The 72089-nt window shown below is 36.1% G+C and overlaps 2 protein-coding genes and 1 long non-coding RNA gene across 5 annotated transcripts; 2 read left to right on the top strand and 1 right to left on the bottom strand.

The window, feature by feature from the left end:
- Nucleotides 1-21941: 21941 nt before the first annotated feature.
- LOC121250764 (rhodanese-like domain-containing protein 4, chloroplastic) lies at nt 21942-27169 on the top strand. 2 transcript variants are annotated; one of them, XM_041149980.1, is made up of 8 exons: nt 21942-22753; nt 23553-23655; nt 23767-23853; nt 25051-25125; nt 25242-25316; nt 25427-25507; nt 25633-25758; nt 26838-27169. In XM_041149980.1, the coding sequence occupies exons 1-8, from the start codon at nt 22110-22112 to the stop codon at nt 26883-26885; spliced, it is 1239 nt and encodes a 412-aa protein (XP_041005914.1). In that variant the 5' UTR covers nt 21942-22109; the 3' UTR covers nt 26886-27169. The 2 variants fall into 2 exon arrangements, with proteins under 2 accessions (XP_041005914.1, XP_041005905.1); XM_041149971.1 differs by having other exon boundaries at nt 21944-22753; nt 25633-25866.
- Nucleotides 27170-31318: 4149 nt separating this feature from the next.
- Nucleotides 31319-45238, bottom strand: LOC121250804. Its single transcript, XR_005937856.1, has 3 exons — nt 45107-45238; nt 44223-44229; nt 31319-31331 (listed from the first exon to the last, which is right to left on the bottom strand). It is a non-coding gene; the product is annotated as an uncharacterized LOC121250804 (long non-coding RNA).
- LOC121250789 (histone H3-like centromeric protein HTR12) lies at nt 38059-45605 on the top strand. 2 transcript variants are annotated; one of them, XM_041150009.1, is made up of 7 exons: nt 38063-38242; nt 38386-38426; nt 38998-39028; nt 39135-39259; nt 42781-42855; nt 44485-44560; nt 45299-45605. In XM_041150009.1, the coding sequence occupies exons 1-7, from the start codon at nt 38191-38193 to the stop codon at nt 45352-45354; spliced, it is 456 nt and encodes a 151-aa protein (XP_041005943.1). In that variant the 5' UTR covers nt 38063-38190; the 3' UTR covers nt 45355-45605. The 2 variants fall into 2 exon arrangements, with proteins under 2 accessions (XP_041005951.1, XP_041005943.1); XM_041150017.1 differs by lacking the exon at nt 44485-44560 and having other exon boundaries at nt 38059-38242.
- The last annotated feature ends 26484 nt before the right edge of the window (nt 45606-72089 follow it).

Here is a 72089-nt window from a genome sequence, read left to right as displayed (position 1 = left end):
CATATAACTAAGGAAGATTTTCAGATTCAAGAGGGTTCAAAATAATATTTACAAAATTTATACTTCCCGAAATTGCCACTTGGACCCAAAACTTTCACTATTTGTATTTTGATCCAAATTTCACCAAATTGCACCAAATTCATATTTTTCATGTTCTAAATCCATATATGATCTTATAATTGCAAGAATCAAATAGCTAATATCCTAACTCCATCCAACACGTGGCATGCATTATGACCATATGTGATTTCAAGTCTATAACTTCTGTAAATGCATGTATGATCAAATTTCATCATGTAGTAAACAATAAAACTGGCCCAAAGGACAAGTTAACAGCTTATATTCAGGTCACATGAGTTTTCATCTCATTCATGCATTGACTAACGCAAAAATACTACAAAACTTTCAAACTGCGTATAAGCATGATGTATCTAGCTTCTCTTTGACATGTGGACTCTTAAAACCTAAATAGATCATGTATATTAACTCTTAACATGATGAAAATAGGTTTCTAAATGTTTATAACACAAAATTTTGGAAAATAAATCATGACATCACAAGATAACCTTTATGCAAGTGGAAATCGAATATGCTAGATCATCAACCCAAAATATTGACTTATAAACTTATCATGACATGTTGTTATCCTCAAATATGAACCTTCAATCAATTAATAAATATGTTAGCTAGGCTTAGGATATCATATCAAGACATGTCATGGCTAAAGTTTACTCTAAAACAATTTACATGCAAGACTCCAAATCTGAATTGTATGTGCATTCTCAGGTTCAACTTTACATAACTCAATCAAATCTTCCTTTTCATACCATAATTTAAAACATAAAATGTTAATCAATCATCCAAAAAAATGATAGGGTAGGATTACTCACCAAACTGTGGCTTAGGTGCTCCCAAGATCAACTCACTCCAAAGACTTCACTCTCACTACTCAATTTCACTCCTTACACACACTAAGAGTATTTTGCTCTTAAGAGTACTAAGGAGAAGCTTGAAAAAGGTGTTGAGGGATGAAGGGGGTATTTATAGGACTCAATGGAAAGGGTGAGGGGTGAGGAATTGCATGGCTAGGGCTGAAGTGTTGAAGGTGATTGGTGTGTGTGGGTGGTGGAGTGCTTGATTACATTTTCATGTTTGTCATCTCTTTGCACAATGAATAGTTGCATAAATCACTTGATTATCTCATGGATAAGCACTAGGTGAAGTTAATTGGTGCAGTGTGTGAATGACCTCAAAATTCAGAAACAAATTCAAATGATTTCCATGAGAAACCAAGTGGGAAGCTGACGATTTTGGCTTCACCAAAGCTATCAAGTTTTTGCTCCCTCTTTGACACATCCTTGTGATCTGTTTTGTTAGCATAGTAACCACTATTGAGTAGCTTTTACAGGTGGGTAATGAGGTATGAATGGTTGCCATTTGTTTTATTTTGAGCAGAAAATGAGAGAGGGTTGAATGTGCATAGGTTTCAGCCAAGTGAGCATCTTGTGTAGCACCAATTCATCAATCAGTTTTGCTGTCCATAGGAGGTGATTGGCCAAGCATGCCATTGATTACTTTGAAGTACTTGTTTAGGGCTAAATGGCAGATGTGGCGGCTGGTTTTGGTGCAGAAATGTTTTTTGAAAAAACATGTGCAGACAGCTTGGTCAAGTCCTTATTTCCAAGATGAATAGTTGAGCTTTTGGCTTAATTCTTGGACTATTCTTGGCCTTGTTTTATGTTTGGATTTTCTAGATTTAGGTGATATGATGAGGGTTGAATGAGTTGCAGAAAAACCCTTTGAAAACTTATTGACAAGGAACAATGGCTTGTTTAGGGATGCATAGTTTGCACTTGTGTGTGCTGATTGGTGGACGTCAAAGGAATTGTCATGCCTTCTCCTAAAGTTACATTGAATGAATTGGTTCTACTATTCTAAGGTTGCCTAATATTGATGCAAAACAAGTGTAAAAGACAAAAATTGAAAATAAAAAATTATGAAGAAAAGAACTAGAAGAAAACTATGCAAGTCATGATATTTGAGTTACTATTCATGGAAATGATGAGAGTTTTTGAAATAGTAACCTAAAATCAAGTTAGAGATCTTAACATGGTTGAAAATCAAACCCTAGGGGTGTGTGAGATGGGTTTTAGTAGAAAGAAAACTAATGGTATGGTGTAAATAGGTCCAACTTGAAATAGTGATAGGAATACTAAGTTTTTGCTCCAAGTGTTGAGTTCTCATTGGGCCACATATTCAAGCCTTTTGTGTGGGCCTTGAAATGGGACTTTCCTTGGGCCCCATGTTTAGATTCTATTGGGCCTTTCCTTGGCCTCAATAGTTCACTAAGTTGGATCTTAGTCTTAGGTCTTACTAAATTGGACCTATAGTCTTAGATCTTAATAAGTTGGGCCTAATAGTCTTGTGTCTACTAAGTTGGGTCTATAATCTTTAATCTATCCTTAGCTCTCTTATCTTAATAAGTTAGGGCCCTTATTTAACCCACTTTTGGGCCTTCTTCAAATCCATCTAGTATTTTAACCAAGTTACTTAGCCTACCAAGGTGACAAGTCTCTAATATGCCACTTGTCATTCTACCATTTGCCTCTTGGCACATTTTCTCAAAATTAATATACACTAGAATTCTCTAAAAATACTAACTAAACCAATGGTGTAAGTTTCTTTGCCAAATCAAACTCCAAAAATTTCCTTTTTCTCAAGGATCACAACTTCTACTTGGCCAAGGTCATGGTTACTATGGTCAAGTCCTACGGTGCTTTTAAGTGGAGTGTTGCACTAGGCTAGGAGTGAGTGATTTTGCCTTCCTTGCAATGTTTGCTCGGGGGAGAGCACTTTTGTCTTCATTGGGTGCTTGCCTAGAGATGAACACTTTTGCTTTCAAAGATGCTGACCTGGGGTGATCACTTTTATGCTCACGATGCTTTACGAGATGGCAAACATTTTTGCTTTCCACAATGCTCACTTGATGGCAAGCACTCTTGCCCTCAGGGATACTCACTTGGTGGTGACCACTTTGCTCTTTGTGTGCTCGCTGGGAGGTGAGCATCAAGCTCTCCACGAGTTGGCAAGCACTTTTATTGGGGAGAACTCTTTTTATAGTGGTGCTCTTCTGGGGGCTAGAAAATTTTCTTTTAGTGGTGCTCACCTGGGCGATCGTTGTTGTTTTCGTTATGCTCTCCAAGATGACAGTGCTTTTGCTTTCCACAATACTCTTCTAGGGTGAGTACTCTTGCACGAGGGATACTCGCCTCGAGGTGAGAACTTTGTTCTCCCAATGCTTGCCTGAGGGTGAGAACCCTTGCTCTCCATGATGCTCACCTGGGGCGAGAACCCTTGGACTCCACAATACTCGCTTGGAGTGAGCACTTTCCTTTCAGTGATGCTCGACAAGGGGCGAGCACTTTGCTCTCCTCGATGCTCACCTAGGGGGAAAACTCATGCTCTCCGCCATGCTCACATGGGCGTGAGCAGTTTTGCTCTCCATAGTAATCGCCTAGGCCGAGCACATTGCCTTTCCATGATGCTTGTTGCGAGGCGAGCATTCTTTCTCTCTGTGCTACTCACATGGGTGCAAGTACTTTTTCATTTAGTGATGCTCACTTGGGAGAGAACAACACCATCTTTTGTTCTATATATGCTCGCCTAGGTGGTGAGCACCTTGCCTTTCAGTGGATAAATTGATTTTATTTTATTTTTAAATAAAAACAATTGAGGAAAATAAAACCAAGTTAAACATAGGAAGTTAGCTCACAATAAACATTTAAGCACCATCTTTTTTGGTATATCAATCCAATGCCAAACAAAGAGGAAGTTAGAGAGGGATTGAGATTTTAAAGGACCACCAAATCCATTATTATGGGACAATCGATATTATTACAGCCTGTTATGCTCTCTTTTTTTCACGATAGACAAATATATGCATTTTCATGAAAATCAACACTCATTCTAGCACCCCTATTCGATCAAATCAAGGAAGCCAAACATGGTAAGGAGGCCTACAAAGATGGACATCCATCGACTAGTCCCTTTGAAGAACTATTGGATCATAGGCAAGCTGAAAGCATGTAGAACTGATCCGATTTGAACACCCAATGGATAAATCCATGTTGAAAGCTCTTTCAAATACCATGAGCATTGAAAGTATTCAAATACCATATTATTATGTGGCGCCCCCGACCTCTATGTAAGGAAACACGGGAATCGAGATACCTGGATGATGACAACACGGTCACTCATCCCAATGATAAGTGATCAAGTGTGTGTAACATGCAACAGTGTACAATAAACAACGTAGGGATAAATATAATTAAGTCAACTAAGTACCATAATTCTTTTAATACAAATTAACATAAGTAAAATAATTAAAAGAGTTATACAGTCATCCCAAATAAAATATAATATAAGTCCTAAAACAAATACGAGTGATCTCAATCACTCCTCGGGTGGAGCCGAATCCTCAGGCTCACCCTCATCTTCCTCTACATCAAAATCTACGTTACCATAAAACGGTACCGCAGGTAAGTATAAACCAAATAACTATGAGATAAAAACATATTAATGCAACCAACATGCATGCATATGAAGAAATATGCGACAGACCCAAAATATCATTTTTCCCGAAAATGGATATTTTCCAACACACACCAAAATCTCATTTTGACCCAAAAATAATAATCCGTCATTTTTCTAGAAAATGACCCAAATCAATAAAACATCATTTTCCCAGAAAATGAATCACATAAAAATCATTTTATTCAATACACGCTATTTTTCCAGAAAATAGCCCATTAATCCATTTTACCGTATGCACCATGATCTCCCCTAGGGACCATCCGCACATCCTGGCTTCGTAGCGATGCCCAGTTCCATGCCCAATGTGTTCATGGCCAAGCATCCTCTAGCCTTCGCTAGCAGAGGGGCCATGGAGTTGGCACGAGAGCACTACCATCTCGTCCGATCCCATTGTCGCCCAGCGACAACTCAGGGGACATCACTCAGTATATTCCGCTTCCGAGTGACTAGAGGAGCTCCACTGAGATAATGCCCCATCTCGGCTTGGGGTCGTGATACACACGCACCCAAAAATCTTTTAACACATGAAAACCCAGTTTTCGATAAACACATGAACATGAATGCAATTACACGAAAACACCAAACACACAGACAACTCCGTCCTCCAATCCATCCGACCCCCATACTTCTCGGACTCGATCTGGCATAACAACCAGATCACAATAAAATGAGTTAGTGTAAAAATATATTTAAATCACGATAGTTTTTTGGAAAAATACTTACAGTGCTATATAATAATTTCTGAAGGATCACGGAGCTGCAAGAAGTGGCAACACAGCAACGTAACAGTGCAAAATGCACTGTTTCCGTGGGTCTCAAATATCCATTTTTTAATGAGGACAATCCAAGACGAATTAATAAGGTAGGGCTTAGGGATGTCGATGAAGTTAATGGTGGTGGTGATTGGCCGTGGGTGGCGGCGTAGAGGGCAGTTTAAGGCTAAAATACTCAAAATGGAAATATTGATGGTGGGGCTTCACCGGTGGCGGATCGGGACTGAGGATGGGTGCATTAGGTTGCTATGAAGTCGAGGATGAAGTGGTGAAGAACTGGTGGCCGAAGGTGGCGCGACGGCGGCGCTGGAGCACAAGGAAGGCCGCGACTTTGCGTTGAGTGTGGGGAAAAACGGCGGCGCGAGGGAGGCTGAGATTGGAGGGGGTGTTCGTCGGAGGGTGGGGAAGGTCATGGGCTGGGCGGTGAGGTACACGGCGGCTCGTGGCGGTGGCTGGGTGGATGAGAAGCAACGCACGGGGAGAGAGAGAGGAAAGGCCTTCACGTGCAGGAGAGAGAAAGAGATGAGAAAAAATAAAATGAAGAAGAAAGAAAAGAGAATGAGAAAGGAAAAATGGAGGGAAAGAAATGAGGTCCAATCCTCACATCTTGGGTCACAAAAATGATCCAACAAAAAAAATTTTAAAACAGCAAGTCAATTAAAATAATTTAAACGTAATGATAAAATAAAAATAAAATAATTAAATCCAAAAATAAATTAATTTAAAATAAAGAGAAATTTAAATGCATAACAGTAATTAATATTAAGGAAACATATCAAATTTAATTTTCAAAAATTAAAAATCACAAAAATAAACCCACTAAAAATCCGACAATTTTAAAACAAGAGAATAAATTTTTTGAATTATTAAAAATAATCTTTCAATAAAAATACACTAAAATACAGAGTGTTACAAAATAAAGAGGAAGTTAGAGAGGGATTGAGATTTTAAAGGACCACCAAATCCATTATTATGGGACAATCGATATTATTACAGCCTGTTATGCTCTCTTTTTTTCACGATAGATAAACATATGCATTTTCATGAAAATCAACACTCATTCTAGCACCCCTATTTGATCAAATCAAGGAAGCCAAACATGGTAAGGAGGCCTACAAAGATGGACATCCATCGACTAGTCCCTTTGAAGAACTATTGGATCATAGGCAAGCTGAAAGCATGTAGAACTGATCCGATTTGAACACCCAATGGATAAATCCATGTTGAAAGTTCTTTCAAATACCATGAGCATTGAAAGTCTTCAATTAGACTAGAGCATTAGATTCTTTTTTTTTTCTTTTTTTTTTACTTCTTTCAAACGAGAATGAATAAAAGAATAGAGGAGGAAAGAAAGTAATTCACTGGAGCTTGTCTCTTGAAAATGGTTTTCTTTCTTTACTCTCTTGAAGGTCTTTTTCTCTAAGTAGGATCAAGGTGTCAATGGGCAAGTTAAGTTGATCAAGAGGCCAAAATTTGGTGAAATCTTGCAGAAGCCACAATGGGGAATTTGGCTTTGGTGAAATATTGCAATAAAGGGGAAATCTATTCAAAGTATCTAAACATGACAAAGAGCAGTTTCTGCTGGGTGAGAAAGGGCCAGATGCAATCAGAGGAACAAAATGGGAAGACCAACAAAATGACTAGAAAGTGCAGAACTATTAGCAGGTAGAAGTGCAAGAAGTAAGGGTAATCTCATCTATTCTAGGCACGAAATTACCAATAGAGCCATCAAATTAGTCCCACTTAAGCAAAACATTGGAGGAAGATTCCATTCATTCAAGTGCCAAGAATACAACAATAACTCTCCCTTAATGTATAGAGAATAGATATTATTAGTTTGCTTTTGTTTTCAGACCCTAATAATGACCTATGGATGTTAACTCTTGTTTATGGCCCCAATTTATGGAACCAAAAGTCTCTTTTTGGGAATAACCTAGATCTCATTGCAGCTTCTTTCAGTGGGTTGGGGTTAATCTTGGGGAATTTTAATTTCATTCTAAGTCAAATTGAAAAAAAAAAAAAAAAGTCCTTACTTCTTTGTCTAGTGGGAGACCTTTTCATTCATGTATAGGAACGACTTAATTGACCTAGGTTTTAAGGGGAATCTATTTGTAAGGTCAAATAGTAGAACGGGTAGAGCGAACATCATAGAAAAATTGGCATGGGAAAAACCAAATAAGGAGAGGAAAGTTCTAATCCTACGAGTTAATGTGCTCCATTTACCAAGAACATCCTCAAAATCATAAGCTGCTCATTATTAACATGGCTAGAGATTCAAAGACATATCCAAAGAGATTTAGGGCTCCTTTGGACATATGGAGTATCTCATAATTTTGTGAATAGTAGTTAAATGATTTGAGTTAAGGTATTTTATTAAGTTTTGGAAAATGAGAGATAAAATATTGAATAAAAATATTAAAAAATTAAAAAAATTGATTGAATATAATATTCTGAAATTTGAAAAAGTTGTTTTTGTGTTTTGTTCTGAATTTTATAAAATTTGTATTGGTTTTTGTGCTTGAATAATGATTAGGTAATGATTAAATGAAAAAAGTTAAAAATTTAAAATCGAAAAGTGTTTTGTGTTTAAGTGATATTTGGAAATGAAATTATGAAAAGTTTTAAGAATTCTGAGAATTCTATTTAATAGTGTGAGGACTGCATCGAAGCAAGGGAAGAGATCTCCTTCTGATGACAAAAGACTGGCAAAGAATAGGCAATTGGGCGAATGATGTGTGGTCAAACTGAGAGTAAGGCGAGCAACACGTTGTAGAGCACCTGGCTTAGACGGTCTAACACTAGGTGATAAAGGACTTTCACCCTATGCCAAGTAGGCAAACATTGTGTAGACTGTACAAGGGCGAGAATGAGGAGCTAAAGAGGCTGGTAGTTCTAGAAAAAGATGGCTCACAGTACAAGGGCGAGCAACAGTAAAGGACAAGACCGATACGAACGTGAGAGCCCTCCAAGATAACACGGAGGTGCTCAGAGATGGCAGGTGTAGTACATAAAGACCCATACTCCCTAAGAGATGCCACATCTGGAGCAAGCCCGTGGAAAAGCTATTATGAACCTACAAGCCATATCATCCAATCTTAAAGGTATAGTTCAACGCCACGTGCCTTATTAGGGCACGGACTACAAGATTTTATTGAAGGCAAACTGTAGAGGACATGCACGTCTTGTTCCCGTCAATCCCTGCCATCCTATAAGGCCAAAGGGTAAATGAATGGATGAGATCGAATGTCACTCATTCAAGCAAATTTGAAGTTGCACAGACATCATATCTAAGGCTGATAGTCCCATAATATAAAAGCTATCAGGTAAAATATAAAATCTTACTTTTGAGATCGTAAATGTTTTCTTCTCTCCCGAGTCGTCAAGAGAGCAAGCAACTTTAGCGTGCAACGAAAGGACCGACATCGGCGCCACCATAATATCATAGTACTGTTCATGTTAGTTAGCTCATACGACCATACTCAGAATGTGGGGTAAATTTTTATGAGTATGTTGTAAGTTCAAGGTTCTGCATATTCTGTAACTTACCTGTTTCTTACATGAATGTATATTTTCTTCATTATATTTATTGGTTACCCTTACACTATGATTTTGAGATGACAAGTTTAAACATTGTGATTTGATGATGACGTGATTTTCATGTGTTGAGTCTTACTATGTGTCAATAATCATTGACAGGTTGATGAGTCCCCGCACCATTTCTACGGCACGTTGCCATGAGTTTCATACAGGTGGAGTGATCCCCTGTGAAGATTGGGATGGAACATCTTTGTATTAGTCTCATTTGATAATACGGGTAGAGAGATTCCCTAGGTTGATCATGAGTAGTGTCCTTGTGTATGTTGATCAGGTTGAGTGATTCCCTATGTCGGGTGATTTAGATTTGGTGAATTAGCTTGCATGTTGACTAGGTAGAGTAATTCCCCGCGTCTAATGGTGGAGTAATTCCTTATTGGTATTTATATTATGAGATATTGTCAATTTCATGTGGTTTGATAAGAGGGTGATTCCTCGCCTTGAGTGCATAGACAAGAGTTACACAGATGGTGATTCTTCGCCATAACTATGAATACTTGTGTTTTTGCCCAGAGGGTGATTCATTTCAATGCACAAATATGTGTTCACATATTTATTTATATAAAACAATGCATACATATTCATTTCAATTGTCTCTCTTTAATAGTATTGTCATGGATTTTAACCTACTGAAATTTCTTAGAAGTCTCACTGTAGTGGTCCCACTTGCAGTTTCGTTTACCAAACCCATAGATGTTGATGCAGATTTAGCCCAAGCAGGGTTCCCAGAGGAAGAAGGACCAGCTTCGCCCAAGGTGTAGACACAAAGGCCTATCTCCAATTGTTAGAATATTTATCTTGTTAAGATGTATATTTACTTAGGCAACGAGTCGTGTACAGTTCATTGTGTTTTGATGTAAGTGAGGAACTAATAACAGAGTATAATATTATTTGGGAAGAAACAACATCTGTTTGGGTTTTTACCCATCTGCCCAGCCCAATATATATATATATATATATATATATATATTAAACGAACAAATTTTTAATAAAATGGCGTCATTTTGGTGTTATGTTTTGTTTTAAAACCCTCCCCCCTCATCTCTCTTTCCCCTTTGGGGCCAATCCACCCCTGGTAATCAAACGGGGGCACCGCCCATAGGGGGTGAGCCTAGGGCCTACGGGCCCAAAAATCATTCATACATACACCCTTTTTGTTCTTTCCTAAGGTGATTAGCTTGCTGTATTTGCATTTGGTGTTGGTAGAATTCATGTTGCTACTGTAGCACATCCTAGGTACGGTTAATAGCCTTTACTACTTTACTATCTCCCTCATCACAAGGTTAGCCTCTCTCACGATTACCCATTGGTCGCCTATTTCGTGGAACTCTCAGTCACACCATAATCGAATCCTACCAGACAACCCAAGTCTATTACTTTATAGTCTGTCTCTTGCCTCATTATTGCAAATCAAATCCCATCGTGCTAAAATTCAAGTCTATGTTGCTACAGATCAATGCCTATTTCTTTGGTACTAGCCTTACATGACATTATGGATTTACCCAAAGCTGAAAAATGCTTTGATACCAAGTTGCGGAGCCTCGTTCCTTGGTAGAGAGCCTAGCGAGGGTCCGTGGTGCCAAGGATGCCAGCCGGTTGGCAATACCTTAGTTTGTTACTGTCAAGTTTAGGTGCATAATCATGGATCGAATACACAATAAGAAAAGTAGCAGCAAAATAAGTAAAGGTTTAGTCAGAAACTAAATGCCAATTGTTATTTTCCAGATAATATTATGCACCACCAACTATTCACCGCCTACATCCAAGTACAATGAATTGAACATGAGTTGTCACCTAACTAAAACGTACATCTTAACAAAACACAAATAACTAATAACAAAGACAGGCATCTATTTCTAGAATTCAGGCGGAATCAGTCCTTCTTCCTCAAGGAACTCTGCTTAGGCTACATCTACATAAAGATCTACGGCTCCAGTAAGTGAAATAGTAGGTGAGACCACCATAGTGAGACTTCTAAGAAATCCTTGTAGGTTAAACATCTATGACAGTACTATCAATGAGAGACAATATCGATGAATATGCCTACATGATTTCATGTAAATTGATCTATGAACACACACACACACACACACACACACACACACACACACACACACACATATATATGTATCGTGAGGAATCCCCCTCCGGGCAAAAACACATGTATTCATAGTTATGGAGAGAAACCACCCTCTGAATAAAACACAAATATATAAGCATGACGAGAAATCGCCCTCTGAGGAAATCATATATATGCATAGTTATTATTAAGGTGAGAAATCACCCTCTTATCAAAACACATAAAACCCATCATATATCATTATATAAGTACCAAATGGGGAATCATTACGCTATTCAACTTGAGGAATCACACTACCCGGTCATCAACGTGCAAGCTAATTCACAAATGTCAAATCATCCAACATAGGGAATCACTCAACCTGGTCAACACGCCCGAAGACACCACACATGATCAACCCAAGGAATCTCTCAACCCATTTATCAGGTGAGGCCAATACGAAAACGTTTTACCCTGTTCATCACGGGGAATCACTCTACCTGTATGAAACTCGTGGTTAGGAATGGTGCGGGGACTCCTCAACCCATCCATCTTGATTGACATATGGTAAGACTCCACACACTCAAAAATCACGATTCTCACCATTTCACATCATTTGAACTCATCATCCCACAGCATAAAGATATTCCATGAACATAATGAAAAAGATGTATTAGCTTTCATGTAGAAAATGGGAGTTACATAATATGCAATGCCTAATCTTACAACATACTCACAAACATTTACCTCACATTTCGAGTATAGTCGTAGGAGCTAACCTACTTAAATAGTATTCTACTGTTACGGTTGCGCTGGCGTCGATTCCATCATCACACCCTTTGAAGTCACTTGCTTTCTGGAAGACTCTGACTCCAAGAAAGGCAAAACACTTTACGATCTCAAAAGTGAGATTTTGTCCCTTGTCCAATGTCTTTTATAGGGCAGGACTATCAATTGTCCTTCTGACTTCTGATATGCTTGAATATGAGACCTTCGATCTCAACTATCCATTTGCCTTATGGACTTAAAGAATTGTAGAGACTGAGTGACTGATGGGACAAGGCACGCACATTCATGTGGCTTGCCTTGGGTCCAATCCCACAGTCCTTTCCTGAATAAGGATCTCTCACGTGACGTTGGGACTATACCTCTGAGATTAAACAATATGGCCTGCAGGTCCGTAATCCTTTTTCCACATGCTCACTTTAGACATGACATCTCTTATGGAGTATAGGCCTCTGTGTACTACACCTGCCACCTCTGAGCATCTATATATTATCTTGGGGAACTCCCATGTTGAGATCAAGCTCGCCCATTACCTATATCTCGCCCTTGCCCATAGCTCATCATTTGTTGCAGGCCACCTTTTTCTAAAACTACTAGCATTTTAAGCTCTTCGTTCTCACCCTTGTACGGTCAGCACAGTTCTTGCTCACCTAACACAAGGTGAAAAGTTCTTTATCACTGGGTGTGGGACCGATCAGCCAAGCTTTCTATATAGTGTAGCTTGTCCTTCTTTGGACTAGCTGCACTTTGCTTAACCCATTGCCTCATCTTCTACAGTACCTTGCCCTTGGGAATGAGTCTCTTCCTCGCTTCGGTGTGGTCCTCACAATTTGGATTAGATAGAATGACTTTAGAATACCAATTCGGTCAATGCAAAGGCATGGAAAACACTGTGGGCTACCAACATACACGAGTGACTAGAACTTCTTCTGTTGAAAGTTATTTGTGACATTCTCCCAGTTATAGCTAGGAGGTGAACTCCTGTAACACGGCACACCTGCCTAATATGGTTGTCCCGAGGAGAGCAAGTAACCTACCTACCTACGGGTTTAGGATAGGTATGAATCTTTTTTACACATGCAAGCCCCCCGCCCATGTAGGTTATATATAAGCTTGAAAAAACATCTCTCTTATTTTTTTTTTCCCTTCTTTTTTCTCTTCTTCCTCTATCCCCTCTATTCTTTCTTTATCTTCTTGTCCTATTTATCCTCTGTCTCCTTTCTTTTTCTTTCTTTTATCCTTCTTGTTTCTTTCTTCTCGTCTCTCTTACTCCCATTTCCAATGCGTCTGAGACCTATAGTCATGACTGTGGGTCCTAGATGTGATGGTCTTGAAACCTATGGTTGCGGTCATGGATCTCAATTCTTATAGTTAATGGATTTGATCTTAGAGTTAATGATTTGAATCTAGTTTATTTAGGTTGATTATGGAAGATTGATGTATTTATTTGTGTTGGATATAATGTTTTGCAAGTTTCTGCATTTTGACAAGGAGGCCGCCCAGTGGTAGTGCTAAATTGCTCGTTTGGACAGTGGGAATGGATGGGGGTGTGAGGAATGAGGGGGCAAGGCTAAAAACTTGCACCTTATCCAAGATGGGTTAGGGTGCAGGAAGGGTGGCTACCCGCTCACAAGAGCGGGTAGCATCCCTACTCCTAGTAAAAAAAACTACCTGCTAGGTTTATAGGTATGAAGGAAGATGATGCACTTTGCCCCTGTGTAAAACAATGCCAGAAACACTTAAGCATCTCTTATTGGGTTGCCAATTTGGTCAAATAGTACAAAGGTAGTGACCGTAGCCCATAGACACCCAAGTGTTTGCTGCTAATCCCATTTCGGAGTGGATATAGGTTACTTTAAAGTTTAAAATGTGCTACTTCACTTAACTCTTACTCTAATGATTTTATTTTTTTTGTAGCAATTGTTATTGATATGATATGGTTTCTATAAAAATACAAAAAGTGAGCTACAATCAAGAAGAATTTAACATGATGAACGTTTTTGAAAGTCTACCCTGAGCACAAGAAAGCATTCCCAACAGGAGGACAAAAAGTTGGGAAGCCCTCAAGGAAAAAAATTAAAAGTGAATTTTGAAGTTGTTATGGGATAGGGGTGTACAAAAATTGACGGAATCGATCGTCGATTGAAACCGGTTGCTGAAGTCTGGATTCGGCTAAAACCAATCGACCAGTGGTAGAAAATGTTAGAAACCGACATCGATTGGTTTGGTTCTAGTTTGAACTGTGTTTAAACCGGTGAACTGACCGATATAATATATATTACCTAGGTTTTGGTCTGTCTAATCTATATGACCCACTATTTGTACAAACCTAGTAATTGAAGGTGAAGGGCTAGGGTGGAGACAAGAGCAGACTGGAGGGAGAAAAAAATATCAGGCAGAAATCATCTCTAATTGTTAAAGAATTTAGCATGGTCATGGGGGGCCTAGCGACAATAAGTTGCGACGATATGATGACAAATGATCAAATATAAGGCTTGTATATTCAAGAGAAATTAAAGGAGAATGGAGATCAGATAAGTTCCACAACCATTTAATAACATAATAATGTTGTTTCGCTTATCCCAATAGTACTATTTCACTTGAAGATTTAATTTTAGAAAAATCATTGATAATTTGAAAATAATAAAGTTGTATATGTATATGGTAAATATGTGTCAATTCTTACACAGCCATAAACCCAGTTATGTGTGTGTATATATATAACACACATATATATTATGGACATCATATGTAACTGCTAAGGCAAAATCTCTTATAACTCTAGTGACAAGTACAAGAGAGTTGTGTTCTAAATTTATAATATGAAATTCCACACAAGAACCTTGGCTTTCAAACCTAAAAGGGTGTTAATTAATAATAGTTTTGGTAACCCTGATTATGTGCAGGGAAGCAGAGGGACAAACAGAAAATGCAAAGAATGGAGAAAATGTTTGCTTGCACTATTCGATTGATTCCTTACAATATGTTGAGCTACTTATTTATAGTAATTACAAATAATCAATAAAAGAATCAGAATTCTAACTAACTTGTACAGTCTGTATGAAACAGAATTACAGCTCATGGTATTCTAGAATCATCCTTATTGTGCTGAGATATCATCACTGAGCTGGAACATGTGTCTGAGGTGGCTTGCTGTGATGGCATTTGATGTGGCAAATCTAACACCCCCCCCCCCTCCCCAACAAGATGGAGAGTGTATGTCAATGACTCTCATCTTGCGCAATAAGGAATAGAACAGTGGAGAATAGAGAGCCTTTGTGAGGATATCGGCTAATTGACAAGAAGATGGTGTGTATGTAGTTGAGATAATACCCTCTTGAATTTTATCCCGAATTAGATGAAAATCTAATTCTATATCCTTAGTTCTTTCGTGAAAAACTAGGTTTAAGGCAATGTGTAGAGCAAACTTGCTATCACAGTGAAGGGTGGCAAGCTGAGGATGAGGAACCATGAGATCAGCAAGTAAATACTTTAATCAGACAAGCTCACAAGAAGTAGCAGCCATAGACCGGTACTCTGCCTCAGCTGAATTGCGAGAAATGTTGGTCTGCTTCTTGCATTTCCACAAAATGAGTGATTGTCCGAGAAATACACAATAGCCAGTTGTGGATCTTCTTGTATTTGGGCTTGATGCCCAATCAAAATCACAATAGGATATTAATTGACAAGAAGATGATGCAAGGAAGAGCAATCCTTGGCCAGGTGATTTTTTTACATAAATGCAGCACCTTGTAAGCTGCTTGAAGATGTGGAACCCAAGGTGCACTCATGTATTGACTAAGCAAGTTAACAGAGAATGAAAGATCAGGGCGTGTGATCGTTAAGTAGAGTAGTCTTCCAATGAGCCTTCTGAATTCTGATGGATCATGTAGCAGTTGTCCTTTATCCTTGTTAAGTTTGAGAATCGAGTCCATGGGAATTAAACTAGGCTTGCAACCAGTTAAGCAAGCATCGGCAAGAATGTCCAGGCAATATTTCCTCTAGCATAATTGAATCCCAATTGAGTTTAGGGCTACCTCCAAACCGAGAAAGTACTTAAGTATACCAAGATCTTTGATCTTGAGTTTTGACTCTAGAAAAGCCTTGAGAGCTGAGATATCATGATGATCATTGGAAGCTACAACTATATCGTCAACGTACACAAGTAGTGCTAGAAAGGATGAACCGGTTCCTTTAGTAAATAGGCTGTAATCAACTCTTGACTGAGTAAATCCAAATTGTAACAAGGAAGATAAAAATTTGGCATACCATTGCTGAGATGCCTGTTTGAGGCCATACAAACTCTTGTTTAATTTGCAAACTTTGTTCTTTCATTGAACTGAATAACTAGGAGGTATTTTCATATATCTTCTTCCTCCAATTCGCCATGTAAAAAGGCATTGTGAACATCAAATTGATGGAGTTTCCACCCTTTGATGTCAGCCACGGCTGGTAAGGTTTTTACAGTTACAAGTTTGGCTACGGGTGAAAATGGCTCATGGTAATCAAGGCCCTCCACTTGGGTGTAACCTTTGGCAACTAAACGGACTTTGTGCCTCTCAATTGTTCCATCTGAATTGTATTTAATTTTGTAAACTCATTTTGAACCAATGGTCTTCTTTCCAATAAGCAGATCAATAACATCCCAAGTTTTGTTCAACTCTAAAGCAACAATCTCATTATCCATTGCAATATGCCAGTCTAAGCTTTTTACAACTTGTGCATAAGTGGAAGGTTCAGTGTGATTAAGAATAGAAATGGCAAAAGCAGCATGGTTTGGAGACAATTTAGCATGAGATAAGACAGAATGTAAGGGATATAATTGAGTAGCAAGTGAATTACCTTTGATCTCTGAGCTTGAAAATGAAGTAGTGGATGCAATGACTTGTTGACAGGAGTAGTCCTAGAGATAAGCAGGTGATTTTTTTGGTCTGTTTGATATGCGGGAAGGAGGTTGTGTTTGGGGTGGAATATGAGGTAGAGTAGAAGAAATAGGTAATAGTGAATATTCGATGATAAGATCAGATGGGTGGATGGGAGAAGTGGAATGTGTTGATGTGTGTTCTGTGAGAATATTAGAAGAAATGGGGGAAGAATGTTGTTGTGATGTTGAGTGTTCTGTGAGAGGGTCAGAGGGGATGATATGTGACGATAGTTGTGGTGGAGGGTGTGCTGTGGGAGGGTCAAAGTGTTGAAATGGTGAGTGTGCTGTGGGAATATCATAGTGTATTTGTGGGGTCTGGGTAATGGTATCGGTACTTAGAGAAGGAAATTGAGGTGTGGGGGAGGATTGTGTAGTAGAATGGACAGTATTATAGGGAACGATGTGTTCATAAAAAGTGACATCTCTGGAGTGAAAAATGGATTTCTTGATTAAATCAAATAATTTGTAGCCTTTGATGCCTGATGGATATTCAAGCATAATGCATTTTATTGCTCTAGAGTCAAATTTGTGTATGTTTTGTTTTAGGGTAAATGCATAGCAAAGACAGCTAAAGGTTCCCAAGTGCTGATAGGTTGGTTTGGTTTGAAAGAGAAGTTGGCATGGGCTATGATTTTGCAAATTGGGGGATGGTGTGCTGTTAATCAGATAGGTAACAGTTAAAATGCAAGCATTCCAAAAAGATAAGGGAACACCGGATTGAAATTTTAAGGCACGAGCAACATTCAAAATGTGTTGGTGCTTTTGTTCTACAATCCCATTTTGTTAGGGGCTTTCGACACATGTTTTTTGGTGAACAATTCATTTTTGCATGAAAAAATCAGTCATTGAAAATTCATTTCCATTATCAGATCGAAGAGCTTTAAGTTTTGTTTGAAATTGTGTTTCAACTAATGTGCAAAAAGATTTAAGCAAAGGTCGAGGTTGGGATTTGTTTTTCATTAAATAGACCCAAGTGGATCTAGTAAAGTCATCAACGATTATTAAGAAATATTTTGATCCATCATATTCCATTTGGGAACAAGGTCCCCAAATGTCACAATGGATGAGGTTAAATGGTTTTGAGGCATGGTTGTCACTTATGGGAAAAGGTAACATGTGATGTTTTGATAAATGACATGTAGAGCATGGAACAATTGAATCCATAGAAGTTAAGATAGGTAAATCTTTTTGTAACAAAGATAAGCATGAGTCAGACAAGTGACCCATTCTACAATGCCTTGAATTGTGGACACTTTGTTGAGAAGTAACAAAGGCAGAAACAAGAAATTTATTTAAAGGTAAAATGGATAAAATGGAAGATAAGGTTGTGGGAGACACTCCTATCAACCGAAGATTGTAAAAACCATTGACAACTTCACTCTTCCCAATCGTGCTCCAAGAGAAAAGGTCCTAACACAACATTCATTAGTAAAGAAAACAAAGCAACAATTAATGTCTTGGATTAATCTTTTGCTGAGAGGAGATTGAAATTAAAAGATGAGATGCATAAAACATCTTTGAGAGTAATGGCAGAACTGAGTTGAACATACCCTTATAGGTAACATTGGCATGATTACCATTTGGAAATCTAACTTTAAAGTCAACTATGGTGGGTGAGGAAGTATAAATGGAGGTGCAGCAGATCATATGATCTGTTGCACCCATGTCTATGATCCAAGGAATATAATGTGAAGATGTTGTATGAGAGACTAAGAAATAGGAAGCTATACTAGATATGGTCGAAGGCGAAGGGCAGACTAGAGATGGATCAATGGACTGAACCTGATTTGCAGTTGGTTGTGTAGCTTGAGACTGGAACAAAGCAATGATATGTTGATATTGCTCTTTAGTTAGAACTGCTTGAGAGTTCTTACTGATTTGTTCTTGGTTGGAGAGACTAATTTGGTTAAAAGAAGGGTCAGGTCCTTTGGATCTATTGGTAAGCTTATGGCCAGGAGGGTAGCCATGTAATTTGTAACATCTCTCTGCAGTGTGACCAACTAGATTACAGCGTGTACATGTGGGTTTCTCAAGATTCGGATTGGCCTTAAAACACTTTTTTAGAGAATGGCCTGAGACTTTGCAAAAGGAGCAAAACAATTTGTCTCGTCGTTGGGAACTAAAAGGTTTGGGAATGTCTCGGGTGGGTGGATAATAAGTTTTGATAGCTAAGGCAAGTGTGTCATGGAGATTGGGAAATTGGAGATCTGCTTACGCTTCTCTACTTGTTGGAAGAGAGCATAAACTTCACTCAAGGATGGAGTGGGTTTGAGAAGAATAATCTGGCTTTGATGTTACTGAAGGAATCGTTGAGCCTTATGAGGAATTTCATCATCCAATCACGTTGTTGGTTCTCAAGCACAAGTTTCACGGCACCACATGTGCACGATGGAATAAATTCAAAATTGAAGAGTTCATCAAAGAAACTTTTCAACTTAGAGAAGTAAAGGTTGACAAAATCATCACCTTGGGTAATATTGTGAATGGATTGCTTCAATTCATAGATTCTTAATCGCCCAAAACGTTGTTCGAGTCCAAGCCACAATTCGCAGGCAGTTTCAACATAAACGATACTATTTTTTATTTCAAGGGAAATTGCATTCTGAAGCCAGGTTACAATCATGTCATTGCATTCAAGCCATGATTCTAACAAGGCATCGGTGGAGGAGGATTCAAGAAAAGTACATCAATGAAACCCAGTTTCTTTTTTATTTGCAGTGAACAACAAACGGTGAGTGCCCAAGAGTGGTAGTTTTCAGTAGTAAGAGGATAGTTGGTGAGTAGCATCGCTGGACCATCATTTGGGTTGACAAAATAAGGACTAGAAGGGTCATTTTGGTTGTGGTTGATGGAGGATTTTTTGTGGGTATCTTCAGAAGCCATTGTTATGGCTCTGATACCATAACAGTTTTGGTAATCTTGATTATTTGCAGGGAAGTAGAGAGACAAACGGAAAATGCAAAGAATGGAGAAAACGTTTGCTTGCACTATTCGATTGATTCCTTACAATATGTTGAGCTACTTATATATAGTAATTACAAAGAATCAATAAAAGAATCAGAATTCTAACAAACTTGTACAGTATGTATGAAACAGAATTATAGCTCATGGTATTCTAGAATCATCCTTATTGTGCTGAGATATCATCACTGAGATGGAGCATGTGTCTGAGGTGGCTTGCTGTGATGGCATTTGATGTGGAAAATCTAACAATTAATACATTATTGTTTTGAGATGAGTCTCTTGAATAACACCAGATACAAACCCTTCTCAACCTTGCCTTCTAAAAGTGTTGTCTTGATTCGATTGTCCAAAATAGATAAAGGTGAGTATAAATTAACAAATATTCATTCACAAAACTTTTGCATGGATAGAAGATTGGTCGAAGCCTTGGGACAATGCAAGATGTTTTTAAGGTGGAACTTAGAATGAGAAGTATAAAGACTAGTGCTAGATGAACTAGTGTTTTGATTGTTGAGTTAGCTTATCCATCACCAATCAAAACTATTTCATGACCCTAGTAAGGCTCTTTGAATAGTGAGATTTTCAAGTTGATTTTCTATATATGTATGCATTTGCCTCACTATCAATTAAATTCTTGGTTAGATTGTGCTACCATTGTAGCAATTAAGCAATGAAGGTGGGGTTGGAAATCTTGATAGAAGTAGTCCATCCTATGAAAACAGTCCAAAATATACTTATAGTTTGGCTTACCAATGATCTAATGTGGAGCCTTGTTTGTATTGCTCGTGTTAGCATGTTAGAGAGAGCACTAGCATTGATTTCTTTATATGCATCTTCAAAATCACATCTTTTGAAGATTGATTTTGCATTTCAAAAAAAACTCTCACATTAGATTATGCATCTTTGAACCAAATAATAATAAAATATTATTTTTTATTTTTTTCTTAAAATTGTTTTTTTATATATTTTAAAATTAGTACCAAGTGCTCAAAAATACAAATTCCATATATCTAAATATTACTAATTTCATATATTAAAATGATCAATTGTATCTATAAATATTAATATGTACTAAAATACATTCTGTACCGTCAACTTAATACAAATTTCATATATCAAAATCATCTTAATAAAAATTCCATAAAATTGATTTTAATGGGTAGGAGAGAGAAAAAACAGTAAAATAATATTTGAAAAGTGAATAGTAATTCATAGCTATGCTAGATTTTGAATATGCATAATCTAATGTAGAGCAATTTAGAGAGATTTTATGCAAATATGAAGATGCATAAATCATTGTCAATACTTGGATGATAGCCGCCAGAAGGTTGTGTGATTTTGTCCCTTTCTTGTGAAAAATGTTGAGAGTTGTTTCGAGAACATCTATTTGATGAAGGGAAGCCTTGCTTTTACATGAATAATGCAAAACTAGAAGGATCGGATGCTACAAGCTCTGTTGTTGAAAAACCATCTCATGATTAAGCATATCATCTTGGAAATCAACAAATAGCATAGTATGATTTCAAGGGGCCAAGGAGAAGGATGTAACAAAATAATGGAAGAATGGATTGAGGTCACTGTTAATGAACGAAGTAAAAATCTCCATCATTACCAGACATTGAAATTGACTCTTTAATGAAATACTCGTAATTTTGATTGAGATAAATCAATTTGTTAATAAAGATCACACCTGGCAGTACAAACTTAGACAAAGTTGTGTCATCCATCCAAGAAGTTGATCCTTTTCATCCAAGCAATTTGTGTTGGATTGAGAACTTATTTGTCTTAATCTTTCTAGACTTGATTACGTACCTAAATTGCTAAACTTGTTTAGTATTCAAATATTCATAAATAATATATTTATTTATGAGAAATAATATTTACAGTTTTAAAGTTTATAAATATTTAACAATTTTTTTTTTAAAAAGTGAATAAATACGAGATCTATATAAAAAAAATATAATTAATTTTTTAATAAATAATCTCAATATTTTTAAAAAGATTATTTAATGCTTATTCATTTTCAGCACTACTCAGCTCTTGTACTACCGACTTAAATACCGTGTACTTTGGTAGGTTTTTTTTCTTGTATCTAAAAACTTTCTAAGTTCCTTCTTAGCCACACAATATGGGAATACAAAAAGTCCATCACCACCAAACTTTGATCCACAATTGAAACGCGTCATTTCACCACTGGAAGAAAGCTTATCTCCCATGCCATGTCAGCACCACCCTCCACTCAAAAGACAATCAGCCAAACATACCCTTAGGCTAAGCTTGTCATCCTTTGCTCCATCTCCACCCCGTCATCCTAGAAAGAAACAAAATCTGCATAAACCCTTCATTTCTCACGGTGGTTCAAGCTGTTCCATCAATCCACTGAGCTCCCCAGAAATTGTTTGATACAGAATATGCCATGGAGGCCCTCAATGCAGCATGCTTGACTCCCATGTCCATTCTTCGTGACAGAAAGAAAGAACCCAGAAAATTTTCATCAGTCCCTACTACTTTTCCACTCAAGTTCTCAAGTTCTGCTACTTTATGCAACCATCCATCAACTTTACAAGAATGTTTCTCAAGGGGTATTCAAGGGGGTCTTGTCCTTCTATCTTCAGCTCTTAATACTGGGCTTGCTAGAGCTTTATCATATGAGGAAGCACTTCAACAGTCTGTGACTAGCTCTACAGCTGTGGAACTTGATCCAAGTGGGGTTCTTGATAGTGTATTAAGTTTTGTAACAGAGAATCCTACAGTAATAGCGGGGGGTGCCGCCATTCTGGTGGTTCCCTTGATTTTATCTCAAGTTCTGAAGCAGCCTAAGCCATGGGGTTTTGAGTCAGCCAAAAATGCTTATGCAAAGCTAGGTGATGATGCCAATGCCCAGTTGCTTGATATAAGATCACCGGCGGAATTTAGGCAAGTGGGTAGCCCAGATATCCGGGGTTTAAGAAAGAAGCCGGTGTCTATTGCTTATAAAGGAGCAGACAAGCCTGGGTTCTTGAAAAAGCTTTCTTTGAAGTTCAGAGAACCAGAAAATACTACATTGTTCATTTTAGACAAGTAAGAATTTAAAACGCATTCCTATAGTTTTCCCTCATTTTCTTGTATATAACATAGAGCATATCTATTGCTCCACTGCTTTGGAAAACTAATAGAAAGAAATTTAAAAGAAAAAAAGACTTGACTAGTACTATGCTACCGAAAAGAAAATCTACATGCGGTATTCATACTAGTCATTGTGAAATTTAACATTCTTAATAGATATAGAATATCATAAATCGTTGACTTTTTATTTCAAGAAATCCAGATGAATGGGCAACCATATCTACTGCTTGAGCTGAAATCACCAAATCATGCAGAGATTGTGGTGTCCTGGATCAATTTCTTTCCATTAATGACGCAGTAAAATAGCAGGTAGAACAGATTCGGGAGATTTTATAGCTATGGATATTGCAAACTATTCTTAACATATAATGCTCCCAACCCCCCGGGGTCCCATTTAATTGAAATACAAGCAGCCAAGATTGGTGTGAACGTACGTGAATGCCATGTATTGTTGTCCAATCATGCAGGTTCCGGATTTGAATTATTGACTATACGAGGGTGCTATATATTTTTCATCTTCCACATTGTTGAGATTGGTTACAAATCTGCAGTCTGTATCATGATTACTTCTTAATTAATTCAAGCAGCCATAGGCTTGGTCATATTTGAAATTTCAGATCAATCAATCATATGATCATTTTCTCTTTCACATGATTTGCAATTGCCTAGCAGACTCGGTGACATCTCACTTGATCTTTGTTATTATAACGGATAATATATGGAGCTAATGTTGCTGAGCTTTTTGTGAAGCCAGATTTAATGGAAATTCTGAATTGGTTGCGGAGTTGGTCACTGTAAATGGATTCAAAGCTGCATATGCAATAAATGATGGTGCAGAAGGACCACGAGGATGGATGGTCTTCCCTTTCTTCTTCTGATATTTTCTTTGGATGCTTTGAAGATAACATCCAAATCTTATGTATGCCTGAAACATTATCACTCAGAAACTTTATTGTGTAAATTTTCAGAATAGTGGTCTTCCATGGATACCACCAAGGAAAGCATTGAGTCTTGATCTTAGCAATTTGACAGATGCTATTGGTGGCACAGTCGGAGTATGTTTCTAAGCTTTTAGTTATTTGTTTACTGCATTATGGAAAATCTGTCTTCTGATTGAACTATTGAATGCCCATTTGACTTTATCTCTCTTAGCCTTTCTTCCCTTCTTTTGTCAATCTTACACTTTGAAGTCAAATTTATTGTTGTTGATGTGTTGATCATTAGTACAAATTTAGATAGAAATTATATTAACTCAGTTGATCTGGGGTTTTATCCTACTAGGTTCATATGTTGGACAACTCTAATAAATATTCGGTATTTTATATCTGGTTCATTGAGAACATGGAAAGCAAGTTTCATTGGAAATTTTTGAACATTTAATACTTTGCCCGATTACAATAATGTTCCCTACAGTCCACAAGAGATGATGTGCTTTCCTTTTCAGGCTATCCAATGATGAAAGCCTCAGAAATGAAAGGATTTATCCATATAACTTTCATCTAGTGCGGCATGGAAGGAGTACAAGTTTTTTTTTTTTTTTTTTTTTTTTTTTTTTTGTGGGGGGGGGGGGGGGGGGGGGGATATTGCTATATGATTTTTTTTTTTAATTTCTGATAAGTTTTCTTTCTTCTTAGCCTGCGTTTGGATGTTGAGTTGAGGTCAACTCTTTATAAATAGTGGAGGAAGTTATGTGAGACTTATCTAAACTAAGTTTAAAGTGTGTTTGAATGTTAAAATAAGTTTAGTGCTTTTTATGGGAAGTTAAAAAAGGTTGTGGGTCCCACATATAAAAATGTGTTAAATTGAAAAAGGTTGTAGGTTCTACGTGTAAGGAGATTTTGAGTTGAGATGAGTTTAGTAACTTGAAGGTTAGGTGTTTGGATGTTAGACTCAGCTTAAAATTAAACTGAGCTCAGCTGAATTTTGCAACCAAACGCAGCCTTAATGTAATATGAATGCATTTGTTCTCTATATTGGGATTGATAGTGGCATTTATGTGTAAAAATAGATGTTTCTTTTTTTTTCTAAATAGAGATGGTAAATACATTTCGTCATCATTTTGTTATTGTGTAAATATGCTAGATTATTCTGGCACTCCTTGTACAGTTATTGAATTGACCAAAACAGAATCAATTCTCAGTTATCATGGGGCCAGCAGCTTACCCATTAGCTTATCTCTTCTTTTAAACATTTTTGCCTTTATGTTTTCTGAAATGGACTTTATATGCTTTATGATGATGACTGTTGTGCAGGAGGGTTTAGATGCCTTGAATGTTACCCTTGGGATTGCTGCAGCCGCTGGGTTAGGTTTATTGGCTTTTTCAGAGGTTTGGATGAAAACTCCTTAATTTTGTTTCCTTTTTTTTATTATTTTCTTACTGTATTTGATTTTCTATGTGACATGATCAGAAATTGCATTTGATGGTTTATTACATCTTTTTAGATAGAAACAATACTCCAAGTATTAGGCTCAGCTGCAATTGTTCAGTTTGTGAGCAAGAAACTCCTATTTGCTGAGGTGAGTTTCCAATGCCCTTCTGTACTTAACATTTTTCATTTATAAAATATCAACCGTGCCGTGTAATCCAAGTCTAGTTTAGAATTTTGCTAAATTGCTTCATATGACAGAATCGAAAGGAAACTATACAACAACTTGATGAGTTCTTGAACACAAAGGTTGCACCTAAGGAGCTTGGTGATGAAATAAAGGTGTCTGAACTTCGTGTGAAATTTGTGTTTCTATTACTTTTCTTGAAAAGTCAAATGCAAATACTTTTGCAGAAATATTCACGGTTATATCCTCTTTACTTATTCTGAATTGTCCGGAATTTCAGCAAATTGGAAAGGCTCTTCTACCATCACCCGTGATTATCAATGCTCTCCCTCCAGCTGTTGATTCAATCCCAGAGCCTGCTACCACTGATAATACTGTACAAAAAGCAGTAGCTGGTGATTCAAAGGTAGAAACAGATGGAAAAGCTACTCCTGAAATAAATTCAGTGCCCAAAACCGAAGTTAAAGCAGAATCGCTTCCTGGATTTTCAAAATCACTTTCTCCATATCCATACGTAATTATCACTTCCACTGCTTTAGGAATTCCATAATTTTTCTGCTTCACTCTATTTGCTTGGAATTTGAAGGTTATGATATGCTCATTAGTGGCTAATTATTTAATGCAATGCGGTACATTTGAATTCATGGTGTGGGTATTGGAATGTGGTATGCTCTTATACATGGTTAGCTGACTTGTTGGTGCACATTGGGGGTTGAGCACATGAGTGCGCGAGTGCGTGTGTCTATGTGTGCATTTATGTTTGTGCATGCCATTTTCTAGCCTTGTGGGGAGCTTTTTGTTTGCTATAGTTTGCACTAGACCTTTCTATAGATATTATACATAAGTAAGCATAAAGAGAATTAGAACACCACAGGATACCATTTAAGGATAAAATAGTGCAGTGACAGTTCGGAATAACCTCAAAATATCATATCTTAAGTATGACCAAACCAAATTTACTATTCAAAAAATAGATCATACCATTCTTTTTTACTTCTTAAATCTCTTGATTAAATCATTTATTTATTTAAAAAGCTAAAAACTGGGATTGCTAGATTTAGAAAAAACCAAAAATGGAACATACCACATCAGAGGTTGCACATTCAAGAACAAAGGTCCAGCAGGGTAAGGAATCCTTTGGCTCCTTATGGATAGGGTTGTGTATGTACATTACTTAAAAGGCTGTTATCTAGCAGGTTAATGTGACCTATGAATCTGCAGGTACCTTTATGGATATTTGATCTACCATTCCCCACCTTTTTTTCTTATTCCCCCACCTGTTTTCAAGAGAGAGAAGTGATGTAATTGAATAATAATTTATAGGATAATAGAAAGATAATCTTGTAGGCAAGACATAATTGCTGATGTAAATTGTTGCTTAATGATGTAATTGCTGATCCAATGAAATGTTCAAGCATTTGTTGAGTTAATTCTGTGGGATATGCACTGAAAAAATGCTCGCCTTCTTTTCCTTCCTGGTTGCAGTATCCAGATTTGAAGCCCCCAACATCTCCATCGCCATCGCAGCCGTAGAGTTGTTGTAATTGCATAAGAATATAGCAGTTTGTTTCTATGACAAGCAGCTGTTGTCGGGGGATTGGCAAAGCTAGTTTGTGAAAATTTTCAGCTTACATGATATCTTAGATCCATAGTAAAGAATAAAAAAAAAAATACACTGCTATGAGCTATGAAACAGAAATCTTTCATGCCATTTTCCTTTTGTTTCTTATGCTACTTTGTGTAATCATTGGGTGTCTTTTGGTTGGGATTTCTGTATTAGATATATTCGGATAAGGAGACCAGTATTTCTTTCACAAGTTTTGAGTTTGCAACAGAACGACTGTATGTCCATGTGCTTCTGGGTGCATCAAGGATTGGGGAAGGTGGGGGAGGTAAAAACACTAGCTTTATATTCCTGAATATGCAACCTTGGAGAAGAGAATCTTATTTTGTTAGAATGGAAATGCATAATTGTCTATGAACTTTCTCTAAAATTGCATTTTCAACATGTGATGCTTATAATTGAAGACTGGTTATTCTACTGTGTTTGTTCTGGATTGGAGCATGGGCACCTTTAGGGCTAGTTTGGATTTTGAGATGAAATGGTTTTAGATGAAAGTTGAAAAAAATATTGTTATAATATTATTATTATTTTGAGGTTTGAAAAAATTGAATTATTTATTATATTTTTTGTGAAAATTTGAAAAAGTTGAAATGATGAGATGAGATGAAACACTTCTGAATCCAAACGAATGTGAAAGTATGACTTTGTAGTTTGTAAGATTTGTGTCCCAACCTCTTCATATATTGGGGAAAAAAACCAGAGCTTTCTGAAGCTGGTGCTTCCAAGGGCATCTCTTCTTTTTTTTTTTTTTTTTTTTTTTTTTTATAAACAAAGATTTCATTGAATCAAACAAAACAAATGTCCTTACACAGTATTGCTTCTCTCAAGCCAAACAGCTTGTGATACAAAAGGACACTCCTCCCACCAAATTTCAGTATCTTCTATCCCCATGCATGTCTTGTTAAAAGATGAGCAGTTGAGTTTCCCAATCTATTAACAAAAGAAATATGAATATCCCTAAAAGCACTCATCAACCTTCTTATATCTTTGAGTAAGTAATCAAAATCTGTTAAAAAAGAAGCGCCATCCTGTAATGCATTGACCAAAACCAAGCAATCAGTTTCTAGTATATTAAACAACTGCCTCTTAATATATTAACAATTTGCTTAAACTGAAGTGTTAAATAATATATAGATGCTACTCAAACTCACTCGTTCTGGACCATCCGATGCACAAGGAACACACAAGTTTAAGGCCTAGTTTGGATAGTGAAAGTGTTTCATCTCATATCATCATTACAATTTTTTCTAATTCTCACACAAAATATAATAAACAATTCAACTTTTTCAAATCTCAAAACAATAATAATATTAAAAAATAATATTCTAATAATATTTTATTCAACTTTTAATTTTCATCTAAAATCATCTCGTCACATCTTACTATCCAAACCGCACCTAAGTATAGTTTTTACTGTTTTATTTATTAATGAATGACACATAATGCTATTGTCTCTTACACCATTGTGTTGTGGGTTATTACTTAGGTTTAGAATATGTGCAATATTGTTTTTAGAATATGCTTACTCAAAAGAATACCATTCCTTAATTTTTTCTATCCATCAACATTAACAGAAAATGCACGGTAGGATCATCGACTATAACGTTTCATCTTTATTTTATTTCCTGAAAGACAGGAAATAGTTTTTCTATAATAAAGAATGTTTACAATTTTAAAAACTAAATTACTATTAAAAAAAGTTAAAAAAATAAAAGGCTAAATTACTATTTATATCCATATGAGTCTTTGTGGTAATAATGATGTTTCGAATTGATCTCTTCCTCGGTCTCGTTTGGATGTTTAGCTGAATTAAGATGAATTAAATTCGTTATGAATAGTAGTGAGTTAAAATAGTGTAGTGAATTTTGTGGGGTCCACTTAAGATGAATTTAGATGTGTTTGGATGTTAAGATGAGTTTAAATTATTTATGAGAAGTTGAAAAAGGTTGTGGGTCCTACGTATAAATAAGTGTTGAGTTGAAAAATGTTTAGTGATTTGAGAGTTAAGTGTTTGGATGCTAAACTCAACTTAAAATTAGACTGAACTCAGTTCAACCCAAGTTTCAAACGGAACCTTAGTTTACTGACGGAAAAAGCTAGCGTGACACCTAAGTATTAGTTATAACAAATCATAAGTTGACACATGTCAAGAGGATTTCTCTATGTGGCCACCAGGCACAAGCACCAGTCGTAGTTGCCACCATTTTTTCCCTAATTATGGCAGTTACACAAACGAAATTATCTTTTCTCAAAGTTTCACACAAAATATAATAAATAATTTAATTTTTTCAAATTTTAAAATAAAAATTATATTAAAAAATTATATTCTAATAATATTTTATTCTACTTTCAACTTTTATTTCATCTTATTTTGTGTAACCAAACGAAGTCTAAATTTCTTAACATTTTTTCTGGTGTCGCATATTGAATATTACCTCATAGAAGACGTATTTACCGACTTATACAATGCATCCCATAAAGAACCTAGTGAGAAAACTCTCATATATAGTGTTTGAGAGCTTCTCGATGCTCACTTGAATGGTTGAATTCAACATTGTTATGAAGGCATATATTTTCAAGTCGCCATAGAAGGATAAGGAAACCTCCTCTGCCATTCTTAATGCTTTATCACTTTATTAAAGAGAAATTCTATACGAAAATCTTACACTTACACATCTACTTAATTAACATGTGATTTGTCATTTTTATTATTTTATCTTAATGCTTAAATATGTATGTGTTTAATTACAATAACAAAAATAACAAATCACATATACGTGTGTTTAAGCATTGAGATAGAAGGGCAACAAAGCTTAAATATGTGTGTTTAAACATAAACATATTTAAATATTAGGATAGAATGGCAAAAATGACAAATCACATGTTGGTTCGGTGGACGTGTGTGGTATATAAAACTTCTTTGTAGCATTTCTCTTCCATGAAATCCCACCCAGCAAAGGAAATTTCACCTTCTCCATCTCTATCTCCAGCCTGCAGAAAAAATAGGCACTGCGATCTTCACTATGTAAATATATGCCGATCCAACTAAATGTATAGATACAACAGTCGTGATTAAAGAATGCGAGGTTTATTAGGTGCCCTTAAATATATGGGACAATTGCATATTAATGTTTTTGTGTGCTATTTAGGTGCAAAAATAATCATTCTGTATTGTGATGGAACATCAAGCTATACGGTAGTGTGCCAATGAAGATAATGTATTAATATTTCATGAGGCACTTGTCTAAAGATGTATTTTAACCCAATTTTAAGTATCGAGGGCGCAACAAAACACTAGTCCATGGAAATAATTAAACGTAGTTTGCAATGAAAATAATTCGTTGCTAGTAATTTTAAAAGAGTTTGCATTTCGTTACAAATGAATGTATTCACAATGATTTTCATTAGTTGCAACTGCCTCATTTGCTTTTACAACTCATCTCATTATTATAATTTTTTTAAATTCCTACACAAAATAAAATATAAACAATTCATCTTTTTTAAATCTCAAAACAAAAATAATATTAAAAAAATATATTCTAATAACATTTTATTCAACTTTTAATTTTAATCTCAATTCATATCATCTTATCTGTGAAAACAAATGAAACAATATATTTAGAAGGACAACATTTTGGTTGGAAACATATTTGCAATAAAATTTTCACAACCACCGTAATTTCGTGACACTACAGATTTGTCTCTTGACGTGGCACTACAGATTATTAAAAAAATTAAAAATATATATATTTAAAACAAAATGGCCCAATATATATATATATATATATAATAAAAAAAGGAAAACTAAAATCATGTATTGCCTCTACCCTTTTATGTTTATGTTTTTATTTATTTATTTTAATAAGTCACATAGCACAATATTATAGTCCTATGGCAAAATGAGTAGTATAAAGCATAGTAACATTTATCTTTGTAAAGATTTATTCACAGTTCCCTTTGTATAGAACTCAGAATAACAAAGATTGATATCAAAAATATACTGACAGAACCAGCAAGATTCAACGTAATACAAATCTTACAACAGAATCAGAAAATAACAAGAAAATATAACAATATCAAGAATAATAATCGAAGAAATAATCAAAGAAATAAAGAATAAAAGAATAAATGGAAATAAAGAATCAACACAGCAGATTTATGTGGTTCGACCCTAATGGTCTACGTCCACCGCAGAAATTGCCTCAGAGCTTTAATAATAATCAATGTCCTTTACAGAGAAGCCTCAGAATCACACATACTTACAAAGCCCTCATCTCACAACAGAAAATCGCACATATTTTCTCCTCAAAGTGAAACCCTAAGCAATACCCTAGGTTATTCCTTCTCTGTTCTCTCTCTCTCTCGAAGCCTCTCAAATCCAGAATGACAAACACAATGAATTAGGGTTATACATATCGGGTTAGCAATGAATATATATGATGAAACAGATGCCAACGCATGTCATGATCCTACGGCATGAGATTGATTCTTTTCTGGTGCAGCTTACGAGTCACGTGCAGGTCATGTGATCAACCAGCTCAGTGTACTAATCTCCAAAGGTATCATAATCATCCACTTGTCCACCATTCAAAGGTCACAACAAAGAGGATTAGAGATTAACAAAAAACAACAAATAATAAATGTATTGACATAACATTTACAAATCTCCACCTTGGCAAAAGATTTATTGCCAAGTTTTATCAATACTCATCATTGGTCATTCCTGCATTATCCCCCTAATAGGGATAATGGGGACAGACTCTAGACTTCCATACCAATTAAGTTTAGACAGTGTCTGAACTTTGAACAAGGGAGAGACTTAGTCATCATATTTGAAGGGTTATCCTCAGTTAAGACCTTCTCCACACATACAATTTTTGATTCTATAACAACCCTAACAAAATGAAGCATTATATCAATATGTTCGGGCCTTTCATAGAAAACTTGATTTTTAGCTAAGTGTAGTGTACTTTGGTTATCACTGTGTACTGTGATATTGTCATTGTAAATGTTTAACTCACTTGCAATACCTTTTAACCATATGGCCTCTTTTATAGCTTCAGTCAATGCTATATATTTAACCTCTGTGGTGGACAAAGCTACAACAGATTATAAGTGTGATTTCCAGCTGATAGCTCCCCCAAAAGCAGTAAACACATATCCAATTAAGGACTTCCTTGTGTCTACATTTCCTGCAAAATCAGAGTCTACAAAACCAGTTAGCTCATATCCTTTTTCAAAATCATTCTCAAAACTGAGACCTAAATTAGTAGAGCCTGCCAGGACCTTAGCACCCATTTAATGGCCTGTTAGTGGGCTTTTCCTAGATTTCCCATAAATCTACTAACAACACTCATAACATATGTCAAATCAGGTCTAGAACAAACCATTGCATACATTATACTTCCCACCATGCTAGCATAGGGAATTTGTTGCATAAAACTAATATCAAGTTCTGTTTTAGGAGCCTGATCTAAAGACAATTTAAAATGCTGACCTAAAGGGGTGTTGACAGGTTTTACATGTTCCATACCAAATCTCTTAAGAATTTTAGAAATGTAATTTTTCTGAGATAAGTATAGCACTCTTGCATTTCTGTCCCTTTCAATTTCCATTCCTAAAATTCTCTTAGCAGGACCCAGCTCCTTTATTTCAAACTCTGATTTTAGCATGCATTTAACTTGTTCAATTAAATCAGTGTCTTTACAAGCAACCAGTATGTCATCAACATACAAAAGGAGATAAACATAAATTGCTTTTACTTTCTTGTAATAGACACAACTATCATAGCAACTCCTTTTAAAATTGTTACTAATCATGTGTGTATCAAACCTTTTATACCACTGCCTAGGTGATTGTTTAAGGCCATATAAAGATTTTTTAAGAAGACACACTTGATTATTTTTTATTTCATGTGTAAAACTTTTAGGGGTTGCATATAAATTTCTTCCTCAAGTTCTTCATGCAAAAAAAGCAGTTTTAATATCCAATTGTTCAAGATGCAGATTTTCAAAAGTTGTGTAAACTAGCAGTAGTCTAATTGAGCTGTGTTTAACCACAAGAGAGAAGATTCCATTAAAGTCAATTCCTTCTCTCTGTGTAAAGCCTTTGGCTACTAGCCTAGCCTTATACATGGTCCCTTCTATCCCTGGTATACTTTCCTTTTTCTTATAGATCCATTTTGATCCAATTAGTTTCACTCATTGAGGTTTATTCACTAGAACCCAAGTTTTATTCTTATTTAGTGATTCCATCTCCTCATGTATGGCTAAAATCCATTTAGAGGAGTCTTTGCTATTCAAAGTCTCTTTATAGGACCTAGGTTCCTGATTAACAACCTCATTAGCTACAGTTAGAGCAAACATGGTAAGTTCAACTTGATCATACCTTATAGGTGGTTTAATAACCCTCTTTTGCCTATCTCTAACCAGGTTATAAGAGCTAACTCCACCTTGATCCATACTCCCTGAGATTTCTTCCTCAGAGTTACTGCCTTCTACAACTTCATGTTCAGGTTGGGTTTAACCTGCTCCACCTCAACCTGCAACCCCTTTAAGGAGTTGTCAGCTTCTAGGTTTGGTATATCTCTCTATACTTGAGCCATCTGAGACTCATTAAAGATCACATCCTTGCTTATAATGCACATGTACCTACCTGGTCCATCTACCCAAAGTTTATACCCCTTAACCCCTTCTGGATACCCTATAAAAATGCACTTAAGTGCCCTAGGTTCCAGTTTATCAGTTTTTGAATGTACATATGCAATACACCCAAAAACTCTTAGATGGTCATAAGAGGGGGTTTTCCAGACCATAATTCCTGAGGGGTTTTAAACCCTATTGAAGATGAAGGATACTTGTTTATGAGATATACAGCAGTAGTGGTAGCTTCTGCCCAAAAGGTTTTGGGCAGCCCAGAATTGGACAACATGCATCTTACCATTTCTAAGATGATCTTATTCATTCTTTTAGCTAACCCATTCTCTTGAGGGGTTTCCCTCACTGTTTTATGCCTAAGGACTCCCTCTATCCTACAGTACATGTTGAACTCATTAGACAAGAACTCTAAGCCATTGTCAGTTTTTAGAACCTTAAGTTTTCTACTTGCTTGGTTCTCCACCAAGGACTTCCACTCCTTGAATTTTTCAAAAGTGTCACTTTTATTCTTTAAGATATAAATACAGACCTTTCTAGAGTAATCATCTACAATGGAAAGGAAGTAACTCCCTCCATTATGAGAACTTACTCTTGCTGGTCCCCAAAGATCAGAATGAATATAGTCTAAATTTTGTTTGGTGTTATGAGTGGCTGACTTAAAGCTAACCCTCTTGGCCTTCCCATAATTGCAATCTTCACAAAAGGGTAAATTGCTTAAGTTCTGATCACTTAGCAGCCCCTATTTTTGCAACTCTAAAAGGCCCCTCTAACTTACATGTCCAAGTCTCCGATGCCATAGCATTGCTTGGTTCTCTACAATGTTATGTGTAGGGGATGCTTCCCCAACTACAGTTTTTCCAAGTAATGTGTATAAATCATTTTTAATAACCCCTTTCATAATAACTAGAGAACCTTTTGTAACTCTAAGAACCCCTGCCTCAGACTTAAAGGTATATCCTGATAAATCAAGAATGCTAAGAGAAATTAAATTTCTCTTTAAGTCAGGTATAAATCTGACTTCTCTTAAAACTCTTTCAGTACCATCATGCATTTTCAGTCTAACTGACCTTATACCCATGATTTTGCAAGACTTTTTATTTCCTAGAATTACTTGTCCCTCATTTAACTCAGAGAATGTTTCGTTTGATTGGACACATATGAAAGAAACAACCAGAATACATTATCAATTCTGTTTTTAAGTCTTCTTCACTCACAGTGAGAACCTCAGCACTCTCATATCCCTCTAACACCACAGAGGCATCCCCTGCCTCTTTAGGTTTATTCCCAACATTGTTTTTTCTTTCAAGGCAATCTTTTTTAAAATGTCATTCCTTGTGACAATGAAAACATTTAAAATGTTTTCTCTTTGACTTAGACCTAAATTTCTTAACATCATTTTTGCCCCCTCTTCTCTCTCTTTCTGTTCTGTCCCTAACAGTCAAGCCTTCCCCATGATTTTGTTTAGGCTCCCCTCTATTTTAAAGCTCCCTAGTGTGAAGTACATATTGTACTTCATCTAATGTAAGTGAGTCTCTACCAAACATCATAGTTTCTTTTAGGCTTTGGTATGATGAGTCCAAAGTACTCATCAAGAGGATGGCCTAATCCTCATCCTCCACCTTAATGTCTATGTTTACTAAATCTAAAATGATTTTGTTAAACTCATCAAGGTGCTGTCCTATTGGGGTTCCAGGAATCATTTTAAAAGTGTACAATTTGGTTTTTTTACAAAGTCTATTGGCTAAAGATTTAGTCATGTAAAGATTCTCAAGCTTCAGCCATATACCCGCAGCAGTGTCCTCACTGGCCACCTCTCTCAAGACTTTGTCTCCAAGAGAGAGGATTAAGGCACTATGAGCTTTCTGAAGAATGTCCTTTTGGACAGTCTCTTTGTCTTCTTCTTTTCAGGAAAATCCCATTGTTCTAGTAACAAGGAGAGCATCTTGCAGTCCATATTGGACTAGCAATGCCCTCATCTTAATCCTCCATAGCCCAAAATTATTTTCACTCGTGAACTTTTCAATATCAAACCTCATGGTCCCCATCGACCTAGGCTCTAGATACCACTTGTAAAGATTTATTCACAGTTCCCTTTGTACAAAACTCAGAATAACAAAGATTGATATCAAAAATATATTGATAGAACTAGCAAGATTCAACGTAATACAAATCTTACAACAGAATCAGAAAATAACAAGAAAATAGAACAATATCAAGAATAATAATAAAAAAAATAAAGAATAAAAGAATAAACGGAAATAAAGAATCAACACAACAGATTTACGTGGTTCGACCCCAATGGTCTACGTCCACGGTATGCATGGCCTCAGATCTTTATTAATAATCGATGTCCTTCACAGAAAAGCCTCAGAATCACACATATTTACAAAGCCCTCATCTCACAACAGAAAATAGCACAAATTTTCTCTTCAAAGTGAAACCCTAAGCAATACCCTAAGTTATTCCTTCTTTGTTCTCTCTCTCTCTCTCTCTCGAAGCCTCTCAAATCCAGAATGACAAACACAATGAATTAGGATTACACATATCGGGTTACCAATGAATATATATGATGAAACAAATGCCAACTCGTGTCATGATCCTGCGGCATGAGATTGATTCTTTTCTGGTGCTGCTTGCGAGTCACGTGCAGGTCACGTGATCAACCAATTTAGTGTATTAATCTCCAAAGATATCAGAATCAGCCACTTGTCCACTATTCAAAGGTCACAACAAAGAGGATTAGAGATTAACAAAAAACAACAAATAATAAATGTATTGACATAACATTTACAATCTTAATAGTAATGGTTATACTTGTACGTAATACAAGTTAGACAATGCCAATGATGACGTATGTATCTAATCTATAGCGGAAAAATTTCAGATAATTTCTAAGGTTTGAATAAGAAATATGAGTCATAAAAAAAAATATTAAAAACGTGAGAAATTGCATTATTTATCCTGAATGTTGCTATTCTCAATCACATTAATTGATGTGAATGAAAATAATATAATTTAGATGAAGAATACTATTCCTAATATAATTTGTGTAATGCTACGCGTCTTTTTAAATTTGTCATCTTTCCTTACACAAGTTGACTTGACAAAGTTTAAATGGTTTTTTATATTAACGACTTGAAAACCTACTTAAACATGTCTAATCAGCTTGTATGATTGAAAATTAAAAAAAAAATGTCTAAAATGAATTTCTCATATATTTTTTAGGGTTAATTGCAAATTCAGTTCTCGATTTTCATGGATTTGTAAAAAGTTATCTTGATTTTTTTAACTCAACATTTACACCTAAGATTCCAAAATTTTACAATTCTCATCTTTTGTTAAAGGTTTTATTATCTTACATTTTTATGGAAGTTGCGAAATGCAAAATTTTAAAATTCTAGGTATAAATTAGGGTTGGGTGGCAAGACACCTCCTCCCTACCCTACCTCGACCAGGTAGATGCTAGTTTTCATATATTTGTAAAAAATTATCTCGATTTTTTTTTTAACTCACAATATTTGCACCTAAGATTTAAAAAATTTACAATTCGCAACTTTCGTTAAAGGTTTTATTACCTTACGTTTATGGAAGTTACAAATTGTAAAATTTTAAAATTCTAGATATAAATTAGGGTTGGGTGGCAGGGCACCACCTCCCCACCCCACCTCAGGTAAGCATATGCCAGTTTTCATCGATCTGTATAATGTTACCTTATTTTTTTAACTCACAGCATTTTCACCTAAGATTTCAAAAATTTAAAATTCACAACTTTCGTTAAAAAGGTTTTATTACCTTACATTTTTATAGAAGTTGCGATTGCAAAATTTTAAAATTTAGGTATAAATTAGGGTTGGGCAACAGGGCACTGCCTTCCTACCCCTGTTTTGCATCCACATAATATCCACATGGTCGAGGCCGAGGGTGGGGCCCTGGCTGGGCCCAAGCTTGCCCAGGTTCCAACCAACCCCCCTGCCCTTCCCCTTCCCTTCCCCTTCCCCTTCCCCTTCACACACACACACACACTAGGACTCTCTCCCTCTCGCAGTCGCAACTTGTGCCTACTTGGCTCTAGTATCTCTCTCTCTCAATGAGTCAGTACATTGGCCACTTGGTGGGCCATTGGGCATGGAGCTATGGGTGGTGGTCACCAATTCGCCCCTCATCCGATAGGACGAGGGCACCCACCTCTCTTGGAATGGGATCCTCCCCCTCCCTCCCTCTGCCAATGTGGTGGCGGGGACACTCGGAGTTTCAGGTAGCACCCCTATAAATGTTGCAAAAAAATGGGGCATTGAATTTTCAGTTAACCCTAGTTTTTATAAGATTTTTAACTTTTTAAGGACGTTGACGACGTCGTTCTTGAGATCTTATCACAATATTAAAACGTAGTGGAGCGGGAAATGTCGTTTATGTACCTATTTATTTAATTTAATTCTTTGGGTATTTTGAAAGTATCACTTCTCCCCGCTCTAGATGCGTTTCCCCCCGTCTTTGCGTATGTGTCAGTGTGTGTGTGAGACATAGTTGAGCTCACTGCAAGCATTTTGTTCTCAATCAAATGGCGAGGATCAAACATCCCGCTAACAGGAAAGGACATTCGAGAAAATCAGGTCCTCTCTCTCTCTCTCTCTCTCTCTCTCTCTCTCTCTCTCTCTCTCCATACATGTATTTCTGTTTTGTGTTTATATATATTTCTTAGGGTTTGATTCTTTTTTCCCCCTTTTTTTTGTGGTTTTGCTCTATGTGATACCAGGTTCTGGAGGGGAATCGTCAACTCCACCTGCTCGGAGTGCGGTAACACTCTTTCTTCTGTCTTCATCTTCTCTCTATGTTCAATTTTTCCTTTTTCCGTTCGGCCTTTCAGAAAATTTGGAAAAATGAGTGGGAGCTGGAATTGACCCTATTTTTGTCTTCTTATATCTCGTAGAAAGTGAGCCGTTTCTTTTAGTTGAGCTGAATGGTTACATTAGGCCTTGCTTAGTGGTTTTCTTTTTTTGTTATTCTGAGATCTTAAATAGTGAGAAGAATTTGATTGGCGCAATTTGCTTTACCTGTATTTCCTCAGTAACCAAACCGAGCCTTATAATTGGTAATATCTTTTCATTGTCTGCTTTTTGTAGGAAAGGAAACATAGGAAATTAAATACAATCTGAAATTTCCATTCCCATGAGTTATTCCCTCAAACGAAATATGAAACGTAAAAAAGAAAAAACTGAAAATTAAAAATTGAGTGACGCATTTGGGTGTTTTAGCCTGTACTTCTTTATTCCATATTTCAAATTTAATGTTGATTTATTTTTTCATTCCAATATTGTTTACCTCGTTCTTTCTCGATGGTTATGTAAATTTGTTTAAAATGTTGAAGCGTCCTGGTGGAAGTCCGAATACAGCTGGAAGTAAGTTTTTGTTACATTTAACTGTTTACACATTTCCAACTTGTTTGATGATGATGATCATGTCAGTATTGATATGTGGTGATTTGATTATTCGATTGTTCTATAGCTTCGGGAACACAGAGGCAGGCAAAGAAGCGGCGCTATAAGCCAGGAACAGTGGCTCTTCGTGAGATTAGGCACTTCCAAAAGACTTGGACGCTGCTCATTCCCATTGCTCCTTTTGTTAGAGTTGTAAGTTCATTAGCTTAGTTATAACACTAAATGTGCACCTCACGGATTTACACATGTTGAAAGGATGACCAGATTTTTTTTTATAAGTGAGTGAAGAATAAACACAAAATCCAGTGCTTGAGTATATAGGAAGTATACAAGAGGAACACCTAACTAGGAATAGAAAAGTTGACAAGAAAATCATGAAGACTCTGAACCATTAAACTCTTAGGAGGCTGTCCAAAGGAACAAAGTCTTAAGAAAAAAGTTTTAAGCTCTTCCATCTGGTGCATGCAATTCTCAAAGTTTCTTTCATTCTTTTCCCTTGAGATGCGTTACACTAGATTGATAGAGATCATCTTCCATACCAGTACAATTTGTGGTTGTCTCCTATTGGCAAAGGGGTCTACTTTCCTTCTCAGCATAGCCCAAGGCAACCCAACTCAGCCAACGAAGTCATTTTGTAAGGCACTGGCAATCTTGCAATGGATTAATAGATAGTCTACTATGATACGATGTTTTCTTAGGCTATTTGTGATAAGGATCCTCCCTATAGATGTTTTCCTAGCTAAACAGCTGCCGCCTTATAGTGCCAAATACTCTCCAAGGGAAGGAATTGCTTTCTTGAGGTATGAGGACCTTATAGAAGAATGATCGAAGAACGAAATTCTCTTTCTTGGAAAGGGCCCCAAGAATCTTATTTGTATCACCTAGACATAATCTAGGAGATTCAAGAATTTTGTGTAGGCATTAATCTCTCAATCACGAGTTGTTTTGCTAAATATAACATTTCATTGTGAGTAGCCAATGGAGAACTCCAATAGATTAGCTACAAAAGTCTTATGCACAGTTACAACACTACACATCTCTGGAAAACTTCCTTGAAGACCTTGTCACCATACCATAAGTTATGCCAAAATTGGAATCTAGAGCCATCTCCTACTTGAAGTCTATTATGAATAGAAAAAAACCTTCTGTCCTATACTGATATTTTCCTCTATCCCCACCCCATGAAACCTATGTATCTCATTAGTAAACCTCCCACTGCAAGCACAACCATATTTTGAATCCATTATGGCTTTCCACAAGCTTTCTCATGCTGGTAACACCAAATCCACTTTTCTAGGAAGGCATGGTTGAACATAAGGACGTTTCTAACTCCCAAGCCTCCCTTAGGCATTAGAGAGCACACCTTATATTAGTTTATTAGGCGAAATATGAGTTCTTCATGTGGCTTCATAAAAAGTCCTATAGTAGCACTTCTACATATGATTGATCACACTTGTGGGAAGGGAAAACATAGATAGGAAATACTTTGGCAAGTTAAAGAGCGTGCTCTTCATCAAGGTGATCCTTCCACCTTTTGATAGCTTCATCCTCTTCCAACGAGGCAGAGGACTCTCGATCTTCTCAATTACTCATCTCAAATAGACTTGGCCCTAAAAGGAGTTCCTAAAGGAAGGCCTAGACGTTTTATAGGCAAAGAGGTACATACCAAATGTTGGCCAAACTTTCTATATTAGAAAGTAGAAGCGTTCCCAATTTCCAACATGAACCATCTTTGACTTAGCCAAATTCACTTTTAACCTAGAAATGACTTTTTAGCATAGGAAAAGATCCCTCATAATGTGGATGTGGTCTAGGCTTGTCCCACATAATATCAAGGTATCAAGAGGAGATGGCAAATGTTAAGCAACCCTAAGATTTCTAGACCTCCATAGAATAGGCAGAGAGAATGCCTCCACCAATAGTAGCTCATAACATTTTGCTAAGCCAATGAAAATAATAAATGTAATGTCGATAGCGGATCACCCTCTCTCAACTCTAGAGAGCTACTGAAGAAGTCAACAAGAGTTCCATTCATCAATACAAAAAGTGCGTTGTAATGATGCAGTGTGTTATCCAGGATTGTCATTTCTTCTCAAAACCACATCACCCAAGCAAATAATAGAGGAACTCCCAATATGATGATAACTCCCAATATGACGATAGGCTTTCTCTATGTTCAATTCGTAGAGCAGCCCTAGCTTGCCTAAGTAAAGCCTACTATCCAAGAACTAATAAGCAATGAGCATAGAGTCTAAGATTTGTCTACCTCTTACAAATGCATTTTGAGGCTTTGAAATGATATTCTTGGTAATCCTACTCAACCAATTAAATTAGTAAAGACTTTGCAATTATCTTGTACACCCCATTCACAAGGCTACTGTGGCAGAAATCTTTAGCATCCATTGTCCTGTCGCTTTTAAGAATGAGGGCTATAAAGATGGTATTTAGGCTTTTTTCAAGCTTGCAGTTGGTGTAAAAGTCCTGGAATACCCTCATAATGTCTCTTTCAATCATATACCAACAATCTTGAAAGGATGAACAGACTTATGGATGGATACATTCATAAATAGATTTCAGAGGATATTTTTTGCTATTGTTAGTGATGAGCAAGGGAAATGATGCATTCCCCCTAATGGGATGTGTGTGAACCTGCAACAGCAAGTAAAATTACCCAACTAAACTCCATCAAGCCCTGATCCTAATTAAATCTAGATCAGTTTATGGATCCCCTTTGACTTAGTGGGGTCACTCACATGTATTATCTTCCTAAGTTCTATCCTATATGAGATCATTACCTTCTGTTGTTTCTCTATTTAACATATCCTTTTTAACTACAACTACCAGTATAGATTTTTGCTTCCTGGCACTTTAACTCCTGAAGTTGAAATAGATTGTTTTCTATTGGTAAGCCTGTAAAATTACTTAAAAAATATCCGAAATTATTGTAGATACATGTATGAACAATATAAATTTGAAACTCATTCATATAAATGACCATCATCAATTTGGAATGGATTTTTTATTTGTGTGCTTCTAACTAAATCCTTAGGATGTTGACTTGAACTCTCCACTTTAATGGGAGTGGAGCTATTGTTCGAGTGAATAGTGTATCAGGCACCTTATATTATCTGTTGAAAATCCTTTTTGTGATTGCATTCTAGTTCTTTTGTAACTGTCCCCAAATGAATGGCTAAAACCTCAATGTAGAAAAGCTATGGTGCTGGAAATTTGGTATTGTAGCCATAAGCGAATTTGGGCTGTTAATTATGTCAATACAATATTTGTGATAGGTATTTTTTTTTTTTTTTTTTTTTATAGGTTTATGCCAATTCTGTATTCAGTTTGACCATGCTGTTTTTATTTTTAAGGAAGAATGGAAGAAGATGCCTCTTACTCTAAGTAAAACACCTAATTTATGACAAGTATATTGTTGTTAGGAATTGTGGAATCCTTTATGGTCTTAAAATGATGATTGCACTGTTGGGTGTATTTCCCTGTTTATAGATTCAGACTTTCTCAATTTAAAATATGTAAACGAACATTCTCATTAAGATGCTCCATTTTATTCTTTTGTTATATTTATGGCCAATTTGATCAATATTTAGCATTAGGCTATGAAGAAGTTTGGCCTTTCTGTTGACTTCGGTCTATGGCATGCGTCAATTAGGTTTGGTAGTGAAGTTTAATTTGAAAATAGTCCTTGTCATTTGTAGGTGAAACAGATAACCTTTCAATTCTCTCCAGATGTTAATCGTTGGACAGCTGAAGCTTTAGTAGCACTGCAGGAGGTATATAAATGTTTTGTTATGTATCTATAATATATATTGGAAGGCTTGGAAGTGGATAACACCTACCTCATTATCAACATGCATGTCTTGGGAATGATCATGTGGATCCTATGTTTTTATAATTTGGAAGTTCTTTTTCGCGTGCTCTGCTTATGAAATTTCTGGTCTTCCCAAATATCGTTTGTTCTAATTGTAAACATATGTATAGTCTCTGCACGTAAAAGTTTCTAATGTATTTTCATTTTGACCACAATATGCTTGAGAAGGCGGCATTAATCTATGATGTTGTCTTTATATGGTAGTGACTGTTGAATAAATTACAATAGTTGTTTATTGCTTACTTCTATTCAATATACGTTCTATTTGATAGGCACTCATGACTTGGTGCTCTGCTTGAGAGGCATCACTATTTTGCTTTCCACTCCAGATAGTTCATAAGCATTAATCAATTCGGATGGGAAATTAACAAATAAAACCTATTGGAATGAGCAAACAGGATCAATGTAAATGGCCCCAAATACTTTGATACATTGACATAAATAGTACTCTTGATGATAATTATACAAGACAACTCTATCATGAGTTTTTCATGATAACAATCACTGATGGTCTTCTTTTTCTTTTTCTTCGTTTTTTTAAAAGTAATTTTCCCAGAAAATATGCTGTTGATCATCAAATGATATCTGTAACATTTTAACTTTCTCATTTTCAATTCCAGTGACTCGACATGTTTCTTGGTTCTGATAACTGCAATATACTGATCATCACAACGTACTAATCTCTGCACCCTGAGATTATAATATCAGGGTATATTGACTTGGGCAAGTGGATTGAAGTTATAATATCCGTTAGTCATTGAGAGACATATACAGTACAATGCTTGCTTCTTTTGTATGAGATTGAAGCAATCTGTCTTTCGGTTGCTTTTATGCCTCGGTTGGGAATGGCACAACTATCCTGTTTAGGCCTTACTTAATTCTCATCTATGGTACTTTGTTGAGAACCATTATACTTATAAAAAAAAAAACTTTGTTGAGAACCATTATGGGCATTTTTTAGAGCTTCTGCTCTCCTCTGGAGAGGGATTGTAAAGCCTAAGCAAATTACTTGGGTTTAGTTTCAGGATTACCACTATCCCATTAACTCATAGGCCACCACATATATTCTAACAGCCTTTTCATATATTCTAACTGCCTTTTCCCTCATTTACTTTGGGTATGACTAATTTACCCAAGATGATTTCCATTATTATAAACCGATAGTCATTGAACTTCTAACTTTTGCTGGTTTACTTTCAAATGCCATGGGATTTTGCTTGCTGATAGGTGATGATTTAATCTTGATGTATTTTGTTATATTCTTTGAACTCATGGACTAACATGGAAAGCAAGTATGGTGGCACAGCAGAATCTGACTCTTGATATAATGATGTTGCAAAACATGTCAATGAAAAGTGCTTAGGAACTCTCCTTTGGTGACACTGTTTACTACTACGTCGCAAATTATTGTATCTACTTCTGCTTTTTGGTTCAACTTTTGACTACATCAAGAGAGATGGCGCAATTCTGAGCTTTTGCTAGCATTAATATACATAAAGACTATACCCTTATTGGTTTGTTTTATTCCTAGGCAGCAGAGGACTTTTTGGTCCATTTATTTGAAGATGGAATGCTATGTGCAATTCATGCGAAGCGTGTAACTTTGAGTAAGTTGAAATTTAGACTTACGAAGTTTTTTAGTCTACCTTTAGTAATATAATATGAAAAAATGAAATGAATTTCTCTCTTATGAAATAACTTTCAAAAGCTTCAGACCAATTTTTAAAGCATCATGGCTTGGCTAGTCTGATTGAAGGGGACAACTTTTTTGTCTCTTAGGAAATGGAATATGGCAATTAGTTAACTGAAGGCTAGTAGAAACTTTGTAGATTGTGCTAGATAGAGTGTTATACCTATTGGCCATCTCATTCTTGAAGCTAATTTTTTTCTGAATGCTTGATTTGCACCTTAGTATGTCTTTTGTAGATTGAACTTCCATTCCGAAAAGGCATCTATACTGTGTCAGTCCAGATAAAATGATCTGTTTCTCAGTCAGAAACCAAATTTCACAATATATTCAGAAAGATCAGAGCTTCCTTCCCCCTGCAATATTTTAGTAGCTTTTCCTATCCGAAGATTTTCTTCCTATGGTTTACTTGGTTTTTTGCTGAAAAATTGCAAATATAACTATTGAGTAGAAGTCTTCTGTGTACTTGGTCAGGTTAATATTTGCATAGAGTTGTGGGATTAGCCACCTGTTGAAGTTAATGCAATTTGTCAATGTCATACAATCTACTGGTGGCGTACTGCATATGATTTTTTCAGATCAAAATTTGAGTTACTCTATCTTGCTGTCCCACTGGCAATTCAAAATATTGAAACTCGTTTCATTTGCTTTTACTCAGTGAAAAAGGACTTTGAGTTGGCACGTCGGCTTGGAGGGAAAGGAAGGCCCTGGTGAGAGCATTGTACAAGTAGCAAGACCATTGTTATTGATTGTGAACATTCTAGGGGGAAATTGCAATTGTTCTTTGACAGTAATTACCTTTTTGTAGTTTTAGCACTGAAATTAGGAAGTAGGAAGCAACCTCACTTTCTTAGATGGTATGCCATATCATTTAATACAGTTTGACCAGTAAGCATGTGATGGGATACCGGCCTGTAGAGGTGTTACTAAATTTAATGAGATGAAATACAAATTGGAGTGTTAAATATTTAAGGCAACTATCTAAACAAATCTGTGTCTTGTTCTGCTTTAGACTCTTAACATATACATGTGCCCGTTTATGTGTGCCTGCAGAGTGTAACTGCATTCCATACTAATATGTGCACAGCCAAATTTATTTCTTTGGAGCTATAAGTATCAAGGTACCTGATTAGATGATCTGATTGCCTCGATGCCTTCTACACAACCTCCCACCCTGACCATGCATTTCTAGACACACTGGTGCTATCAGCTTCCATAAAGAACTTTCCACGCCATATAAATTCCATTGTTAATTACATGAAAAATGCTTTTTCAATAGCAAAAGATGGTCTACATGAACAAAAATGCAATAAGAAACCAAGTTATTACTACACACACTCACGTATATACACATAATTAGAACAAAAGAAGCCTAGGGATTTGTACCAGATCCTTATAGTACATAACTGCATATGCCAATTATTTGATTTTTAAACCTCATGCTCATTAGATCTGAACATGGGACGTAATTTAAGACGGACATTAATTTTGAATATTTTTTTGAGATGCTTTCATTGCAAGTGTTTAAATCAAATTAGAGGGCAATCTGATTTCCATGGATGGATTTTTTTTTTTTTTTTTAATTATCGGAACAAAGGGGACCAATCTCTTATAGTTTCTCTGATCTTAATTCGATTTCAAGATCAGTTATGCTTTGGAATTTATTTTTTATTGTTTGGTTTAATTAGTTTTCAGGATTACATTGTATAGCTTTGGAGCCTTAGATGAGACATTTATGTCTCATCTGATCTCATTCCATCTTATTCTCAAATATAATATAAATATAAAATTTTCAAATTAATCATTACAACTGTTTCAAACTTTCAAATAAAAAATAAATTCAATTTTTTCAAATTTTTAAACAAAAATAATATTATTACAATATTTTAACTTTATAATATTTTTTATTCTACTTTTTTTCTCTCATTTTTTAAAATCTAAAATATACTCAATTCAAATTATCTCATTACTATTCACAAACTATCTTACTATTATTCACAAAATTAATCAATCGGTGTAATTTTATGATTCTCGACCCATTTTTTGTTTTTTGCTTTTGTTTTTAATATCCAAACATGACTTTATAATCTATTTTAGGTTGTTATCATTGTGATTTCTTCGACTTTTTAAATTTATAGACAAGTCTGTTATCGAGGAGCCAGGAAATAATGATGAAGAATATTTGACTAAAGGTATTAAGTTAGTTGTTCAATCATACTATATCATGCTCCCCGTTGGCTTTGCTACTTCTTTCTTGTCCCAATAATTGACAAAGGAAAAAAATTACTATGCCGCCTAATAGTTAATAGTTATTGTTCTATTTTACTGCATAGTGAATTTTTTTTTACACAATCATAAATAAAGTGATTTTAAATATATTGGTTTATTTTTTTTATTTTTTTAAAAATATTTAAAAATATTAAAAAAATGTGAATAAAAAAATAAAAAAAAATTAAAAAAATAATTAGTGATAACAATAAACGGTGATACTCAGACGGTTAAGTAGCACTGCTCTTTAGGTAAGTGGTACGAAGAATCTAATTAGATTTTAATGCCGCTAGGTACGGGACGATAAACTTTGATTGCCAATGATTCTTATGTTTGCAAGTTGCCACGCCGGCCTAGAATATGAACATTTCTTTCACTTCTGATGATGAACACTATGTCCATCTTCAAGAGCTTCATATATATATTTTTTTTAATCTTCAGAATTGTGACTTAAATATATCCACCTTAACAAGGTTTTTTCTTTCTAACTTTCTCTCTCTCTAAAAACCTTTTCCTCTTTCGTTCTAGAAATTCAAAAAACCTTCAATTAATCTTTTTTCTTCCCAAGAGAGGGAGGAGCTCCCTCCCTTCTCTTCCCCTCCTACAGGCCCATCATGTGTATTTTTTTTTTGTCCTTCTATTCTTTTTTTCATTTTCTTTTCTATCAAGTTGGAAAATGTCTGATAAATAGCCTTTCGACCACTATAAGAGTACACGTGCCACACCACTACACTCTCCAAGTGCCAATCTAGAAAATGGGCTAAGAACGGCCATCAACCGATAAGCGCATGAGTCTCACGCACTGCCCAAACCATGCGTGAACCCCACACCTCGCTCTAATTCCATAACTATGTCGAGCACTACAACACTAGTGGATCCCTTGCCCCTAGATTTTCAAAATACGCACAACCCCTCCCCCATTTCCATCGATGCATGGCTCTCAGGCGTCGATACACTGTTTGATGTCGTTCGGGTGTCAGAAATTATCCATATTTTACATCTCTAGCTATTTTAATATATTCGTACTTTTCTTGAACAAGAATATATATAAAGGTGGTGGAAGTGGAGCTTCCGTACGAAAACTACAACAACAAACGTTTATACTGTCTTTTTTTCTTTTATGGTTTAATGTCAAAACTATTTGATTCACTTATTGGATCAAAGTGAATCGGTTGCCTTTGAAACTCTTTCTCTCCCTCATTACTGTTATCATTGTAACAAAGTTCCACCATCTCTATATCGCTACAAAAAGGATATATCCACCGTATTTTGTGTTAACTTTTTTGTATGCCAAATTAATTTCCAACATAAGTACTGGGCTTGTTGAAGCGTGTTTTGTAGTCACCAACTACGTCAGTGCTCCTGTACCTATGTAGGTAGAAGAAAGGTGGTTGTTGGTGGCTAAGTTTCCTTCGATGCTAAAGTCAGAATCTCCCAATTCGAAGAAAAAGTAGTGGAGAACTAGAGAAAGAGTATCGAATATGTAACCTATTTCTTGTCGTCATCCTTCCTTTATTTATATCAGATTCCTCGTAAGACCCCTCTATTGTTGTAATGATCACCCTCGTTTTGGGCAGCATAGAGTCGCATTTAATGTTGCTGCTTTTGCCAGCTATAGGGACTCAACCTTTGGGTTGGTCACTTCGAGCTGCATTCAATGCAGCTGATCTTTTAGGAGACAGGATCTCGACTTGTCTGTCTCTCATTAATGCGTTGTGATTGGGAGACCGTCGGCTGCTTTCCCCTTCTTAGGCCTATCTAGGCCTCCCTCTCTGCCCTTTCCTGGTCAGCGTGGGAGGCCGGAGCCCAGCCCGGCTAAGTACAAAAATCATCTTTCCAATTACTCCACAAATTTCTGCCAGGTGGGCGTGGCGGAAATTTAATTCTCTCGCATGCTCCGCTTCCCTTCTTCAATTTGTTGTATGGTTACACGTTTCCACGTCTCGAGAATTGGCGTAACCATCGCGTGGCCACATCCCAACACTCTTCCCGTTTGGGCTCTTGAACTATCGCGCTTCCTCTATTTATTCTCCCTTCCTAACCCTTGAGTGGTCTTCGCTCTTTTTCCCGTTCTTGCTTCCTCTTGCCGTCGCATCTCCATCTTGCTCCAACACTCTCGCTACAGTCTCCTTTCCAAATTTGTTCACGACCTCCAGGAACACTTCCCTTGTGAATCTTCCTCCTATGAAGAACACAGGTGGTCCATCGTCGTCGAACCCACGACCCTCAATGTGTTGCACAACATGTACGAAATGTTTTTGCAAGGCATGAGGCTCCTGGACCTCAAGGACAATGTTGAGAAAGTGGCCCTGTACTTCGACATGTTTTTGCAGGGCATGAGGCTCCTGGATTTTTTGGGCGTGGCCTCTGCTCAGGTGCACCCCAATGCCTGGAGGATCTTGACGTCATGCTATATGGCGTGGCGTATGGTCCTGGAGTACGCTGGAGATGACTACCCAGGCCTTATTGCTTTAGGAGTTTCTATTCACCCATGTCATTCACGCATTGGAGGGGAACATCTGTAGCTTTCGTTCCTGCCCCAAGTTTGGACTTTCCCGGAGGACGAGATAGTCTCTTCAAAGTTAGAGGGGCCCGCTGGCAACTTAAGGCAGTTTGGATCTTCTCCACTGAATGCAACACCTACCCTACCATTCTTCCAGGGTGTTCGTGCTACCCTGCCTGGCAATCAGGGAGGGGAGCCTGGTCGTGATTAGAATGACGAAGAGTTGGAGGCCGCATTCCTCGAGGCCCTGTGTCAATCGAGCTTGGTTGCCCCCAGGGCGACATTCATCACTGAGCGCTTGAGGTGTCTGGGCGTACTTGCCCTTTTCGAGAGCTAGTGATCGGAGACTACGTCAGCCTTGACAAGTGCTTCTTGTTGACCAAAAGGGACCGTCTAGGATGGCAGTGATGACGTCCTACGCATTCCTAGAACCAACTCAGGCATGACTTTCTTCGACAGGACACCAGTTGAGCCCTCTGCTCCCGAGGGCCTCTCCCACAAAAACCCTGTGAGGAGTGGATGAAGAAATGAGAGGCCAAGCTTGCCGCCGATCATGAGAGACTCGCTAGGGCAACATCCCAGCTTTCGGTGGCAAAGCGAATCTATGACCAAGCCTAGAGCTGCGGGTACTCCCAAGGGTTGAAGAGGGTAAAGGGGCATTTGTAGGCGAACTCCCACCACGCTCTCGAGACCCTAGAGTTGTCCCAGTTCATGCCAACCAGGGAGGATTGCAACGCCCTAGACTTGATGCCCGACGTCTTTCCTAACCACGCTTCCCACCCTTGAGTGATGCTTGTTCTCTCTCTCTCTCTCTCTCTTGTTATCACCCAATATTGGGGGTTTGTACTCTTTTTTGTTCAAATTATATAATAAACATAGCTTCTAGCGTTCTTTACATGTGCAATTGCTAGTTTGCATTTTCCTAATTGGTTGTCTCTTTAAGGTTCGATTGAATTTGTTTCATCATGGCATGTCTTTTGCACGTGCCAGCCTTTACGGGACATTGACCTGACCAGTTAGGTGGGATCTGAATTCGACTACACTGGATGGCGAGAAGGGATTGTGACACTTAAGAGCGGTGCTCCCCTTGTGACCGTCGAGGTTCAAGCATGGAGAATCAACCTAAGGAACCAAGCCAAATCTGAAATCGACCGTACTGGGTGGTGTGGAGGGACTGGGACACCTAGGAGAGGTGTTTCTCCTGTGACTGTCGAGGCTCAAGCGTGGAGCATTGACTTGAGTAACCAGGCAGGATCTGAAATTGACCGCGCTGGGTGATGAAGAGGGACTAGGAAACTTAGGAGAGGTGTTCCCTCCTGTGACCGCCGAGGTTTGAGAGCAAAGTGTCGACTTGAGTAACCAGGTGGGATCTAAAATCGATCGTGCTGAGTGCCAATTGGTTGCCGAGGTTCGAGTGCAGAGCATCTACCTATGAAACCAGGTAGGATCTGAAATTAACTGCATTGGGTGGCGAGGAGGGATTGCGACACTTAGGAGGACCGCTAAGGTTTGAGCAATGAGCATTGATCTAAGGAACTAGGTGGGATCCAAAATGGACCCTACTGGAGTGTAGAGCATTGACCTAAGGAACCAGGTGGGATTTGAAGTTGACCACGCCGGGTGGCGAGGAGGGACTGAGACACTTAGGAGAAGTATTCCCCCTGTGATAGCCAAGGTTTGAGAAAGCGGTATTGACCAATGAAACCAGGCGTGATCTAGAATCAACCACACTGGGTGGCGATTGGCTGTCGAGGTTCGAATGCAAATCAACCTAAGGAACTAGGTGGGATCTGAAATTGACCACGTTGGGTGGCAAGGAGGGACTTGGACACTAAAGAGAGGTGTTCTACCCTATGACTGCCGAGGTTCGAGCGTGAAGCATCGACCTATGGAACTAAACAGGATTTGAAATTGACCACATTGGGTGACGATTGGTTGCCAAGGTTCAACAACAAAGCATCGACCTGAATAACCAGGTGGGATCCAAAATCTACCCTACTGGGTGGCGATTGGTTGTTGAAGCGATTGCTGCGTCATTCAATCCACATACATAAGCTCACACATGGAAGTATCACTTCTTGTTATTCTCATTGTCAGTTCTTTACATGGGGAATCACTGAATGCAAAAGAAAAGAGAAAATGGGACCCTTGCAGGTTCACGACACTCTGGCTTGACCAACCTGGGGGCATCAAGAGACGAGAGGTTGGCTTTCCTTTCTTCTACTAACCGGACTTGGGCTCACTAAATTCCTTACCTCGCAATTCTTGCACATAATATTCCCTTGCCACCACTTGCTTGCCGCACACCACTTCTAAGCCTCCCATGTTGGAAATTTCATCTTCATGTAGTAGGTTGAGGTGACTAGCTTCAAGTTGTTTAGCGTCGGTTGTCCGATCATGGCATTGTACGAAGAGTGGGCCTTGACTACGAGGAAGTTTGCTATGATGGTTTTCATGAGTCTTCCTGTTCCAACGATGACGAGGAGTTTTATGGACCCCAGCAGTTGTACAGTCTCACCAGAAAACCCCCCTCAACGAGGTGGAGGATGGCCGCAGCCTATCTTGATTGATCCTCATTTTGGAGAACTCCTCCCAAAAAATGATGTCGGTTGAATTGTTGTTGCCCACTAGTATCATTTTGGCTGTATAGTTGGCCACCAGCATCGTAACCACTAGGGCATTGTCATGCAGATAGATGATTCCCTCGCAGTCAGCATAGTTAAAGGAAACAGTAGGAATCTTTTGAGTTCTGGCCTGCTTGGGCGTCCTCGCAGTCCAGGTGTAAGCCTTTTCTGCCTAATGCAAAGGTGCCCCCGCTAGCGATTCCCTCGGCTATGGTGTGAATTTCTCCTAGCGGGACATTGTTTCAACCCCGTTCCAAAGGGCTTGCCTCCATTCTCCTCACGTTCCTCCTTCTCAGGCTCTCACCCGGTCGACCTTCTCATCTCAACATTTGCTTGTCTTTGTCCACCCGCCTCGGGGGCAACGGGCAATGAGCGCCTGGTTGTCTATACGTTTCTCCCCGAATTTCTTCCCGAACATCCTCGCAAATCTCCTCCATGACTTTCTTCCCTTCGGTTGCAGTCATTGTCCTCCCGCAGGCATCCTTCCTCCTACATATGTACGTGCATGCTTGTGTGCGCATTCCTTAAGGAGGTGTTGTCGTCACTCCTTTTCTCGCCCTAGTATCCTTCTCATGGGTCTTTGAGTCGGTGCCTCACTTAGAGTCGCTTGTTGCCCATTCCACGCTTGTGTGCCTTGGGGCAGTCAGAGCCCGGAGGGTGTCCTCAGCGTTGACGAAGTAGTCAACCCGTACATGAAATCTCGCAAGGTTGTAGGGGTCTTTCACTCGATTTCTGCCATGAAGGGGCTTAGGGGCCAAATGTCACCTAGGAGTGCCGTCAGGGTGATCTTCTCATCCTGGTCACTCATGGTCATCCACTCCTTGTTGAAGTGGTACAAGTACGCCTTTAAGCTCTTTTCCTCCCTCTGCTTTACGATGAGGATGTAAGCAGCCGATTGTCTGCTCTTTCAATTGGCCATAAACTGCATCAAGAATTAGCAACTTAGTTCTTCGAAGCTGTGGATGATGTCCGGTCGAAGGGCTCCAAACCATGCTTGAGCAGAGCCTTTTAATGTCAGGGAAAAGCCCAACATGCTATCCTCTCCCAAGAAATCGTGCAGTGTAAGTCTTGAACGTCTCCAGGTGCTCGGTTGGGTCTTTCGACCCGTTGTACATCCCTATTTGGGGGCTTTGAATTTGGTGGAGTACAAAAATCTCCTTTTCAGAACTCCTAGCACTTTTATGTTAATGGATGCGCTGTCATTTTCATTTCAAGTGTAGCTTAAAGCGGATGAGAGATATTGGCCGGCATATGTAGCAACTTTCAAATTCCAATATTAATTTAATTAATATTGTGACTTGAATTTCACGACATTAATTATAAAGCTACAATCCCAATCCTCTCTCCCTTCACAGTGAGATTAATGCGAGGCTTTAAGGTTAGAGCAATTACAGGGATTAGACGGCAGAGATTGATGAAACAGGTGCCTTTGTTTTATTGTGGATGGAATGTGAATTAAATTAAAACCGAAGGATGTCTACGTCCCAATAGCTCATATATTATAGCTTTTATCAAGTAGGCATGCAATTGCAACGTCTGTGTGAACAGTCCCCTCCCTTCGTGATGGCATGGCTGAATTCTGCAGGGTTATAAAATATTCTCAGCACTCAGCGCAGTGTAAAGATATTCCTTAAAAAATTTACCACAAGGCGTCGAGGTAGGTTGTGATGTTGATCATACAGCTACATACATCCATGCATATGCGCATGCACGCAAAGTTAGCTAGCTGCATGCTTTGATATTCGTGAGAGCCATCAACTTCCTCTCCCAGCGCTTATAAATAATTATTGTAGGTGTTGAGATTTTGGACACGGGTTCACATCTGTCCCCTTCTGTGTCACAGGCAATGCATATCTGTTCATCACTCTAGTGCTTAGAAAGCTGGTTTCTGATGATGTAGACGTGAAACCCGTCTGCGCACTATTTTTGTTTTCTGCCTTCTTTCGAAACAAAATTTAAAAATTAATCTTATGCGTTTTAGAATTTTATAAATTAATTTGTTTGTTCATCAAAATTCAAAAGCATTTTGCTGTTTTCGAAGCTTTTATTTTTATTTTGTGATTTTTTTTAAAATTTATGATATTTGTAGCTTTTTTTTTTATGTGTTTATTGAGAGTTCTATTTTTTTAATTTTCTAGTGGCTTTTAACAAATTTTCAGGTTTGGTTAGCAGATGAAAACATATGATCTAGAGTTATACCGTATAATAATTTTAGCTATTCAAATATAATATTTCATCTCTTAAATTTTGAAAACATCCACTTAAATGAACATTAAATAAATAGTAAAAAAAGTAAAAACTGACATAAACAGTGTGTAAACAATGTCAAAACTGACATAGACAGTATGTGAACAGTGTATAAACAGTACATAAATAGTAACTACTATTTAAAATGTATCATCTCATCTCATCTAAACTGTCTATCCAAATCAGGCTTTAGTTTTTAAATTTCATACTAAGTTTTTTTTTTTGGATCTTACATTTTCTTCTTAATTTTTAAAAGTCAAACTATCTCATCTTATTACACTATTCAAATATATATTTTTATACAAACTAACTCATATCATCTTAACTCAAAAAATCTAACTACTATTTAAAATATATCATTTCATCTCATCTGAACTGTCTATTCAAATCATGCCTTAATTTTTAAATTTTATACCAAGTTTTTTTTTTGGTTTTACATTTTCTTCTTAATTTTTAAAAGTCAAACTATCTCATTTTATTTCAATATTTAAATATACATTTTTATACAAAATATCACATCTCATCTTAATTCAAAAAATCTAACTACTATTTAAAATATATTATCTTATCTTATTTCATATGAACTGTCTATCTAAATCAAGCCTAAATTTTTAAATTTCATAAAAAGTTTTTTTGTTTTGGTTTTACATTTTCTTCTTAATTTTAAAATTGTTTTCAATTTTTACTGTTCATGCTGATGTGCCAAGAATCTTCGAATCTACCCAAGGAGTATTGAAACTTGTATTCTGTTTTGGTAAGAAAGATTATGTCGTTTCATTTTCTGGGTCCCCCTAACTAGAGAGTTGCGAGAATTTTAAATGGAGAAAGTGACGAAGACTTGAGGCAATGATGAATGCCATCCCTCAGTGATTACAAATTGGTACATATATCTACGAAAATAGTACTCCTCCTCAAACAGTTTGTGGTTTGTTAAATGAACAAATTAATTAACTTTTAGGATTAAAATAATGTATTTTGAGGTTATTCCCATCAAAATTATGTATAATAAGAGAGAGACAATGTATCAAATATATAAATGAATCATTCGGGTTAATTTTCGGATCACAATAATTGATTTGAAAATAACCCAATTATTAATTTAGGTCCCGTTTAGATAGTGAAATTATTTCATATTATCATTACAATTTTCTTAAATTTCTATACAAAATATAATAAACAATTTAATTTTTTCAAATCTTCAAAATAATAATAGTATTAACAAATAATATTCTAATAATATTTTATTCAACTTTAAATTTTAATTTAAAATCATCTCATCTCATCTTATCTCATTTTATCTGAATATCTAATCTGTATCTAATCAATCAAATTTGACCAAGTTTATCAAATTTGACCAAGTTTGTGGTGACTTGACGTAATATTTCATATCGATTTTACAATTCATATATAAAGTCAAATTACTTTAATTTATAAAATAAGATTTTAAAATTCTTTTTTGAGTAAAACATTTTTTTTCTTCCACTGTCTAGAAGTTCAAATAGTATTAAACAATATGGAATCCTATCAACAAACAAGAATTTTGAGTAAAGCAAAGAGAACCCATGAATTAAAAGGGATCAGAGTGGTCTTTCCTGATCTCCTTCTTATAAACACTTTTTAATTAATTAATTTAATATCTATATTAATGTTTAGAATAATTCTGTATATAATTGTGAAGTGCGTAATAACTTTAAAAAAAAATTAAAATTTATTATTAAAAAATTAATTTTTTTTATATAAATCTTATATTTTATTTATTTTCTTAAAACGATTATACGACGATTATATAATTTAAGATTGTGAATATTTTTTCTCTAATATTTATTAATATCACTATATAAATAATGAAAGCCAGTAAACTTCAAAAACCAGTTGAAAGCCCTGTTTCAAAAGCTGTACTTTCACAAGAAAGGCTTCAAAAGCTTTAAAACTTTCTGAAAGCAGCCTCTGAATAATGTATTGGATTCGAAAAATCTATCTTTTAATTGGTTTGCTCAGCTAAAAGCCCTGAAAGCAAATAGATTTTTTCCATTTGTACAAGTACATTGAAAATCTGGATAAGAGTGGCTCAGAACATGACAAAAAAAAATAGGGGGAAAATAAAAAGAATAAGACAAAGCTAATCTGGCTCTTTTATCTTTCTTTTTTACCTTTCTGTCTGTCCTACCAAACATTCATCACAAGTCACCTTTTAAGTAAAAGACTTGTACTAAAATATATATTTAAAAAAAATATTATAGAATATAAAGAAATTATATAAAAATAAATTTATAAATTAATATAATTTTATAATATTCGTTAGATCTATTTTATAATAAAAATAATTTTACAATTTGATGTATCATATAAAGACACGTTAATTTATAAATTTATTTTTATATAACTTTTTTGTAAATAAAATATTTCTAAAAAAAAATTTTAAAATATATTACCCATTCAAAAAAAACAATGTAGTCAATCAGGCATAAAGCTAATTTGGAAGCGTACTTTCATCAACATCAATGACAGACTTTTTTCAGTAAAGTGCCTTTCTTGGTTTCAGTTTGAACAGTTCAAATTTCTTCAGCATTTTTAGATTCCATTCTTTTTATTTTTTTCATTGGACTGAGTACTTTTAGCAGTAAAATCCATTATTTGCATGGAAAATCAAAGATATGCAACTCATTTTATAATTATTTATACAACAATATTTTAAATGAGAATATTTTTATAAAATAATTTATAAAAATAATATTACTGTATATAAATATCCTGATTTTAAAATATAAATATAAAAAATATTGTAAAAAAAGATTGTGCATCTATCGTTATCTCAATAACTTTTTCCTGAAGCAAACCTAGTAATTAAAGATAACTCCATCGGTCTCTTTACATGTCATTGTACTTCTTATCATTTTTTTTTTTTTCCTTCCATATTTGCATTATATTTCGTTTAGAATTTGAACTGAATTAACTCAATTTAGTATAATTTTAAATTAAATCTAATATCTAAACACTTAATTTTCAAATCATTAAACTCATTTCAACTCAAAACATTTTTATAAGTGAGACCCACAATATTTTTTAACTCAAAATCTCTTTACACACGAGATTTACAACTTTTTTCAACTTCTAATAAACATATATAAATTTATCTTAATATCCAAACACATTTAAACTTATCTTAAGTAGGCTTTACAAAACTTATTCTACCATCATCTTAATTCACTATTATTCATATAAAATTCAATTTAATTTAATATCCAAACAAGACTTAAATTTTCATCTTTTGGGCAAACAAACTCCGGGTACAACCATTGTAAACAAAAAAAAAAAAAAAAAACCAATAGGAAAACCTAACCACAATCAGACAACAACTATGTCATGTCATGTCACCTTTGTGGTGGACTATTACAACAACTTCATATTATAAATTTAATATACTTTGTTTTGTGGTGGACTATAGCCTCAAGAATATGAACATTTTCATTTTATTTATCTAGTGTGAAATATGAGATATTATAATTAATTATTATACTTTTAAAAACATAAGTTAACGAGTGAGATAATCAAATTATCTCAGATTTTGTACTAAAAATAAATACATTTATTTCAAATAAAATGGAGAGGACTTTAGGATCTTTGAATATAGTTATTGTGTTAGTAATGGGAAGTTAGAATTAATGGGTTAAATATAGTCTTAAGACTATGCAAGTCTCATAATAGTTTTTTAAAAATGTATAAATAATTTTCAAAATAATTAAAGTTGCCAATAATTAATTTATTACGATGCTAAGTAGCTAATCCAAGCAAAGATGATCAAACGAGATAATTTGGAGCTGGTTAAGCATTCAACACCGTCATCACGCTCCTAAATGGATAGATTAATGTTCTTGTGATCAGGCTCCTTTCTTTTTGCCAAAATCAACTTTACCAGTACGTGTTGTAGTTGAATCGGTCAGATTGAAAAGGGAAGAAGAGATTTGGATGTTAAGTCCTAACAGTAGAACGTCTAGATCTAGATCTACATCTAAGGTCCCGTTTGTAACGTGGATTGGATTGAGTTGATCTCAGTTCAATCTAATTTTAAATTAAATTTAATGTCTAAACACTCAATTTTCAAATCACTAAAATTATCTATATTCAAAACTTCTTTACATGTAGGACCCACTACCTTTTTTAACTCAATATTTTTTTACGTACGAGATTTATAAACTTTTTCAACTTTCCATAAATATATTTTAACTCATTTTAACATCCAAATACATCTAACCTCATCTTAGGTAGACTCTACAAAACTCATTCCATCATCTCACGTCATTACTATTCATAAAGAACTCAACTTATTTCAACTCAACTCAACATCCAAACGGAGATTAATCTTTCCGAGAACTGTTACGGTTATAAAAATATCTCACAAAAATAAATTTACAAACTAAAATGATTTCATATGATACAAGATCTACTTTATAATAAAAGTAAATTTACAATCTAATATATCATATTAAGCTATATATATCAATTTACGAATTTATTTTTGTAAGATTTATTTGTAACTAAAATATTTATCTTTTATAAAACCTTCTTTTTAACAAAGACACAAACTTTCAAACAAGATATATCTGACTGGCCTTGTTGGGATAATGAGCTCATCTTAATTCGTCTTATTTAATCTCATTTAATTATTACAAATTTTCTAAACTTTCAAACAAGATATAAGAAATAATTCAACTTTTTCAAATCTTAAAATAAAATTAATATTAAAAATTTATATTATGATAATATTTTATTCAACTTTTAACTCTCATCTCAACTCAATTCACTATCCAAATATCTTGTAATTTCATGTTTATGTGTTTTTGGTTTAGGTAGTACAGCTTCAAAAGTTCCGATGTTAGCAATTAACTTTCTTCGTCAACTTGGGTACAAAACGGGATTTGAGAATATTGTATTAAGAAGTGCTGCGTTTGCACACAAAATCTTATCCAAGAAAATTTATGTATTGATAAGTTTAATATAATTCATTAGACTTTGAAGTATTTTATAATAAAAAATATTTTATAATATAATGAATTATATTAAATCACATCAACTTAATTATAAATACTTTTTTAACATTATCTTTATTTAATCAGAGTCAAGCATGTTTGGATGTGCAACACCCGGACCTAGAATTTATTTGGTTAGATTATGGATTTTATTTATTTATTTGAGCTTGATATTTAGGTTTTTTTTTTTTTTTTTTTTGGTTTTATGTTATGGATTGAGTAGTGATTTTTTATTTTGAGCTTTTGGCTGTTTGTTTAAACTTTGGAAAAAAAACCTATCAGTTTTTGAGCAGTTCCTCACACACGACTCTAGGACTCCCATGCACGTACGCTTCTCATCTCCTCAGCTTTAGGGTTTTGTATTTTCTTTTTTATCCTTGGTATTAATTCATGGTAGAGTTATAATTTTTTTATGGACTTTATTTTAAGTCTCGAAAATTTATGTTTTGTGCAGATGATATTTTATTTAAATTAAACTATGTTTAATTGGATTATATTCCAAAGATACTAATTTCTAAATTGGATCACATTAAAATAAAGGTTTTTGTTAAATGATATTCATTTTGTTGGACCTAATTAATAATTATATTAATGTATAAATTGGAAGTATTTATTGATATCGAGGAAATTTAGAAATGTGACGATATTTTATGATTACGTGAATTTAGGTTTTTGAGGAATTAAAATAGGTTATTTTAGCATCTTAGGCTTAAATATTGAAATATGTATTCGATTGGAAATTTGTGGAAATTATGTGACAATCTTATAGGTGACGATTGATTTTCGTTCAGTATTGCTGTGGATAAATTCTGATAAACTAAGAAGTTTAGGTAAGCGGTGTTCCTATGCTAGACTTTGCATAAAATAAAATTAAACTAAAGCTGATTTACGAAAATGTGCATCATATGTTTTGAAAAGAAATGTGAAAATAACCTCAGTTATTTATCCTTCATTATATATTGAACTCTGATGAAAGAGAAAGCATTTTTGTCATGATTAGTGTAGACATAAGCTTATTTTTGACATTCTATTTCTGACCTATGTAAAATGAGCGAATATGAAAATTTGTGCATAATTATGTAAATATGCTTTGGATCTGCTTTGATTACGAAGATGATATGATTTTGTTCAGTACTCTGTTTGGATAAGATGTGATTTCTGAAAACCTTTGGCATGACTCTTTAATTCTGAATTTGATTCTGTTTCCGTTCTGTTCAGTTACGGCCTTGCCACCGGTTACAATAGTGGATACGGCCCAATCACGGGTTACAATAGTGAATACGACCCAACCACGGGTAATAATAGTGGATACGACCTAACCACGGGTTATAATAGTGGATACGACCCTGTCACGGGTTATAGTAATGGTCTCTGTTTTGAGTGCACACCTTTGTGATAGTGATTTATGTTCTGCTTGGTTATCTGCAGATGTACAACCCTACCACGGGAGTTATACACTGCTTCTGTTCTAACATGATGCTCTGATGATTATGATGATCATTTATGCTATGTCAAAGGATATTTTTGAATGAAATTATTTCTGAATCTTCGTTCTAATATTTTAATAACATGTTCTGCTTTCGCACTCTGAAAATGAAAATATTTTGTTCTGCATTCTGATCTCTGTAAATGCTCAAGTTTACACACTGGTATATGTCTTCTGCTTACTGAGTTGTTGATAACTCATCCCTTAGCTCCATATATTTTCAAATAATTTTGATGGTTCAGCTGGAGAACAAGAGTAAGAAAGTTTAGCAAGGTGTTATGATCGTAGAGGAATAAGTGCTTGAGGGTACAAATGCATATTCAAGAGTTGTAGTTAGTAAATTGATTTACTTTCGGTATTTTTTGATTGATGAATTAAGGATATTTTCGAGTTTTTAATTTATGTTATTGAGAACTTCTTTGTTATCCTTATGAAGGAACATAGATTTTTGGGTTGAGTAAATGAATTAATATTTTATGAAGTTTTCTGAATTTTATAGTTGTGTTATTTAAGTTGATATTAGGTATTAAGAGCTAACTCTTCGGACCTTCGGGAATGAGGCGTTACATGATGTTTAAAGTATCTCAAAATTTTGTAAATATTAGTGAAATGGTTTGAGTGAAGACATTTTATTGAATTTTAGAAAATGAGAGAATTTTTTTTGAATAAAAATATATTTTAAAATAAGTATTGTATTGGAGTTTGTGAAAATGAATACAAAAAGTTAAAAAATTGTTTGAATGTAATTTTCTTAATATTAATTTTGTTTTGAAATTTATAAAAGTTGTATTAATTTTTGTGTTTCAGTAATGTTTAGATAAGAAAATGAAAATGAAAAATGAAAAATCTTTATATTTGAATTATGTTTATATTTGAATGATATTTGGAATGAATTTACGAGAACTTTTAAGAATTTTAAAATTTTAAATTTCTCACCAAAGAAGCCAAGCCTTTCATTTACAGCAAATCATTAATAAGAAATGATATTTACAATTCTAAAGTGTGCAAGTATCGTGTATTTCATTTAAAAAATTAAAAAAATCTGAAATACAATATATATATATATATATATATTGTAATGATAAATTCTATTTCTTTTAATATAAGCACACGAGACTTAGACATTAGTAACGCTAATGACATTACGATTATCTAATATTGATATAATATTAGTAACGTCGCCACTTTCAAATCTTTTAAATCTGACTTTCGTGATTAAAACAAGAAAAACTTGTTACCTTCTTGAGCCATCAAAGTCTATCAAAATTGGTCTAAATTGTAATCCATCATTTTTCGTTATTATTTTCTTTATTATATAGTAAAAAAAAAAAAAGAGTTTGTCTCTTGGATGATTGTGTCCTTAGAGGTTGAATCTTCTTTTTTATGAAGGGTGATGTTGAGTCTCTGTTTAGGTAAAATGATATCTCTTAGACGATTATCTGTAGAGAGTAGCAGTAGCAATGAAGTTCAGATCAGTCTAATAGTACATTAATAGAGTTTCAAATGGTTGATATGATAATATTTCTACATGTATCTGGTTATAGATATAAATTCTTTTTTATGAATAAATGAACGATGATATTTAAAAAAAAAAAAAAAACATTAGCGAGTTAGTAACGTTGTTTCCGAAAAGAGTTGCAGTACGGGAAAAGTAAGTAAGTGGAATGTCTGGATAGCCACATTCATGCAGAAAGGATAGGGTTATTAGGGGTATGCAAAATTTTGAAAATTCCGACTCCGTCCGACTTCCGCTCCGACTCCGACTTCGATTTCATTGGAGTCATCGGAATTCGGAGTAGCTCCGAATATCTATTCGGAGTCGGAGTCGGAGCTCCAAGAAGCTCCGATTCCGACTCCAAAATTTTTTTTACTGTACACTTGCGCTCGAGCGAGGTGTCGAGCGGAAGTCGAGTACACGTTGTATTGAACATTGGCTCGAGCGACATGTCGAGCAGAAGTCAAGCGAACCTCTTCCAGAGAGGTTCGCTCGAGCGACATGTCTAGCGGAAGTCGAGCGAACCTCTCTGGAAGAGTTCTGCTCGAGCGACATGTCGAGCGGAAGTCGAGCGAACCTCTGTGAAAGAGTTCCGCTCGAGCGCCACGTCGAGCGCACGTCGAGCTCCGATCTTATGTCAGACCTCCGATCGGAGTCAGACTCCGACTCCAATTTGGCTCCTACTCTTGTCGGAGTCGGAGGTCGAAAACGAGCACTCCGACTTCGTCAGAGTCGGAACCCAGCCCTAAGGGTTATTATGATTATTATAATAATAATTTTTTTTAGGTCCGTTTTCTATGACGCCTGGTACCAACCATAGAATAAAAAGAATGTTAGACCTCACCCTGCAGGATGGTGATTTGTCCGTCACGCAACAGAGCTACTCTGCCTTGGATTTAGTAATAATATTTATTTTAAAAAAAACAGTACACTGTTATCGGAACCCAACTAAACTACGTGGCCTCACACTTACTAACCAACCATATCCACTTATCCACTGCCAATCCATGTATTGAAATATCATCTTTCTTTTTTCTTTTTCTCTTCCTCCTTTTATTTTTTTCTTTTTTTTTTTGGGGGGGAAACTTGATCTTTCTTTTGAAATACCATCTTTTTAAGTTTAAAACATGAAATATTTTAGTCATTTTGATATTACATTAACAAGCAAAATAATCAAAATATCTCATGTTACTTTTTGTTCTTGTTTATATCGTTACTTGTCACATTAGTCTATATATACAAGTCTTTTTAAATAATTTCATAAGTTAATTATTCAGCAAAAAAACCACTTAAATGCGACACTAATTGATATGTCTAAAAATAACAAAAATAGAATGTCGTATAATATTTTCGTATACGTGTTAAAAAAATACTATTAGTTTCACTTGAAATAGAGTCAATACTAACCCTATGTAGCGGTCGGGTTATTTTATCATCCAGAGTAGCCCGCTCAAACTTACTGCTTTCAGTTTTTTGGTTTTTTTTTTTTTATATTTTTTTAATATATTTAAATATTTTTAAAAAAATAAAAAATATCCTAATACACTTAAAATCATTTTTTAATCACTAAATAAAAAAAATTGGCAAACAATAAAGTTGAGCAGTACACTTGGGAGGTAAAATAGCTTTTCTCAATCTATAAAGATCCAAATAATCGCAACGAGAGAGGCTCGTAGCCGGTTGGGTGGCTTTCTTTATTTTACACCTACCAATAATCACAAGACACATGGGGATTCTAGCAAAATAAAATAGAATTGCATGCATTTAATTTCATCTCCTCCCCTATCCCGATCTCTGTTATCCTCTCTCTCCTCCTCCTCCTCCTCCTTCTCCTCCGGGTTGAGCAGGCTCGAGCCTTTCTACCCCTACTCAGTCTCTCTCTCTCTAAAATATTCTCTCTCCTTTGAATGTTTGCATCGAAGCCCCCATTTAATCTCACTCAGTTGCTCTCCCGTAAAAAAAAATTAGATGCATAATGACCTGTGCTTTCTCATGTTATGGCTTTGGTGAGATCTTTATGGCCATGAAGATGCACTCATTTGTCTAGAGGTTATTTATTTATCTTCCAGTAATTTTGGATAGTTATATCAGTATAGATATTGTTGAGGCCATTTTCTTATTCTCTTGTGGGTGCTATGTCCCTTGAGGTTTGTTGGTCACGTTACGGTGTTTTACTAATTTTTACAAATAATCATTTCTGAGTTACAGTTTTGAGAGGGAGAGAGAGAAAAGAGAGGAAAAAGGAAGAGGAAAAGGGAGAGCTCGAAAAGAAAGGAAAAGTCGAATAAAATTTTCCTCGACGCATGCCGTAAGTCACATTCGTCTCTGCATGTTAAAATTATTGGAGGGTGTAAAATGAGAAAGAACACCCGTACGGATTGAATCTTTTCTCAATCGGGAAAACCAATGATCAACAGGTATCCCAAGACCAAAATCATAGAAATGATAAACAATGCCAGCTAGCAATGATCAACAGGCATCCCAAAAGACCAAAATCATGGAAATGATAAACAATGCCAGCTAGCATTCAGTATAACAATACAAATCCATTAAGAACCTAAAATTCGAAGCCAAAATCAAGCATAACACGTCACCCTATATACCAGAACCTAGCTTCAAGAAACTTACATGAATGATAATCAAGACTCCAAGAGAGACTATTAAAACCCCATAAAACCTCATATGAACCAAAGGAAATGATAGAGTTCATAAACAAAACTAAAATGATAGAGTTCATAAACAAAACTAACATTCCACAACCCAGAAAAAAAAAAGAGTCATTCTATATGCAGTCCTCTTAAGAGGACTGTATTGTAGTCCTAGTCCATGAAATGACTATCTTATCCCTGTTTTAATCTATGAATTGACTAAATTACCATTCATTCTCTTCAACCTAAATCTGAATCAAATTAGAACCAAATTCAAATCACACACCCCTGCTCTTATGTTTTTCCCTCTTCTAAGTCTTCTCCGTGGATGCCCATCGACCCGAACAAATCTCTCCTCTTCGTGCATGCCCATCGAGAAGAGGACCTTCAACCCACCATCGACGGATGGAACAACCTTCTTTCTCCACCATCGACGAACGGAACGGCTTCTCCACATCGACTGCCAACGACCTCCTTGGTAGAACCTTGATCTGCACTTGTTTATTTACATACATCATGGGTTGTTTTAGCTAGTTTGTATAAATATAGAGTAATCATTCATGAATAAAATCAAGAGGCAAAGCACTTAAGAAAGTATGTAACTGGTGAACTTTTACAGAGTTGAGAACTCGGGCTCATATGGAGTGAACTAAAAAGTATGTAACAGGAGTAAAGTGGAAATTTACTTTGGCTGAAGTGTTGAAATTTATGAACACCAGCTTATAGGGGTATAGTTACTGTGAGATTTTAGCTCAGTTGAGGTTTTTTTTTAGTTTGATGCATCCTGCAATTGTGGACATGCAAGATGATTTACAGGAGTTGTAGGATATTATTTTGGGCTGAGTTGCTTCTTTCCATGCTTATAATTTTTTCCCATTTTACTTTACTATTTAAGTGGGTTGGATAATTTTTCATATCAGATCTAGCCATTTGGTAAAATTCACTCGATCAAATCTTATTCTCCAGATAGTATGATGCAGCAGCCATATTATGATTGAGGCTGTATGGTTTGAACATGTCTTTGTATTTGCAATTTTTTTTTTTTTTTTGGATTTTAGCTAGTTTGCTCTCTGGATAACACACACTAATTTCATGTTTTAGCTAGTCCTGCTGTCGGGTTTGGGTATTGAGAAGAGATGATTTAGGGATGGACAATCTGAACTTTGTTTCTAGCATTTATTAACTTTTACTTCAATTGTTTTCTATTCTTGATTGTCAGGTTTGCTAATTTGTTGTGCTTTAAATATATATATATATTTTTGTCTTTCATGTTGTGCTTTAAATATATCAAGATTGTTCTTGATGGAGAAAGGGGAAGAATGCACATCTACTAGGCGACCACTGTTTTTTTCCGAAAGCAGTAATTATATGGATACCCCAAATATGAGAGATGATGATGTAGTAATTGATAATCATGGTGTAGTGTTGGGGAATGATGATGATGATGTGGTTTTAGAGCCAATGCTGGGAAATGATAATGATGGGATTTCAGAGCCAATGTCGGGAAATGATGATCATGGGATTTCATAACCAAGACCGGGAAATGATGATGATGGGGTTTCAAAGCCAATACCGAGGATGTTTTTTAAAACCGAGAAAGAACTCATTTACTACTACAAGCAATATGGGAGGCAGGCTGGATTCGGTATAATGACCCAAAGAAGTAAAAGGGAAGATAATGAGAGTGTTAGATATGTAACACTTGGGTGTGCTCGTGGTGGTAAGGCAAGGAAACGTATTACCAACATTTCTAAACCACGCTCGACAACGAAGACTGATTGTAAGGCGAGAATTAATGCAGTTTTGGTTGATGTGTCTTACGTATAACTACTGTCTGCAATGCACATAACTATGGGTTAAGTCCACAAAAGGTAAGATTTTTTAGATGTAATCGCGCAATTGATGATTCCGTGAAGAGGCAGGTAGATATTAACGATAAGGCAGGCATAGGTATGGCCAAAAGTTTTAACACATTGGTTGTTGAGGCTGGTGGTTTTGAGAAACTTCTATTCATTGAAAAAGATGCAAGGAATTATATAAATAAAGCTCACCACCTTAGACTTGGCAAAGGAGGTGCTGATGCACTTCGTGGTTATTTTGAGAGGATGCAGTATAAGAATGATGAGTTTTACTCATCGATGGATTTTGATGATGATGGTCGATTAAGAAATGTCTTTTGGGCCGATGCACTCAGCAGAGCAGCATATGATTATTTTGGGGATGTTGTGACATTTGATACAACATACCTAATAAATAGATATAGCATGCCATTTGCTCCGTTTGTTGGTGTTAACCACCATGGACAGTCAATACTTTTAGGAGCAGGCTTGATATCAAGTGAAAATACTGAAAAATTTGTTTGGTTATTTGACACTTGGTTGAAATGTATGGATGGGAGGGCGCCAAAAGCTATCATCATTGATCAAGACAGAGCCATGAAAAATGTTATTGCAATAGTCTTTCCAAATATCCGACATAGATACAGTTTGTGGCATATAATGAGAAAACTACCAGAGAAATTTGGCTCACATGCTGAATTTAAGTGTGGATTGAAAAGTGCATTGCAGAGTTGTGTGTATGATTCTCAGACTTCTGACGAGTTTGAGAAGTCTTGGGAGATGTTTATTGACACTTACAATTTGAAGGAAAATGCATGGCCTCAAAGTCTCTATAGTGAGCGAATGTATTGGGTTCTCGTATATCTGAAAAATATATTTTGAGCTAGGATGAGCACAACTCAGAGAAGTGAGAGCATGAATGCCTTTTTTGATAGATATGTTCATTCAGGGACTACGTTGAAAGAATTCGTTGACTAATTCGACAATGCACTGAGGAAGAAAGTAGAGAATGAGACGGCAGCAGATTTCCACTCATTCAATTGCACAGTCCCTTGTATATCTCATTTACCCGTGGAGAAAAAATTCCAAGCAGTGTACACGAATTCTAAATTTAAGGAAGTACAGTCAGAAGTAATGGGGATTATCTATTCTCATTGTGTTGTCATAAAAACAGAAGGGACAATTACCACGTATCAAGTTAATGACCAAAGGGTAGTTGAAGACGGCATCAAGAAGTCAACTTTGTAGGCGTACTTCAATGAAGATGAGTGTGAGGCAAAGTGCATGTGTGGACTATTTGAGATGAGAGGGATTATATATAGGCACATTCTTTCAATTTTCGTCACAAGGAATGTCCAAGTGTTGCCAGAAAAATACATTATAGAGTGGTGGAGGAAGGACATTAAACGTAGATATGCTCTCATTCGAAGCAGTTACGATGACTTGAGTGGTAAACCAGCTGCTAGTCGGTACTCTGGTTTGATAAAATTATGTTTCCAAGTAGCTACAAATGCATGTGAAAGCGAAGATAATTCTCTAGACATGACACAGAAGCTAAAGGCAATGAATGAAGTTTACACTAAATCGAAGCCCCATGCCACAGTTGCAAGCACTCATGCTTCCATTGATGCCGAAACTGGAAGTTCGAAGAAAGTATTGAGCCCTCGTGTTGTCAAAGGTAAAGGCAGGCCCCCATCAAAGAATAGACAACCTACAATAGAGAATATACAAACCAAAAATAAAAAGGCTAGTGGCAAGCGACAAAAAAAGAATGTATGGAAGATTTAAATAATGTGATTTTGATATAGTTTTAACAAATTTATGAATAAGTTATATCATTTGTTTATGTATTCAAATGTATCCCCCATCACGGACGAAAGATGTATTAAACCCCACAGAATTGGTAATACTGCACGACACACCAGAAGCTATTGTTTCGCAACTACCGAGTACACAACAAAGCGTTATTTCTCAGGTAAATGGTAAATCATATTCCTTTTTGTCTATATTTTGAATAAATAAAGTTGATTTTTGCATGATGTTTTACAGAATATTTTGAACTGATTGCAGGTGAACTTTGCATGTCCTGGCCCTCTCGATTATTGATGAAAGACATGGTAGACTACTGCCCCCATCAAAGTATTTGAGATTTCAAGACGTTGCAGACTGTTATGTTGGCAAAAGTTCATAACTTCAGTTGTATAACTCTATTTTGTATTCTTGTAAAGTAGATGTGTTGTTGTAACATTGGATATTTATATCATTTTAAGAGTATGAATTATGTTATGGGTATGAGATATGTTATTATTGTTCGGAATGAGGATTGATCAAAGTGTTGGATGCTTATATTAAAGTGTTGGTTTAAAGTTATAATCTTATGGGCTTTATTCAATGTACAACAAAATATATGAAATATAGTACAAGGAAACTACTTCTCATAACCATTCATAATGTTCACAAGTATGATGGATTTGAATATTACAATATTGATAAAGGCTGTAAACGTATCTATTACAACCTACTTAACAACATTACACAGTTTGATATTAATTTGTAACTGTTCTTAATCCTATCCAACAACAAAATGTTAGAATTGCAAGTCCCCAATACACGCAGGGTCGCATGCGTGTATGGTTAATATCTTTCATTACACCATGAAGGTCATCTTGATCATTTTGGATGTCATCTTTCGATTTTTGCATCTGTACCCTTGCACGTTGGAGTTCTTCCTCCCTCTTTCAAAGTTCTTCTTCCCATTTTTGGAGTTCTTCCTCTCTCTTTTGGAGGCGACGTTCTCTTTCGCACACAACTTTTCCTTCATTTTCTATTTCAATATCTGCCCATAAAAAGTACTCGCAGTATGGTCTTCCCTGCAGCAAACATCTAATTAGTGTGATTAATACAACAATATCTGTAAAAGGTTACATACAAAAATTTTTTTAGTCTTACCTCTCTATTGTAATTTGGACAAAAATAAAAATGCCGGCTTGGATTTTTTGTTGTTTTCGATAATTTAAACGTGCCATTTCTCTGCATAGACATTTTGGAGCATGAATCGAAGAAGATGAAGAATGCGATGAAAACATTGCATATCACAAATTTTACACAGTTCTTGAAACTATGTAATGCTGGAAATGTGTTATGCCTACATAGAAAATGGATAAAAGTTAGTAATTGCTGGTCTAGTTGACTGAAGTCCGGGGTACAAAGTTTTGAAATTTGTCTTGGGCTTGTTTGCTTCTGTTTTTTGGATTGAATGTATTACTAAGTTGTTATCGTATATACATGCAAATGAATATCTTGCATATCAATTAGACTCATAGTTCTTAGAAATGACCATTTAGTCAGTTGTCATTGTATATACATGCAACTGAATATCTTGCATATCAATTAGACTCATAGTTCTTAGAAATGACCATTTAGTCTGCCAAATAGGGTGCAGATTTGGAGAAACTTAGGATAGTCTGCCAAATAGTCTGCGTGAAGGTATTTTTGATAGTATATATACTCATTGATTTGCCACTATGACATGAAAATCTTTTTTTACTTTTACAATCTTGAGAGATGAGAGGGATTTAATGACAGTATCTTTATGACTCAATCAAAGCCACCAAAATGTTGAAGTCACACGATGCATATGGACTGCTTTAATGACATGAAAAAACAGAATATGTGCAGTTCAGCTACTTTTGAAATTATTCATCCATTTGTTGTGCCATCTCTTAGTATTCAAGTAAGTGAGTTGCAAGAAGCCTATGAACAAGTCTACAAGTTCAAACACATACACTTCAAGCATAAATTACCAAATAGGAACCCATTCACAAATTTGAACAAACACGTAGAGTGCATTTCTAAAACCAGAAAATTTTTCTACAAACAACTACAAACAAGTAAAGATCTTAAAACAAATTTACAACCAAGCAAAACCAATTCAAGAAAGAAAGAATGCAGCGAATTACATGCAGAACCAATTCAAGATTCACGCTTAAACCAACTACCGCTCAAATTCACGCTTAAACCAACTAGAAAAATTCACGCTCAGCAAAACCAACTACAGCTCAAATCACAGAGAAGGAAATCCCTCACCAAGATGGAGATGGTCACGCTGCGCGAGGTAGACGGAGATGGCGACGGCGTTGCGCGATGGGCTTGGGCATGGCGACGGCGCTGAGCGTGCGCGATGGGGTGGGATGAACGGGTCTGCGCGATGAAGGGGAGTGGGGGATGACCGACTCCTGCGCGATGAAGGGGAATGGGGGCTTCGGTCTAGGGTTTGGGGGGGTCTGGGTCTCTTTTCAGTAAATGAAACGCAATGTTTCATTTATTTAATGAAACGCTGCGTTTAATTAAGGGACTGCATTGCAGTCCCCCATTCGGGGGGACTGCAATAAGAATTTTCCAAAAAAAAATTACAAATCCAAGGCAAGAAAAAAACAATGCCACAACACAATATTGAAAGCCTAGTGAACTACATAAATCCAGATCGACAAAAAAAGTACAACCACTCGTAAAAATAAAAACATATATGATTTTCCTCAATGCTACCAAATTAATAGAAGACAGAGTGACATGCCCACACAAGAACATTATAATGCAGCGAATAATCGCATCTAGGGCACGGGTTGACAGGGATGGTGGTCGCAGGGGAGATTTCGAATCTCCCTCAAACAGGTACCCTGCCAAAACCCAATGGTAGAGGAATCTCTTCAGTTGAGATGGGACGGATCATGGAGCACGCGGTCCTGAGGAGGCAGCACGGACGATGAAGATATTGCCTTGATTGGAAGGCTTTGGAGCCTCGAAAGGTTCGGCTACTGCATTGTAGACACAGAGAGAGAGAGAGAGAGGGAGCGAGAGGAAATAGCATTGCAGAGAGAGAGGGAGGGAGAGATAGGTCAGGGTACGAAGGTTTGTGGTTCACTGTGGGGATTCTCCAACCATGGCTGGACTATGATGGAGTAAGGCTTCGTTTGGATGCTGAAAGCAGCTCAGGTTAGTTCCTTTTTGAACTTCGTCTGCCATCCAAACGTACTTTTGAGCCGAGTTTCAATCCGCAACTCATTTCTACACTGTAGATGAACGCGACGTTTCCCTACTTTGCAGAGATTCCTGACTCGTCTGCCCACTTGAAATTTTTTTTTTCCATTCCATTATAACTCCTCCCACTGTCTCTCCCTCTCTCTTTCCCGTCCTTCTTCCCCAACAATCCCAAAACTACCGTTTCATTCAAAATCCAACGGATTCCTCCATACCAATCTTGATCGCACGCCTTAGGAATGTTAGTTGGAATCGCAAGAAGCAGCTTGAAAACTA

This window comes from Juglans microcarpa x Juglans regia, chromosome 1D (assembly GCF_004785595.1).
Source record: "Juglans microcarpa x Juglans regia isolate MS1-56 chromosome 1D, Jm3101_v1.0, whole genome shotgun sequence".
In the NCBI taxonomy this organism is placed as follows: domain Eukaryota; kingdom Viridiplantae; phylum Streptophyta; class Magnoliopsida; order Fagales; family Juglandaceae; genus Juglans; species Juglans microcarpa x Juglans regia.
The sequence above is the reverse complement of the archived record's forward strand: the minus strand, read 5'-3'. Positions and strand labels throughout refer to the sequence as shown.

What these genes read in the sequence shown, in the direction of transcription:
- LOC121250764 (XM_041149971.1), top strand. Translation starts at nt 22,110, where the DNA reads ATGGAGGCCCTCAATGCAGCATGCTTGACTCCCATGTCCATTCTTCGT. An exon ending in ACATTGTTCATTTTAGACAA is followed by an intron (nt 22,754 to 23,552) that starts GTAAGAATTTAA and finishes TTGTGAAGCCAG; the next exon opens with ATTTAATGGAAATTCTGAAT. An exon ending in AAGGACCACGAGGATGGATG is followed by an intron (nt 23,656 to 23,766) that starts GTCTTCCCTTTC and finishes GTAAATTTTCAG; the next exon opens with AATAGTGGTCTTCCATGGAT.
- LOC121250789 (XM_041150009.1), top strand. Translation starts at nt 38,191, where the DNA reads ATGGCGAGGATCAAACATCCCGCTAACAGGAAAGGACATTCGAGAAAA. An exon ending in CTCCACCTGCTCGGAGTGCG is followed by an intron (nt 38,427 to 38,997) that starts GTAACACTCTTT and finishes AAAATGTTGAAG; the next exon opens with CGTCCTGGTGGAAGTCCGAA. An exon ending in CTTTAGTAGCACTGCAGGAG is followed by an intron (nt 42,856 to 44,484) that starts GTATATAAATGT and finishes TTTTATTCCTAG; the next exon opens with GCAGCAGAGGACTTTTTGGT.